This window comes from Macrosteles quadrilineatus, unplaced genomic scaffold (genome assembly GCF_028750875.1).
Source record: "Macrosteles quadrilineatus isolate MER2022 unplaced genomic scaffold, UCM_ALF_1.0 Scaffold_2__2_contigs__length_208266976, whole genome shotgun sequence".
Classification (NCBI taxonomy): domain Eukaryota; kingdom Metazoa; phylum Arthropoda; class Insecta; order Hemiptera; family Cicadellidae; genus Macrosteles; species Macrosteles quadrilineatus.
In genome coordinates this window covers 134,309,524-134,370,471 of record NW_026542595.1, presented here as the reverse complement: position 1 = coordinate 134,370,471, position 60,948 = coordinate 134,309,524, and the positions used below count along the sequence as shown (strand labels likewise).

The 60,948-nt window shown below is 35.5% G+C and overlaps 1 protein-coding gene across 1 annotated transcript; it reads left to right on the top strand.

Annotated features, from left to right (window-relative positions):
- Positions 1–497: 497 nt before the first annotated feature.
- Positions 498–58,474, top strand: LOC128984919 (proprotein convertase subtilisin/kexin type 5-like). The gene is made up of 14 exons (XM_054404289.1): positions 498–634; positions 3,462–3,618; positions 27,163–28,786; positions 29,443–29,577; positions 29,866–30,054; positions 30,450–30,686; positions 30,960–31,502; positions 31,827–32,512; positions 33,294–33,405; positions 33,767–33,988; positions 34,384–34,620; positions 35,750–36,241; positions 57,217–57,380; positions 58,418–58,474. Exons 1-14 carry the CDS (start codon positions 498–500, stop codon positions 58,472–58,474), a joined length of 4,992 nt encoding a protein of 1,663 aa, XP_054260264.1.
- The last annotated feature ends 2,474 nt before the right edge of the window (positions 58,475–60,948 follow it).

Sequence of the window (60,948 nt, the reverse complement as noted above, 5' to 3'; positions counted from 1 at the left end):
TATTTATATACTTGATTGACTTGCTACTATTTCCTTAAACTTGTCGGGTTGCAAGATACTAGTACAACATTGAAAACATGAAGAATGTAATTTCGTCTCAGAATAACTCTTACTAAGGCATCACTTATTCCATTTAGAACATCTTTGTCAAGTAGAGGTGTTAAGATCTTCTTTCATCTCAATTTTGCTCATTGGGTGTTCGTTCACCCGTTTGTGATAGTATTAGTGCAAGGGTCTTAAACGTCGCAACACTAAACTCAATTTTGACTAACCATTAGCTTTCAACTCGGGTTTTCTTGTGGAAACCCTGAAAAAGGAAAGTTTGCCCCTTTGTACTCACCGTTTATCCACACAAAACTCTAGGTACGCAACACGGCTTCTCCTCCACTGTTTAGTCTTTCTCAGACCAACAGTAATTTCATCACCACGACATGAACCGGAGAAACTTGCGTCACGGTGGTCCGCGTAACTCGGCAGCCTTTTCATTGAGGTGATAAATGAACGCGGTTCAGTCACCTCAACAAAGCGAACCATCAGTGGCTCTCGACTCGTCTATTAGTGAAGGAATGCTGGGACAGACCGCCTCGGTGAATAGTCTAAACAAACACCAGCAGACGGCTTCCTACCGCAAAGGGTGATGAAGAATGAGAGAGTACGCAGCGAGTGCTGAGTATGCAAGAAGCTCATTTCATCTGAAATTTCGAGGGAGGCAATCCAGTTGTTGAGTACAGTTTTCTATATGAAATCCTAGTGCTTTGGTTCAAGTGCTGAGTGTCATCATTTAATTTTTGTATACCGGAATTGACGTCTCGTATAAATAAACCAGCTGCAAAATTAAAATATTAACTTTTGAATTTCGAAATAGATAAGTATACCTAAAGAAGTAGAAATTCCAAACCTATGATAAAGTTTCAGCCAGTTTGCAATGTAAAAAATAACTCAGTTTAAATTACTTTCCGACGGTATATTGTCACTGTACAGAAATCCGTTTTCTTTTCACAGAATTTTGAACTTGTAGAACTGAAAGGGCAATTCATTGGAAACTAACTATGCATGGTTTTTATCTCCAGCAACTGTCATCGTATGGAAAAATTCTAAGATAAACTCACTCTATGATAGGCTCATTCGAATAAACCTACCTGATATTCTCTCTCAGTAAGAAATCAACTAAATCTGTTTCACATAGACATCATGACGACTTCAGTGCCCATCAGCAAAATCTGGTCCATATAGACGGATCAGTGTCTTCTTTGGTACCAGAGTTAATACTTTATTATCTCTTTTTTTAGAAAACTAAACCATGTCGTGTCCAAATAGATCTCCACTCTAACACCCAACAGTTGTCCTTATTCACATAATTCGAAACTCTATGCCATTGTTTAAAAATCATACTTTTCATATTTGGAACCTACGTCAATTCGGAAACCCTTTAAAGGATTTCCCCTATCTCAACTCTAACCACTTTCACCCAGTATGAAGTCGCTAAACAAATCGTTCGCTCGCGTGGCTGAGAATATTCAGGTCGACAAATCCTGCAATCGAGAGGGGATGAGACTAATAACAATCGATCAATCAGTCTAATAGGGTATAAACGACGTGGGGGTGGGGGAGGGGGCAAGATGCGTGAACGCAGCTGACTAGAACAAACAGCTGAGGTGAATCACTGGACACCTGGGGAGGTAATTGCCACAAGCCCTCTTCTTTGTCTCACACTCAAACAAGGCCTAGATACCTGTGGAAACAAATTGGACAAATTTTGCTTACAGTCCCTAGTTTCAAGCACGTAATTGACATATATTTAGAAACAAGTCATAAGGCTTAGTCACTGGATACTTCCTTCTCGGATACTGTACTATCGATACTACAACAAGGCTATTTGGGCTACTACTAGATATCGGATCATCTAGATTTTGACGCTTATTGGATAAAGATTTCAATAAGGTAAATATAACCAAGTGCGTATTGTAAATCTTGTTAGCTCCTTTAAACCCCTCAAAAGCTAATTTATAGTGTAAATGTAGAAGACTACACCCAGAACAGTAATAATAAAAGCAAATCTAAGAACTTTACCCCATGTTATGGATTAAAACACGCATGAACAATAAATTATTTTAGGGTCAAGGGTAACTTTTGTTGGTATTGCTTAAACATGAAATTTGTATACATACACATTTTATTACAAGCCACCAAATCCACTTAACAAGCTATTTAAAATTTTTGTTTCATCTGTATACTAGTAGTTGGCATGATGTTAATGTGGTATAATGATCTTTGGAATGATATTAGATTAAAATAATCCAGAGTGCCTATTCCGTCACTTCCTTCCAGGGCTGTAGGAATGTTGCTATCTGTGTATTTCAGCCAATATGATTTCATAAGCTCTCTACCCCATCTCCAACATTCGATCTTGGTGGCTTTTGGTAGGGGCTAAAGAAGGCTTGGACATATAGGGACTGAAAATTAAATACAACAGTACCAGAAAATAGGAAAGCGATATTTGGGGAAATAACCCTTGAAAAGTAAACAAAACCATTAATCTGCGGAATCAACAGACATATGATAAGGGAAATGAACCAGCCGCACTAGAATTAATTTTCAAAAGGTTTTCTTCCATCTAGATGATTACGAAGACAAGCAATCAAAACAAAGCCTTGGCAGTTAGTTCTAAAATCACAAGCCTTGACAACCCACCAAATAATGGCAAGCACTGGATGATTATAAACGTGTTAAGTGAAAATTTGAGTGAAAAACCTGTGATTACGGTGAACAACGTTTTATTTTAAATTTGTTCAATGAACTGGACGCCCTGCAGACCCAAATTGAAGAATTTGGGTAAAACGTCTCTATTTTATATTGCATCTTGATCAAGTAATGGATTTCATTGCTACACTAAGGTATGAGGTTGATTCATTCTTTTTATTGACTGCAAATTTAAGTAGGGGTTTAAAAGTAAGTATACATTTGATAACATTTGGATTACACAGTAAGGGTATTTTTTCACCTAGATTGCATGTATCTTTTTTTTCTTTACTTGTTATACATGTTATTGACATGATCTATTGCATGATTGTATGGCATCTGTCCATTTATCTTTTCATATTAAATCAAATACACAAGGATATAGTTTTTTAAATCAGCATCATCGTCATCACACCGTACTAGGTAGCTTCAAACGAGCCCTTATCTAAATTTTGAAAATCAAACTAAGCCGTTAAATTAAGTTTTGATTCTAAAATCATCTTCCACGTCCTCTTCCTGTTGCAAATATTAGGTATATCAGGTTGGTGCCTATTAGTTATACATTTAAATAATGTGAATGACCACTGATACATGTCATTTCATCTAAAGCAGGGGTCTGCATTGAACCCTGTGGTCAGTCTGTTCCCATGGGCGCGGAGTCGAAGGTGCTGTGGGTAATCTGGCGAGTATCCTGGCTAAACGGATTGTATCTGGGTATACAGAGGTGTCGGACCGTGTCACTTCCGTTGCTTTGACCAGGTAGAGTCGACCACACACCTGGCCAGCCGGGCCGAGCCCCAGACTGCGCGACGCCGAGACACAGAACACAGGTGGCAGCGGAAGTCGTCAATGGGCGACTGTGAAGAGCTTGGGCCCTTGGTGCATTCCGGGGAAAAAACTTGTAGTATCCTTCAGGTTGTTGATTTATTAGCTACGGAGAATGGGAATTCCGTTCGAGTGGGCGAGGGTGTTATGGTGAAACGGCGAGAGGTGGAGAAAATCAAAAATACTGTGGAATTATATTTTTTATACGTGAATTGAAAGAATAGCTGATATTAAGGCTGAGGTAGGCCTAAGAAGTGGAATACCACTATTAAAACGATTGATCACATTGACAACAAGATCTTCCTTGCCATTGTCCGTAATATTTGAATGCAGACATTGACTACCTATATGGTGTACAGCCAATACTACACAGACGCTTTGAACTGTTCTTTCATTCCTGTATTAAAATTGAAGTTACAATTTAAATTCTAAACAGTTTAATTGAGGACTGACAGAGTGCACTCCTGTAAAATGCAGATTTTTTTATTCAACATAACATGCTAAGCCAAGCCTGAGGTACAGGCTGTCAATAGTAGCATCATTTATGTCACAATATCACAATAATCAAAAATAATAGGTATCGTAGTATCAAAAGCTAAATAAGAAAATTGAATTTTGCACGGTTATGTGTGAGTGGCTTATTGAACCAGGTCTTATTTGAAATAAAAAATGGTTACAATATAATAGTATATAAATTTATTCAGCATTTTGTATTTTACTCAGGCAATGCAACAGTTTGAAATACAAACCTTATGTTCAAAATAATTGTGTATGCATCAAATTTTTAAAATAGTTCAGTGACGTCACTACTTAATTATTCTTAGACAAGGAAACTATACAAAGTAAAAAAGAAGTGGTAAAGACTACAACACAATCGCTGCACTCGTACGTACACTATACAATAACTTCTAATCCCCTTTCAACATGTATAACATAAGGGTTGAGTCTAGTGACGTCAGCACGTACTCCTGGTATATTAAAACGTCTCCGGACGAAGGGCGAATGTAAGGAGAGAGAGTTTGTAGAGGACGGGGCGGTATGATCACGCAGTGGTAATCCACTTTGGCCAAGGCAATATTACCTCCCCCCTCCCATCAAACACCCACTACCCCCCCCCCCTCTCATCCCCCGGCAGAGATTACAGCGAGCAGATGGACGTCGACATTCATAGGTTATTAAAACCGCCAATTTGCACCCATATGGGCTTTAAATTGGTGTTGAAAGGATAAAGCTTAGCTCCCAAAGAAAGATTGATGATCTGGTTGATTGAAGTCGGATTTTAAGGGAGATTTTGTTTACAAGAGATATAAAATAGATTTGTTTCCAATGAAGAGTTATCGTTCTTTGTTGGTGTATCAGGAGTAATTGTATACGTTAATACAACTTATGCTTTTGAGGTTGATTATGTATTTGAGAAAAATGTTCATAGACGTTTAATAGAATTTTTCTGTGGCTAACATACCTAAAGGTTTGAGGAAATAGAGCTCAATGGAAACCTATCCGCCTTTATGTGTAGCTTAAACATATTCTCTTGTATATTTCATCCATGCAGATCAGCTCATACAGTATTTGGGTATATTTCTGTCCATTAAGCATTAGTGTCTATTTTTTATTTGTTGCCAAATAAACTGTTACTGTATTTTTCTTTTAAAGCACACTAACCTATTTTACCCAACAACGCAAATATTTTTTAAACACTAATGATTGCATAGTAAAATAAAGAACATCTTTGTACCTAAAACTGACTTTTCCATTTTGTTACATATACAAGTAAACAGTACATTTAATATTTAGTTATTTTTAGACGATATCGTGTTTTGGGGTCATTTCGTACTTTGGGCTTATGAAAAAATATTTTTAATGCATAGGTACAATCCTTGGAAAGGCTTATTCCCACGAGGGGGAAAATGGGTCATTGGATAAAAAATAACTAACTCGAATAATAATCAATCACTAAATTAATTATATTACTTTAAACTCATTAACAAAGGCAAATCAAAGGCAATCGTTATCATCTGTGCGTTATCATCTGTGATTGGATTTCAATTCAAACTTTATTTTGAAAATCCCACAAAACATCGCAAGCCACATTGAATTCGATAAAGCAATATATTATTCTAATATATTTTAGATTCTAATACGGTATATCTTTTGGTGGAGCGAGCTGGTCTAGTGGATAGGACGTGGAACTTCGGTCCCGGGTTCAAATCCCACCAAATCACAAATGGATTTCATCTAAGTGATAATGCCATAACCCCTAGGTCTGGCCTGAACCAATGTGAAAAACAATCCCAGTCTCGTGCCTGGCGTTCTAGGAAAACAAATATTTTAGATTCAATAACCACAGGAATTTATTAATTGGATCAATCTGAATGTTAAAATAAAAAAGTTGTAAAATTTAATATATTGAAACGTTTGAAACTTGTTATTCTGATAAAGATTAGAAACGTCAACCATGAATGAAAATTAACAAGCTTAACATTTCCAGTTTAATATTCTAGTTACACAATATTCGCTGAAATAGTTCACTCAAATACAAAAGGATTCCTAAGTTCAGCAGACCACTTTAGAACTCGATTTTTCTTTCCAAATTGAAAAAGTAAAGAGGGGAAGGGAATAAGGAGCTCTGGGTACCTCGTAAAGACATGTTACTAGGAGTTGCTGCTCTCTGCAAGAGAGGGAGATATCTCACAACGTATGTTGGTATGTGTGTGTGTGTGTGTGTGTGTGCGTGTGTGTGTGTTACATTACCGTGTTCAGTCGTCTCATAACATCGCACCATTTATAACAATCTGCGGGTCTTGGCAAACTAATGAAAATGAATGATGGGGTTGCCTTGATTGAATTGCTGCCCGTTAGCAGGCAAATACACGTAGATCCCTCCCTCGCCTAATTTGACGACACAAACTACCCCTGATAAGCCAGGGTATTGTTAGGGGTTATTGTAGACTTCCCGCTCTCTGATGTGTTATTCAACCGGCGCTTTTACGAAGTAGCTTTTCATGTAACGTTTCATTAACGCTCCCTTTTGTATAAAATCTACACTGTTGTTTTAAGTTATGGCGGCATATATTGTTTGAGGCCAGATACATTTCGGTTTTAACGAAAAGTGAAACTATCTAACAACTTGTAGTTTCATGCGATGTGAACTATCACTGCATGTTAAAAATCAATTGAATGGCATTTTATTAACTTTACCCACAACCGTTTTTTTAAGTAGCCGTTTCAGTTCAGTTCTTAGATTTGAAAAGGTTCTCATAACAGCATTGTTTACTTACATTACAGGGTAGTTTTACTTGACAACACAGTTACAAAATAGGTTCAAGGATTGAGAGAGAAGTACAATTGTAATTCTTCGAACTTCAACTAATCAGCTATTAACTAATTTAATTGTTAATGATTGGTGCATTAGTTGTTGCAATACTGTAAGTGTCAATGAGAGATTATAAACGAAAACATAAAATCTCTTAGTAGTGTTGAGTAGATTATTATATAGTAATTTAACACCAGTCGTAGGCAAACCATCGATATATGTGTTTGTTATATATCGATGAGGCAAACTAGTGTACGTAACTCGCGTAACGTAAAGGATTTCTACTCGTAGGCCTATCGTCGTATTTACGCGATCGTTGCGTAAAGTACTACCAGGCGATTGTACTGATATTTAATTTGATTATGGTGTTGAAAGAAATATTTTCAAATTGATGTATTATTATAGGTCCAATAAATTTCGTGATTTACGTTTAACATTTTAAACCAAGGTAGATACAAATCTGCCTAAGCGTTTTAAAGCCTTTAAAAGTATTACATTGAGAGCAAAACGTGGAATTAAGTAATATCTTTGTAATATACAGTCGTTGAATCAATTTACAAAATGAGTAGATATAAATAGGCATTACTGGTGTGTATATTCTACATGTAAACTTATCGTACTGTTATCAGCTAGATTGGAAAATGCCAGTAATAATTTTCCAATCTAGCTGATAAATTTAATATTTCTTATGGCCCGCTCTGTATCTTGTGGTTGTTTTAAAATTTAAATGGGGTTTAGAAATGTTTTTTATACATCTTCTATCAAATTACTCGTTTATGAGTTACATTGCATTAAACCTCAGAAAAAATACTTGCTGTGTATATTCTGCAACACGTAGCTCCTAAGAATATGCATAGAGTAAATAAGTCTTAAAATTGCATATACATCCTTAAAAGATCATAAAATAAACAGTATTCCAATTTTAAAGGGGCATTTTGTTGATACTCAGACATACTAATTCTTCAGAAGAGGGCGGTTACGATTGGTCCGATTCAGGCTGTTTGGACATGTAGGCCTTAAGCTAGACAATTAGAGATCCTTACAGTCAGAATATTTATAGATTTTTAACCATGCTGTAAACAATGCTAGAAGATTGTAGCACAAGAAGGAATCAATGTCACCATATTACCCATAGAGTTGTTGATTTAGGCATACTACGATGTCATCTTAGTGTGTCACAACGTGCCTATCCTCAAACGCAATGCACCTAGAAGTCATTAAGAGAGAAATGCAAGGAGTAAATAAGTCTTAAAACTTTATACTTGAGATACCTAAAATACACAGTATCCCAATCTTCAAGAGGCATTTTGTTGATACTCAGACCTACTAAATCTTCAGAAGAGGGCAGTTAGGATTGTGTCCAATTCAGGCTGATAGGACCTGTAGGCCTTTAGCCAGAGACTTGAAGATCCTTACAGTTTTCTTCAGAATGTTGTTAGCTTTTAACAATGCTGTGCTAAAAGGTTTCAGGACAAAAAGGAATCAACATGACCACACTACCCGTAGATTTGGACATACTCGGATATCACCTTAATAGAGATATACAGGATGGGACACACCACTATTCGGGCAATAAATAGCTCCTCCCATTTGACGCAGTCTATCCTATATGCATTAGTCACCGAGGAAGACGATAAGTATTACAAGTATTTAGGTACAAATACCGTTAAACAAGCTGGAGCTGAAAACAACCAAAAATATCTTTGGTAAACAATACAAGCTTTACACATATTAGTTAACACACGACCACAACGCATACACACACCAGCACGTGACAGGTGACGTCGCGGCGCTGTGATTGCTGCATATCCGGTCACTAATGTGCGGCGGCGGCAAACGCAAACAATACCCACGACATTGTGACCTGTTTATTAACATCGTATGTCAATCTGTGGGGGGAGAGCAATAGCGATCGGGATATCACCACGCGGGGAACGGTGCGGTAACGCGTGGGAAACGAACTATCAAAACGTAATTAACTCGTGGTAACAGTGCGAAGTAGTAAATAAAATCAGAGTTTACAGATACAGATACAATTGTCTTAGTTGTTCCAATAATTTTCCAATAATTGGTTATCTACCTAATTATAACAAAATCGAGTTAAAACTCTATACATTTTCTGACTGTAAGGATCTTTAATTGTCTAGTTGTCTTAGTTGTTGTGTTCTAGCAGATATGACTTACTACGTTTCAACTCAAACTTGAGTAATATGTGGCAAAATTATAACAAAAAGTTAAATTCAAAGAACCTATTAGAATGTCAACAGTTTGTTTTCCGATTAAGATCTTTGGCACTGTAGCTTCCCTTCTTTCTTTGTGTTGGTTCGTTGTAAGTGTAATTTCTTGAGCTAGTATTTTTACTAAGGGATAAGAACATATAGTTCTAGTTTTGAGGATTAAAAAACTACAGATTTTTCTCAGGATCGAACCGGTGGCCGGTGGCTTGATTGCTAAGACTATTAAGTTGACCAGCGGCTGCTCCAAAACAATGGAAAGTACTTTAGGAAAATTATTGACCTGTATTTGAAATATTGTTAAACTCTGCAGGACTTGGAGCGATAGGGAGACGAGATGAAAAAATCTAAAGTACACTGATTTTATAAAACTACGTCGACCTCTACCCGATTTCAACCCTTGGCACGAAAATACCTTTTTCCTACAGTCACCCGACAAAGTTGGATTCCTTGTACTGTTTATAGTACAGAAAGCTGCTAATTGCTGCATATTTATACTTTGCCGTACGGTTTATACTTTGCCGCACATCAGGATTCCAACGAAACAACACAAAACAGCGTGGTTCTATTATGCACGTAATCCGTGTACGCTTGGAAATAGGTTGGCAACACTTAAAGATAATAATACTATGAGCAGCTGATTGTCTATTATAACTACGATTTAACCTGTCATTTCGTGTTTATAGTTTCGGTATTTCTGAACTTCCTGGACTTTTCTTTTAAACGTTTTTAAAACATTCCTACGATCTTAATAAACAAAAAAATACATTTAAAGCATTTTTTTAGGCGCGGAAACCACTTTAAATTACAAAAACATACGGAACTATATTCTCAAAACGCGGAGCACATTTCTTGCCGAGGAAAAATAGCGGAGTGATACGGACCGCGGGTACTACTTTCTCTGGGCTTGCCTTTACTGGGCACATGCGGCAACTGAAACACCTTGGCTGGGCACATCCTTTATCTTTGGCAGGGAGGGTCTGCCCCCCTCGGTTCCAGGAATAACTCACGTAGCCAGTAAACTAAAGACGTAACTAATGAACGTAAGACTAATAAATAAATGCATTTCTCCTATGTGCAGGTTTTATATCGCATATCAAAAAGATAGGTTTTACAAAATGTACAATGCTTAGATCAGATGAACACAAATGTTAACGTGATACTCTGTACGAGATACACTCTACAAAGTGCAGTCTGTCAATATCCCGATTGTTTAGTAGTTCAATTTGTTGATTTATGAAACGCACCTTTTCTTTCGTTTTCCTGTCTGTTGTTAGTGGGGCCCAACATGTACAGTATTACCTTCTCCGTAGTAGCAAACGTAAGCACTCGTTAAATCTAATGTTATTGAAATTGGGAATAAATAATGTCTTATTTATAAAAAAAATGTAACCAGACAAGTTGAAATTCGCTTCGTCTGCATGTTTGCTGCGGCGGGTGTATTTTATTATTCTTGATGTTTTGTAGAAAGTTTTTCAAACATTGTACTTTTGGATATTTGATGTTTAGTTTGATAGATTGAAATTAAGAATGTGTCTTTGATAAATTTCTTCAGGTTTCTAGGTCTGATAATCACAAAAATGAAAGTTCTCACCAGGTTTGGTTATTCACAGTGGCTTATCGTGAAATGTTGATGTGGCAGTACAAATTTTAACAAAAACAAAAGAATATATAGCCCACTGCTCTTCTAATTGCTAATAGATATATTTTTATAACCTTTTACTTTAGAAAATATATTTATGGATGAGACCCTCACTGAAATAGTATAACAAGAGTAAACTATCGTAGGTCACTCGTCCAAAATGTGTTTACCGGACTCGTATGGTAATCCCGCACTCGACTTCGTCTCGCACGGGAACGACCGCTAGTCCAGTAAATACTCATTTTCAGGACTAGTAACGTTGTGCTTGAGCTGCCATGTCTGATAGACAAGCGAAATTTTTTTTACTAGCTGTTTGCCCGTTCTACGTACGGGAATCTTATAGTAAGTTGAAACCTTATATTCAGAACAGGAGTTGGTTTGCATATTTAGTGTGCATTTTTTACAGATATGCTGGAAAAACTATTATTGTATAGGAATACATATAAACCTTCGCAAATATCTGACAGTTTCAAAGCCAAAACGAATGCTTCGCAATTAAATGTCACCCGATCGTGTTAGTCCATATTTTATATCTAATGATGAAAGGAATTGCTTTATGGATCTATGAGGCATAGCCCTAAGGTAGGCCTGTAATTGAAAGTTACTTTTCACACTGGTTAAAAGTACTTAAAATACTACCTCAACCTCACTACTGCACACTCTATTCGGGTTGAAATTTTCATTAACAATGGTGCTCTTGTCTTTTCCACAAAACACTGAGAAATAAGGTGATTAATGCGTTACCAACAGACATACACACACAAATGCATAATTGAATTAGGGGATTTGCTACGCTTTAACCAAGGCAAATTACAAACAAAATAATTATTTGGAAAGTTTTGATAGTGTCATCAAATTTTATGATAATAGTTTTTAGGTCTAATCAAATTGTAATTTTTTCTGTAAATCCGTTGGCAAATATATAAATAAGTAAATAAATACAAACTAACATTTTGGAGTCCAGACAGAAAACGCAAAAAATTTAAAGTAAGACATCAATTAAATTTAATAAGAAATAAGGTGCAGCACTAACCATAACTATAGTTGTAAATAGTAATGTGTTTGTACCTAAAAATGTTTCTTACTGCTACCACCGGTTCTAAGGAAAAGTAGCAGTACCAAAAACCAACGTTTACATTTAAGAAAATAACTATATAAATATAAAATACTATATAAAATACTCTTATCACACTGTATTATAGGTGTTAATCCGTTGGCAAATATATAAATAAATAAATACACAGGCCACAAAACATGTAAAATGTAACGTTAACAACGTAAAGCTTTAAAGACTCACTATGGTTTGCTCAAAAAAATTTGATTTGATGTGGTGCAGTACCGAAGCTATTAATATGCCTTGGTTTTACATTTTTTTTAAGTTTTTGAAAATCAAAGTTATTTCCCATTAATAGCATTATTTGTAAGCAACTTTTAATGTTAACATATTAATGGCAGTTTGAAGAAACCACCTTCATACAAACAAAGGTTTCTTATTTAAAAGATTACGTAATCTCTAAACGATAATCGGTACATATATCTAGCAAACATTCGGAGGAAATGTGACAATAAACGCACAAATCTGGGGTTTTGGATGTTTGTAGTTTTACTCACAGAGCATAGAATAAATAGATGGCCAAAATCGGCTTCACTACTGGTATAGCTGTAGGTATAGGATTGGCGACTCTATATTTATTCTATGCTCTGTGGTTTTACTTCCTAAGCAGGAAAAGAACCGATATCGTTGTCGAAATGTAAGTAAGTAAAAACCAAAAGTGACACATTGGAAAAACGAGCTTGTTAGCTACTTCTGTAAGTTAAACCTCTGTTACGATCACAGCGAAATCAGAAAGATCTTCCAAGATCGCAGCAACATCCACGATCACCCACTGCAGTTGTGATTTTTAACTTTGCACTTTACACAACTGTCCTTGAAGCGCCGCCAATGAGTGGAGTCCTTTTTTGTAAGCTATTGGTGACGATGGTTAAAAAAATATAAGTTTCCCAGCACTAATACAACACTGATTCACGGTATTTCCCCCGGTTATCAAAACTCAAGAACAATCGTTGCACTTGCGATTAATTAAACCGGTTAAGTAAGGCACAACGTTTTTAATCTCACTTGGTTTGGATGTGCTAACAAAACTTAATCGGAAATGGTTGCGGTATTTGTATACAGCTTTTAATGTAAACATATCAGTGACAGCTAGAAGTGAGAACTAATCCAAACAGCTGATCGTTATTTCATAAAATGTAATAGTAAACATTGGGAGAAAATTTGACAAAAATCTAACAAAATTGGGTTTTTGATCGTTCGTTATTTTGTTTTCAAAGAAGCGAGGCCATGTTTTTATAGCCAAAGACACTCTCACCAATCCAGTAAATACAGAAAAATGATTTGGACCTTGATCGGTACTCTAGTTTTCTAGGAGTAGACCGCGTAAAATGACATTTTGGCGTCACAGACGGAATCATAGAATGGACAAACAGACAGACAGACAGAAATTGAGATAATACTCGTTTCGGCTTTCTTAGGCTATGAAACATAAAAATAACCAAAAACTGCATGATTCTAAGCAATGTACAGACAAAACTGTAATTTTATTTATATAGATTTCACACAAGAGGTTCATTGTTGTTGCCAGCTGTCTTTCAAATGTGTGCTGTGTATCAAATCACTTCACTTATATTTTGGATTTTGAAAAATTATCTAATGTTGGGATTTTAGGATTAACTTAACCCTTGTTTTCATTAACATGTGACATGTAACATTGCACTTTCACTAGTCACTCGGGATTTTCTAGGAATTCATTGCCGCGCGCCGTCTGCCTGGCGTGGACCTTGTGCCCAGCCAAGGCGAGGATTAGTGAACCCTTTTTGGTTTGTGCCCAGTCAAGGTTCGTCCCTTTCTCTAAGGGCACCATTTGTGTTGCCAGCTGAATCTAAAAACGTGTTGTATAGTGTTTGAAAGACTAATTGTTTATATGATTTATAGTGACTGTAGGAAAAATATAATGTGTAACACGAGTGAAAAAGGCCTTTGCTGCACTCGAGATCATTCCGCACTCGCCTGCGGCTCGTGCGTAAACATTGCTCTCGTGTGCAGCAAAGTGCCACTTTCACCACTAGTTACACAAATAACTATTGTATACCACCTAACCTACAATTGCTTGAGTGGGAGAGCGGCCTCGCCCACAGAGGCCAGAATGACCGAAGGCCGAGTTTAATAAACGCTTAAGGCCGAGCGGAGCGAGCGGGATGTGCGGCCACTAGCCAGACAGAAAGACACATCCGGTGTGTTTGACATTTCCACATTGATTTGCCGCATTGTGCGAGAATAATGCTGGGAACTAGTCTCTAGTCTCCCCTCGCCGTGGCTACAAAGTGACAGTCCGGCTTTACAGCCGAGGTGTTTTATACCGGCGTAAAACCACCGTAAAGTGTTTTGTAGCGGATTCTCTCTTTTATTCAATCTTTTCTTAACTTTGAGATTTTGTGTCACACGAGTATTTGTGAAAGGTGGTTCAATTTACACGATTTTATTTGATTTAGATGTATAATCACATTACAAAATAATTTTCTTGTACAAAGTTTTTTATGATTATTCGTTGAGTCGCATCGTTTCTATGATTTAGGTATAGGTGGATGATTTTTACGAAAAGTCTCTCTACTTCGATTAAGATAAATATTCTAACTACATTGCAGAATATTCCCTCGTTTTACACAACTTATTTTTATTTATATTTTTAAAATAGCTTGATTTTGCAAAGTATTGTGAAACTACAGTATATAAATAGACGATTAACTATATATTTTGAAGTCTTTATTTCATTTTAAGATCTTCAGCATGACGAAAGCATTTTACTTTCAATCTGATCCTGTATAATGATTTAAGGTATACAGGGTGTCCGGTCATAAGTGTTAAATAAAATTTTGCATCAAACTACATGGTAATGGCGACATAATGACGCACATTTGAGGTTCCCAACCTAAACCGTTAGGGAATAACAAATAAATTAAGATTTTTCAAAAAAATTTGTAGTTGTTATGAAAAAGGTTATATTACTCTGTTAAAAATGCAATAATTGTTAGTATCATTTTCAGAATCCTCACAAAATTTTAAATAGATATAACACATAATCACTGGGGTACGGAAAAATATTCTACTTAAATTTCTTCGTTAAACAATTATTTTTAATACTGACGAAAATTTAAATAACATTCAGCGATTTATTTCTCGGTTACCGAGATCCGCTGAGTTTAACAAATATCACTAAAAACTTCCTTATTTAAAGGGCTTTCCAATGGTGTATAATAGTTTTTACCAAGCTTAAAATTTCCTAATGTAATTAAATCATTGTTGTGAAAAAACATGGTAGGGCAAAGAAAAGCTATTGTGAAGAATAATACATTTAACTGCAGGCAACGAATAATTTGTATTTTTTCTCTCATGCAACGCTTTTTTTATAACTATTAAGCTAAGAAAATTTCGCTGGGTTACGGAAAAATATTCTACTTAAATTTCTTCGTTAAACAATTATTTTTAATATCGACGAAAATTTAAATAACATTCAGCAATTTATATCTCGGGTACCGAGTTCCGCTGGGTTAAAGAAATATTACTAAAAACTTCCTCATTTAAAGGGCTTTACAATTATGTATAACTACAATTATCTACTGTCAAATCTATGGTGAATTTTACGTAGGCCTACTATTGTGAAAAATCACTGTTAAACCAAAACAGATATTGTAAAAAATAATGAGTTTTTCTTACTATTTTATGAGCTTACCACTGATGATATGGGTTTGTGTAATTTATGATTGACCAGACTACACTTTTATCAAACTAAAGACTTTTTGTTTAGACTTTGGAAAATTTGTTATTAAAAAAAACACAATACATTAGTAAAAAAATACAATACAAATCAAATCTATGACATACTTCGTCCGAAGCTCAACATTAAGGTGAAATCAAAGTTTGGGAGTAAAGTGCCCTCCGTTTTCCCGCAAGCGGGCTTTCCCAGCACCCTCAAAGATTCTCTACCGTAACTCAACTTCAGAGTTTACAACAGTCGAGTAAACTAGACTTTACATGTAACCCCAAACAAAAAATCTAACGGGCTCAAGTCTGGAGATCGAGGAGGCCATGTCACACTTCCTCCACGTCCAATCCATGTCGGGTAGTTTTGGTACAGCCACAAGCGAACTTCCGCGAGTTAATTGAAATCTTATCTGAAATATGAAAAATATACGATTATCGTAACTTTACCACAAACCCATTTTGCTACTATATGTTTCTTTTCTTAGCTTAATAGTTATTAAAAAAGCGTTGCATGCGAGAAAAAATACAAATTATTCGTTGCCTGCAGTTAAATGTATTATTCTTCATGATAGCTTTTCTTTGCCCTACCATGTTTTTTCACAACAATGATTTAATTACATTAGGAAATTTTAAACTTGGTAAAAACTATTATACACCATTGGAAAGCCCTTTAAATAAGGAAGTTTTTAGTGATATTTGTTAAACTCAGCGGATCTCGGTAACCGAGAAATAAATCGCTGAATGTTATTTAAATTTTCGTCGGTATTAAAAATAATTGTTTAACTTAGAAATTTAAGTAGAATATTTTTCCGTACCCTAGCGATTATGTGTTATATCTATTTAAAATTTTGTGAGGATTCTGAAAATGACATTTAAACTAACAATTATTGCATTTTTAACAGAGTAATACAACCTTTTTCATAACAACTACAATAATTTTTGAAAAATCTTATTTTATTTGTTATTCCCTAACGGTTGAGGTTGGGAACCTCAAATGTGCGTCATTATGTCGCCATTACCATGTAGTTTGATACAAAATTTTATTTAACACTTATGACCGGACACCCTGTATGTAGAACTAGCGGAGAATCCTTCGTACGAGGTGACGTATAAGTATAAAATATTTATTGCAGTTATGGGAGAGGACACGGTTTAAAGAAAATGTGGTTCATTTAATCCATACGGTATGCTATAGTATAGCACATCTACCATAGTCATATGTTCTACCACTACACCTAAACCATAAAAAAGTAATGTTCTCATTGCGTACCACAGCTTTTTGTTGCTGCTTGGTTCAAATTAGCTGTTGTCATAAATGCAAAACATAATAGTGCTGCACCCTGGTAGTAAACATTATAACGTTTTAATGTTATTTAATATCATAGAACCAACTTTTGCAGTTGAAACAGCTGACAAAACTCTTTAATTCCTTTTAAATATGAACAAGCTGCTATACCCGTGCTTTGCAACGGGAAGAGAATGTGACCTAGAGAGCTGTTAAAGTGGTGCTGATGCGTGTTTTAAAATACAGAAACTCTATGATTTAGTTTGAAAATATAAACTTATTAAAAAAGCGTAAACCTACTTACTTTTAAACCCCTACTTTTGATGTTAATAGATCCATAAGAATATGAAAACATACCTTAGTGTAGCAATAGCATCAATTGCTTCATATTGATGCTTCATGAATAAAATGTTTTACCATAATTCTTCAATTTTAGTCAAGCCTCCTTACATGTAGCTTACTATACAGGGTGTTTTTTTTAAAACTTGCATCTTTATTTATGTAAAAACCGCAATAGATAGAAATATGCAGTTTGCAGGAATCATCTATTGACGTAGGGGGACCAATTGTTTTGAATTCAACGTTACATTCACATTCCCCCCCTTTCCCCCCCTGCCCCCAACTTAATTTTTTTAAATAGCAAGGTACCTCTTGTGACATATCAAATAAAAGAGCATGAAAAAAGAAAATGTTTGATGAAAAAAAATTGAAAATCGGTTCATTAATTTGTGAGATATTCCCCCCCTTACCCCCCCGGAACTTAATTTTTTTTTAATAGCAAAGTACCCCTTGTGACATATCAAATGAAAGAGCATAAAAAAAGAAAAATTTTGGTGAAATTTATTTTTCATTTTATATGTCACAAGGGCGGGTACCTTGCTATTAAAAAAACAAGTTATGGGTAGGGGAAAAGGGGGGTGATTATCTCACAAATTCATGAGCCGATTTTAAATTTTTTTTCACCAAAAATTTTATTTTTTCATGCTCTTTCATTTGATATGTCACAAGGGGTACTTTGCTATTAAAAAAAAAATAAGTTCCGGGGGGGTGAGGGGGGAATATCTCACAAATTTATGAACCGATTTTCAATTTTTTTTCATCAAACATTTTCTTTTTTTATGCTCTTTTATTTGATATGTCACAAGGGGTATCTTGCTATTTAAAAAAAATAAGTTGGGGGCAGGGGGGGAAAGGGGGGGAATGTGAATGTAACGTTGAATTCAAAACAATTGGTCCCCCTACGTCAATAGATGATTCCCGCAAACTGCATATTTCTATCTATTGCGGTTTTTACATAAATGAAGATGCAAGTTTTTAAAAAAACACCCTGTATAAATTAAAAAGTAAAACTTTGAGCAATACTTTACAAAACGTATACAACCTCACTTTAAAACCAAACATAACCCTCCTCAATCTACATAAAGCGTCACAAACATCTTTTTTGAGTAAATAAACAAACACCAGTTCATTGCACTGCCCAACTGTTTCATTAACTATATTAAATAAAATCATTTAAACATTGAAATCAGCCTGGAAATCAGCCTGTGGGGCAGAGCCCTTAGGACATTCATCATATCAATACTTTTCGGCAAACCTACATACTCTAAAGTTCATTTTGATGTGCCATATGCCTATATTTTTATTTGATAAATGACCTTAACCGTTTACATAAAAATTGATTGTATCACTTTAATAATATAATAGATACTCATAAGGTTAACATGGGAAACTCCAGAGCCAATGGGGCGGAGCCCGAAAGGAGTTTTGAAATAAGAATATGTCTATACTTATGTTAATCGGGAATGTGAGATATCATCATACCAACTTTCACCCATGTCGGTTTAGTATTTTTTGCGTTTACTTGTCACATACATCCATGCATCCATCCAAACTTTCTCACTTATAATATTAGTAGGATACCAATTATATATTTAAGTTTTTCTTTTACATCGATCGTTAGCATTCTAAAACCTCTTCTAGGAGTTGTTTATCCTCAAAAAAATCTCCTGTAAGTTGTTATGAATCGGTTTACTTTTTCCACGTTGTTGTAATTCCTTCAAAAATTAACCGTTCCATTTTATCCAAACAAAATTAAAATAGAGCAATTTAAAAACCATGTTCGACTTGTAATATAATTAATGGAATTTATGAAGGGAAATTGCTAATATAAATATGTTTTGTGATTTTCTGACAAATATGCTACACATTTTAAACCACATTCATTGAAACAAGTTCGCGATTCAGCATTAATGAACAATATAAAACTGGGTTTTATAGGGTAAAAAAGGAATTTTGTGAAACTTAAAACAAACAATTTAGTATATTAAAGCGTTGTAGTATAGGAGGATTAAAAATAGTGTGTTATCCTCCTAGGTTGTAGTACGCTTATTGGTTGTGGATAATTAATAGAAATTGTAAGTTTAAAATTCCCATGTTCTCTAATGAGAATCAGTAAACTATTGTAGTTTGCTTGTTTATAGGCTATTTTGAATTAATTTGACAAGTTTATTTGTTCCATATTAAGCTTTACATATTTTATAAGAAAACACACTTTATTATCTTCTCTGTAGCAGCAAGCCTAAGTATTCATAAAACTTAATATTATTTAAATGAGGAATCATAGGGATAATCAAAATATTTTAGTAATAATTGAACATGGAATAATAGAAAATGGTGAATTGAAATTAGCTTAGTGCTTAGTGAAATTAGGTGTGCAGCGGTAGAGGTATTTTACATAATCGATGGACTTACAGCCTAAGGAATAAACTTACCCAAAACTATTGGGTCGTGGTATCATCACTTAGCCATTGACTATTTGAGCTCCAAAAAACGATGTGCTCCCACTTCACCAACCACGCCCCGGTAGTTTTCTACTGCAGAAATATCAAGTTTTCCAACATATTTCAAAACACAATAGGTAAAGCGACGAAGGGTAGTTAAGGGTAAAACATTAGCCTGCAGAGAGAGGGATGAACAATATGCCTCCCCCAGCTGATATCCGGATCCGGCGTGACGTCACGGCTTTGTCTCCGACGGTAATAGAGTTGTAAACTGGGGAGTCGCCCTTGTAGAGAACACTACAATAAGATCACTCAACGATCAAGACTGAAAAAATTAATGATTTCAGCAATTAACCATACAGTTACTTTACGTATTCTCAAACAGACAATAGTTTCCTTATGGATTCCCTTGTTGAAAATATTGGATTTCTAATAGATACTTAAACTAAGATACCCTCTTATATCGGCAATAACCTTGTTCTAGAACTGTCCCGTCAACGAATCGTGTATTCAACAATTAATTTGAATGAAAAAGGCTGCTATCCTTGTGGGATAGGCCTGGGCAAGTTAGCGTTAGGCATAGGTTTGTGCTGAAGTTAGAAATCGGACTTAGCTGCCTTTGTCACTGGGCTGATGATAAATAATCCTGGTTTAAGAAATAACTGATCATAGTCAGTAACAAAAATACACAAGGTGTATGTAGTTAACTATACTCTAACTACCTAACTACACTCCATTTTGCGCTCATCCATTGTCCTTAAATGGGTTTAATTGGGCGCTGGACGAAAGCCACGAATGTTTATGGCCCTAAGCTATGGGGCCACAAAGCTAGGGGGCCATAAAGCTAGGGGGCCATAAAGCTAGGGGGGCGTCTTCATCAGAGATTTTGATAGTAAAATCATGAGCCAACGTTAAGGATAAATCAAGGATTTATGCATTAAAATCTAAGTTAACATTCGTTTTCATCCAACACATCCCACCAATCCAATTGCTTACATCCCTATAATAATGAACACTGATACAACTTTTCAATTGCACAAAATCCCCTCAATCTGTCACCACCTCGAGAAAGAAGCCCCATTTACGTGCGTTTCCGGCGCATACAAAGCCTGGGGCTGAAGGTGTGGGGGTGAATTGACGCCTGTTTTACGCTAATTTCAAGGTTAGTTTGCGCCGTTTGCCCCACAACAAAGCGGGGGTGTCGCAAGTCGCGGGGGAGGGGACAAAAAGTGTTTGCCGTGTTTCAAATTGAGTGGAACAGGGCCTTACACGCTGCTTTATTTACTATTAAAATACGGGGTCGGCTTAGCCAGGTAGAGGCTTGATCCGACAGACGGGGATTGGCCGATAATACATCTGGACCTGTGATTTCTTTTGGGGCGAAATGAAACGGGAAATTCCCGTGTTTGCCACCTCCGCTTTTATTTCGTAATCTGACATTGACGGATCTGGGTGTGAAAAGAAGCAGTTTCAGCAGTTAGTGGAGGATTTCACCTTGTCAGTTTATAAACCTGTGCAAAGTAACCTTGTTTATTGTCACGCTGCTGAACATTTCAATTTCAAAGTCTGCATTACCTTTTGTCGGTGTTCTTTTATGCAGTGACTATTTTTTCTCCATTACGAAATTTCTGGAAATTTGACAAAACTGAGCAAGGAATTTAAACTATGGAACTAGAGAATGTTTTATAATACTGGCGTTTAGACGTTCGCTTTTTTAACAACCAGACTTACAGATTTAACAATTTAGGCCTTTCGCAATCATTGTGACCGATTTATAGACGTTTGTATTTTGGAATTCATTGAATTTTGAAACTCAGTCATGTTTTTGTATCCAAGTTCAAATATACCTCCAACGTGTAAATACTCGTATATAGCGTACGGTATGTAGGCTAAGGTTATTATACGGTATAAATGTCGTTAATTTGTTTCCATTTGAATTTTAGTGCAACATATTGTAAAGCCTATTATATTTGTTTACCCATATTTTTTCAAACTATTTATGATAGTGTAGACATTTTTTAGATACATTGAATACCGTAAGCCATGTTTAATATTTCTACAGTATTCACTTTGGATACTGAATTGGGCATTCCATCTGCATGTACTAGCAACCAGTTAAGGCATCTTAAATGGTAAAATGTTCAACTTGTTTAAAGAGTCAAAAACAGAGTGTACCATTGACTTTGGAAATTGCAGTAGAAAGCCTACTGTATGGACCAGCTTAACTCAAAGAGAACACAGTTTGAGAGCCTTTTAAATGTTGTGCTACTATTGAGTTTTTATTTTATCTTTCAGTTGTTTGCAGAGGTTGCCCTTACAGTTTGTCATGACCATCGATTTTTAACTACCATGACAAAAACACAAAACAGTCGGTGTACAAGGGAAACAAAATTTTTGCTTACAATCTGACACCGATTTTCTATACAAGTTTGCTGGAGCCAAAGTTATAGAAAATTAATTGTTTCAATTTTATTTCAGGCAAAAATGAACACAAATCTTATGAGTAACAAAAAAAAATCCGTTTGCTCTCGTATAAATGTTATGCCTAAGTCTTTCGTTAGTGTTTACCCTAAAGCGTGGCTTTTCTACTTGAACATATTAAAGGTGTTTAAGATATACAGGGTGATTGATATAAGTGTGCCAGCCGTTTTATTCGAAAACTATAAGAGGTATCAAAATACGTTAAAAGGTAAGTGCCTTGGATTTTTTATTTTAAAAATTGTAGTCAAGTCGAAAAAAATATTTTAGCCGCCATTTTTCCAATATGGCCGCCAACATTGATTTTTCTTATGGAACGCCCTGTATTTTATGATGTATTCCAGTAGAAAATGTAATTTTAAAACGATTTTATTCTCGTGATTTTTTCCATAAACCTAATCGTTTCAAAGATAATAATGGTTAAAGTTTTGAAATTTTGGCATGAGAAAGAGTTTTGATAAAGACCTAAGCAATATGCCGGCTGATATATTCGAAAACTATTCAAAATTTCACAGCTTAAACCATTATTATCTTTGAAACGGTTAGGATTATGAAAAAAATTACAAGAATAAAATCGTCTTAAAATTACATTTTCTACCGGAATACATCATAAAATACAGGGTGTTCCATAAGAGAAATCAATGTTGGTGGCCATATTGGAAAAAAATAATTTTTTCGACTTGACTACAATTTTTAAAATAAAAAATCCAAGGCACTTACCATTTAACTTTTTTTGATACCTCTTATAGTTTTCGAATAAAACGGCTGGCACACTTATACCAATCACCCTGTATTTTAACATTAACAAGTGAGGTATAGAACCAGATTTATTTTTGGACTTGGTTGGACATTGAAACGTGATTTTGTGTAAGTTGGACTTAGAGAGAAATACAAATTGTCCAGCGTACCCTGTTAACTTAATTTCTTATTTCATCGACAGCGCTGGAGTCTAGTTTTAAGCTCGTAGTGAGACAAGATTATTTTATTACTCTGTCATTAGTATTGCTTTTGAACATGCAAAAGTAACCTGCTACTGAATAGAAACAAACGTCGGTCAGAATAGATTTAGACATTTTACTGTTCCATGGTGTGTTCTACTTTACTATCTAATTGACACAGTATTGAAGTTCCTAGTGTGTAGGTGGCGTAAGAATCTAATTTTCGAGGTTACAAGGGCACATTACTCCCCGGAAACCTAAAAGCCACATCAATTTCAGAACGATTTCAAAACCATTTGAAAAGACCAATGTAATACATTATAACCTCCACAATACCTTTCAATAAACCCCGCGATCATTCCCGCCCTTCGCACCTCCTCATTCAGAAGCCAGGACGTTGTAAACGCGTGTAAGATCAGATGATTCTCGACCACAGATCATTGTTGCCCTCCGGCCTTTGTAGCGGTCCAGGTGTCCGAAGAGCTCCGCCTCTTCCTGGCTTGCGTAATCGATCAAAATTTGTCAATGGTCCGCCCCGCCTAACCTAACGCACTTATGATAGCTGCTTTCCCTCGCGTTCTTTTCAAAGCCTTTGGAAAAGTCGCACGACTTTGTCATAGGATAAAGCCCGATTCGGTTTCTACAGTCATTTCTGGATGTTTCCTATAGAAGTTTCGAAATTCGCAGCTGATGGTCCATCGTGTGGATTGAATGTTAAAGATTTATCAAGCATTGTATTTGTCAAAAGAGATTTGAACTTAATTTTGATAGGTCAATGGTTTTAAACAAGGAATCAGATTTTAACATAACAGCTTTCGAAGATAAAAATATTGGGTTAAATAGTTACGAATCACCTTACAACTCAAACAGGTTACAGTTCCGGCACCTAATCTTTCTACAAATCGAGCACTGGGTACTATAGCATAGATTAAAGGGAAAAGGAGTAAACAAGGAGAAGAGTATCTACTCCTTTTATCTATGGTACAGTGTATGCGTTAGTTGATGTAATGGCCAGAAAGAAAGGCTAACTTCACTGCCCGTATAAGGGTTAAAGGCAGATAAATTAATTAAAGTACTCTAATCAGTTCAAAATCGGTTGTCTGCATGTGTTCTCGATTTGTGCAGAGTTTTTGGGATGCATTTTCATGACTGCCTTATCCTACACTTACACTACAACCCAAGAATGAGTTATTATTCTGTATTTTGTTTTAAATAAGTCGTAGAAAAATGAGTCGTATGTCACTGAAATGTTGGTTGACCACAGTGGCTACGTAACAGATCCGTCTTGCAACATTCTCACTTAAAATTTACAACATGTTTCTATAGTTTATCCAGTAGGGTATATTTGATAAATTAAATATATCATTATAAATGATATAATATTATTATAAATATATCACTTGTCCTATTATTACTACTACTTATTGTTTCTGCCTAGAATGGAAAAACTCACTATTTACTGTTTGCTTAGATCTTGCTAGTGTTTGTTATCACATTGTAAATTAATTTATTGTATTTATTGTTCTGTTTTTGTTCTTGTTTAAACTTTTTGCATTGTTATTGTTATTGTTGTTATTGATATTTCTCGTTGACTGATCTGTTATTGTTTCCTTTGTTGATTTTTAAATTATTGTTCTTTGCCTTTGCTTGTTAAACTTGTTGCACAGTATCATGAAATTTGAATTGTTTATGTATAAATTGGCAATTTTGCCGTTGAAATAAATGAAATGAAATCATTAATTAATCATTCTGAAGAATCATCTTATGACAATTTATATGTTTCCACCCAGTATATATTGGGTCCAGAATTATTCCCGATCGTAATCGAACCAACAAACTTAGATTTGAAGGCGACCTTTAGAACTCCTCGACAATTAAACTAAATTAAGCATCCAGACGTAATTCAGAGGGATGTAGTTGAAAATCAAATCAACATATGGACGCAATACACTTAACACAATTCACCCATCTGATCCAGCAACATCTTAAACAAATCGCGACCCTATTCTGGATAGTAAAAATCACAATAAGGGAACAAACATCGTCAAGCGAAACGAATACGACTCAATATCCTTTGCGAATCGGCGGAAGAATCTCAGAAGAACAATAAAATAAAGTTCCCGATCAATCCAGGGCAGTAGCAGCGTTCACTTAAGTTTCCAAGATCCTCTCAGGAATACAGGAATTGATCTGGCGTCGGCAGTTGCCATGGCGACTGCTCGCTGATTGGCCGGTTGAGAGAAGCCCCGCCCACTACTTAGTGTATGGCGACACCGCTCACATATTACAGTCTATTAGAGCCTGTTTTGATACTTAGCCCTGATTGCGTATCATGTGCCACGGTAACTCGGCAGTTACGCTCCTCAATCTGCTATATTATGGCGGGTAAAGTTGTATGGCGCGGAAAGTATACGGTCGTTTCAGACATGTTAAAAGAGTTGCGGAAATCAGTCGTGGAAAAACTGGCCAATACAGGTTTTATATCAGCCTCGTAGTGATAATGTTGAGATGTGTCCTTGCTTCTTTTTATCAACTAGCACCATGTTGTATTGGTACTATACAATAAACCCCGAACATAGCAAGATAGGTGTAGTTGGTTGTCATTTTTAAAGGAAGTACTAAATTAGTAAGCTGGTTAATTTCTAATGTAGCTCTCTGTACGTTTGTTTTATTAAGGGGATAGACATATCGCTTGCTAGTCGAGTGTCAGTAATCGTCTTTCAATCGATCCTAAAACAAAATCAGTGGATTTCGATTGTTTAAACTGTCTTGAATAATTATCCTTTTTATTGATTCTGGTTAATGAAATAGCTTATTTAAGTAATAAATAAAGATGTGATCATCTCACACTATTCCTATTCTACATTCAATTTAGATTTATACTTAAAACTCAACTAAAATGTAACTCAAGTTAGTTAAACTCAAATTTGAAAAAAAATCACATTATTTAGGAAAAACACATTTAGGTGCTATCTTACTGAAGTTATCAAAGATGTGTAGGAAAAAATAAAGAGAAATACAATTTTTTTTTTGTAAATGATTTTGATTGCATCTTGGGAAGGCAGAGTTTAATGTGAACGCCATTGTTTGTATTCATTATAATTAACGAATTGTTGTGTATTTCTATTTTGTAAATGACACTGGCCATTGATGAATAGATAATAATTATGAGAGCTAAAAACACTGACGGAAATCTCATTATATAAAATGTTAAGTTTATATTTAACTACTGGAAATACTTTGTTTTCTACGTAGTCTGATTGTATAAATCGGATTAAATATGTCCTCATGTCGTCTATTCAATAATACACCATGTGTCTATTATCTAGTTTATACACTTAAAAACACATTAAATAAAAAACTCTTATATCCAAAACTATACAAAAAGTCTGACCTATTAATATTATATCTCTGAACTTACGGCTAGTTTAATTGGCAAAGGCTAAACAAGTTTTAGAAATGATAAAACTAAAGTAGAATGAAATTGCTCATAGTGATTAGGACAAATAAACAATTCATATTTAAAAATAGAATAAAAATTCATATAGAAAATAGAAACGGTACAATTCATATAATAATATTCAATGTGGAGGAAATCAAATGCATTTGAACAATATATTTCACATCGAAACGAAGCCCGTTCAATTCAAAGCAACAAGGAACAAATAAAGATGTGTAACAAACAAAGAAAATAAAGGGCAGCATTAAATAAGAGAGGAAAGAAAAGAAATTGGAAGAAAGTTGCCTGACGGAACCCTCTATTCTGAAAGGAAATGTTTCATTACTGTCTTTAGGACGATTACTCTTTTAAACCCCAACTGCTTTGTAACAGACAGACCATCTTAGATTACATGTGAGCATCATGCATAAATATTTGTAGAAATTTATGTGATCAACATATAAAATTGTGTTTAGTTTTGCAAGGAGGAATCAAGCATTGGTATGTTAAATTTGTATCCAAGAGTTATACATTACTATCTTTGTATGTTCATGAAAGCATTATTCATGAACCACCTATTTTGTTAACAGTGTAGGCATCCTGCGTACTCGTAAAATCTTAATATCATTTCTGGTATAACGTACAAGTATCTCGCAAACTATGTATCGAGTGTATTGCTGGTATAACGTATCTACACGTCTCTCACAAACTGTGTATCGAGTGTATTGCTGATATAACGTATCTACAAGTCTCTCACAAACTATGTATCGAGTGTATTGCTGGTATAACGTATCTACAAGTCTCTCACAAACTGTGTATCGAGTGTATTGCTGGTATAACGTATCTACAAGTCTCTCACAAACTATGTATCGAGTGTATTGCTGATATAACGTATCTACAAGTCTCTCACAAACTGTGTATCGAGTGTATTGCTGGTATAACGTATCTACAAGTCCCTCACAAACTGTGTATCGAGTGTATTGCTGATATAACGTATCTACAAGTCTCTCACAAACTGTGTATCGAGTGTATTGCTGGTATAACGTATCTACAAGTCCCTCACAAACTGTGTATCGAGTGTATTGCTGGTATAACGTATCTACAAGTCTCTCACAAACTGTGTATCGAGTGTATTGCTGGTATAACGTATCTACAAGTCTCTCACAAACTGTGTATCGAGTGTATTGCTGATATAACGTATCTACAAGTCTCTCACAAACTGTGTATCGAGTGTATTGCTGGTATAACGTATCTACAAGTCCCTCACAAACTGTGTATCGAGTGTATTGCTGGTATAACGTATCTACAAGTCTCTCACAAACTGTGTATCGAGTGTATTGCTGGTATAACGTATCTACAAGTCTCTCACAAACTGTGTATCGAGTGTATTTCTGGTGTAACGTATCTACAAGTCTCTCACAAACTGTGTATCGAGTGTATTGCTGGTATAACGTATCTACAAGTCTCTCACAAACCGTGTATCGAGTGTATTTCTGGTGTAACGTATCTACAAGTCTCTCACAAACTGTGTATCGAGTGTATTGCTGGTATAACGTATCTACACTCTCACAAACTGTGTATCGAGTGTATTGCTGGTATATCGTATCTACAAGTCTCTCACAAACTGTGTATCAAGTGTATTTCTGGTGTAACGGATCTACAAGTCCCTCACAAACTGTGTATCGAGTGTATTGCTGGTATAACGTATCTACACTCTCACAAACTGTGTATCGAGTGTATTGCTGGTATATCGTATCTACAAGTCTCTCACAAACTGTGTATCAAGTGTATTTCTGGTGTAACGGATCTACAAGTCCCTCACAAACTGTGTATCGAGTGTATTGCTGGTATAACGTATCTACAAGTCTCTCACAAACTGTGTATCGAGTGTATTTCTGGTGTAACGTATCTACAAGTCTCTCACAAACTGTGTATCGAGTGTATTGCTGGTATAACGTATCTACAAGCCTCTCACAAACTGTGTATCGAGTGTATTGCTGGTATAACGTATCTACACTCTCACAAACTGTGTATCGAGTGTATTGCTGGTATATCGTATCTACAAGTCTCTCACAAACTGTGTATCAAGTGTATTGCTGGTATAACGTATCTACAAGTCTCTCACAAACTGCGTTTCGAGTGTATAACGGATCTACAAGTCCCTCACAAACTGTGTATCGAGTGTATTGCTGGTATAACGTATCTACAAGTCTCTTACAAACTGTGTATCGAGTGTATTGCTGGTATAACGTATCTACAAGTCCCTCACAAACTGCGTATCGAGTGTATTTCTGGTATGGTATAACGTATCTACAAGTCTCTCACAAACTGTGTATCAGTGTATTGCTGGTATAACGTATCTACAAGTCTCTTACAAACTGTGTATCGAGTGTATTGCTGGTATGGTATAACGTATCTACAAGTCTCTCACAAACTGTGTATCGAGTGTATTGCTGGTATAACGTATCTACAAGTCCCTCACAAATTGTGTATCGAGTGTATTGCTTGTATAACGTATCTACAAGTCTCTTACAAACTGTGTATCGAGTGTATTGCTGGTATGGTATAACGTATCTACAAGTCTCTCACAAACTGTGTATCAGTGTATTGCTGGTATAACGTATCTACAAGTCTCTTACAAACTGTGTATCGAGTGTATTGCTGGTATGGTATAACGTATCTACAAGTCTCTCACAAACTGTGTATCGAGTGTATTGCTGGTATAACGTATCTACAAGTCCCTCGCAAATTGTGTATCAGTGTATTGCTGGTATAACGTATCTACAAGTCTCTTAAAAACTGTGTATCGAGTGTATTGCTGGTATGGTATAACGTATCTACAAGTCTCTCACAAACTGTGTATCAGTGTATTGCTGGTATAACGTATCTACAAGTCTCTTACAAACTGTGTATCGAGTGTATTGCTGGTATGGTATAACGTATCTACAAGTCTCTCACAAACTGTGTATCGAGTGTATTGCTGGTATAACGTATCTACAAGTCTCTTACAAACTGTGTATCGAGTGTATTGCTGGTATAACGTATCTACAAGTCCCTCACAAACTGCGTATCGAGTGTATTGCTGGTATGGTATAACGTATCTACAAGTCTCTCACAAACTGTGTATCAGTGTATTGCTGGTATGGTATAACGGATCTACAAGTCCCTCACAAACTGTGTATCGAGTGTATTGCTGGTATAACGTATCTACAAGTCCCTCACAAACTGTGTATCGAGTGTATTGCTGGTATAACGTATCTACAAGTCTCTCACAAACTGTGTATCAGTGTAATGCTGGTATAACGTAACTAAAAGTCCCTCACAAACTGTGTATCGAGTGTATTGCTGGTTTAACGTATCTACATTCTACAAGTCCCTCACAAACTGTGTATCGAGTGTATTGCTGGTATAACGTATCTACAAGTCCCTCACAAACTGTGTATCGAGTGTATTGCTGATATAACGTATCTACAAGTCCCTCACAAACTGTGTATCGAGTGTATTGCTGATATAACATCGTATTTACAAGTCTCTCACAAACTGTGTATCGAGTGTATTGCTGGTATAACGTATCTACATTCTACAAGTCCCTCACAAACTGTGTATCGAGTGTATTGCTGGAATAACGTATCTACAAGTCCCTCACAAACTGTGTATCGAGTGTATTGCTGATATAACATCGTATTTACAAGTCTCTCACAAACTGTGTATCGAGTGTATTGCTCGTATAACGTATCTACAAGTCCCTCACAAACTGTGTATCGAGTGTATTGCTGATATAACATCGTATTTACAAGTCTCTCACAAACTGTGTATCGAGTGTATTGCTCGTATAACGTATATACAAGTCCCTCAAAAAATGTGTATCGAGTGTATTGCTGATATAACATTGTATTTACAAGTCTCTCACAAACTGTGTATCGAGTCTATTGATGGTATAACGTATCTACCAACAAGTATCTCACAAACTGTGTATCGAGTGTATTGCTGGTATAACGTATCTACAAATCTCTCACAAACTGTGTGTCGAGTGTATTGCTGGTATAACGTATCTACAAGTATCTCACAAACTGTGTATCGAGTGTATAGCTGGTATAACGTATCTACAAGTATCTCACAAACTGTGTATCGAGTGTATAGCTGGTATAACGTATCTACAAGTATCTCACAAACTGCGCATCGAGTGTATTGCTGGTATTACGTATCTACAAGGCCCTCACAAACTGTTTATCTAGTGTATTGCTAGTATAACGTATCTACAAGTCCCTCACAAACTGTGTATCGAGTATATTGATAGTATAACGTATCAACAAGTCCCTCACAAACTGTGTATCGAGTGTATTGCTGGTATAACGTATCTACAAGTCTCTCACAAACTGTGTATCGAGTGTATTGCTGGTATAACGTATCTACAAGTCCCTCACAAACTGCGTTTGTAGTGTATTGCTGGTATAACGTATCTACAAGTATCTCACAAACTGTGTATCGGGTGTATTGCTGGTATAACGTATCTACAAGTCTCTCCCAAACTGTATATCGAGTGTATTGCTGGTATAACGTATCAACAAGTCTCTCGCAAATTGTGTATCGAGTGTATTGCTGGTATAACGTATCTACAAGTCCCTCACAAATTGTGTATCGAGTGTATTGCTGGTATAACGTATCTACAAGTCCCTCACAAACTGTGTATCGAGTGTATTGCTGATATAACGTATCTACAAGTCTCTCACAAACTGTGTATCGAGTGTATTGCTGGTATAACGTATCTACAAGTCCCTCACAAACTGTGTATCGAGTGTATTGCTGGTATAACGTATCTACAAGTCTCTCACAAACTGTGTATCGAGTGTATTGCTGGTATAACGTATCTACAAGTCTCTCACAAACTGTGTATCGAGTGTATTGCTGATATAACGTATCTACAAGTCTCTCACAAACTGTGTATCGAGTGTATTGCTGGTATAACGTATCTACAAGTCCCTCACAAACTGTGTATCGAGTGTATTGCTGGTATAACGTATCTAAAAGTCTCTCACAGACTGTGAATCGAGTGTATTGCTGGTATAACGTATCTACAAGTCTCTCACAAACTGTGTATCGAGTGTATTGCTGGTATAACGTATCTACAAGTCTCTCACAAACTGTGTATCGAGTGTATTGCTGATATAACGTATCTACAAGTCTCTCACAAACTGTGTATCGAGTGTATTGCTGGTATAACGTATCTACAAGTCCCTCACAAACTGTGTATCGAGTGTATTGCTGGTATAACGTATCTAAAAGTCTCTCACAGACTGTGAATCGAGTGTATTGCTGGTATAACGTATCTACAAGTCTCTCACAAACTGTGTATCGAGTGTATTTCTGGTGTAACGTATCTACAAGTCTCTCACAAACTGTGTATCGAGTGTATTGCTGGTATAACGTATCTACAAGTCTCTCACAAACTGTGTATCGAGTGTATTTCTGGTGTAACGTATCTACAAGTCTCTCACAAACTGTGTATCGAGTGTATTGCTGGTATAACGTATCTACACTCTCACAAACTGTGTATCGAGTGTATTGCTGGTATATCGTATCTACAAGTCTCTCACAAACTGTGTATCAAGTGTATTTCTGGTGTAACGGATCTACAAGTCCCTCACAAACTGTGTATCGAGTGTATTGCTGGTATAACGTATCTACAAGTCTCTCACAAACTGTGTATCGAGTGTATTTCTGGTGTAACGTATCTACAAGTCTCTCACAAACTGTGTATCGAGTGTATTGCTGGTATAACGTATCTACAAGCCTCTCACAAACTGTGTATCGAGTGTATTGCTGGTATAACGTATCTACACTCTCACAAACTGTGTATCGAGTGTATTGCTGGTATATCGTATCTACAAGTCTCTCACAAACTGTGTATCAAGTGTATTGCTGGTATAACGTATCTACAAGTCTCTCACAAACTGCGTTTCGAGTGTATAACGGATCTACAAGTCCCTCACAAACTGTGTACCGTATCGAGTGTATTGCTGGTATAACGTATCTACAAGTCTCTTACAAACTGTGTATCGAGTGTATTGCTGGTATAACGTATCTACAAGTCCCTCACAAACTGCGTATCGAGTGTATTTCTGGTATGGTATAACGTATCTACAAGTCTCTCACAAACTGTGTATCAGTGTATTGCTGGTATAACGTATCTACAAGTCTCTTACAAACTGTGTATCGAGTGTATTGCTGGTATGGTATAACGTATCTACAAGTCTCTCACAAACTGTGTATCGAGTGTATTGCTGGTATAACGTATCTACAAGTCCCTCACAAATTGTGTATCGAGTGTATTGCTTGTATAACGTATCTACAAGTCTCTTACAAACTGTGTATCGAGTGTATTGCTGGTATGGTATAACGTATCTACAAGTCTCTCACAAACTGTGTATCAGTGTATTGCTGGTATAACGTATCTACAAGTCTCTTACAAACTGTGTATCGAGTGTATTGCTGGTATGGTATAACGTATCTACAAGTCTCTCACAAACTGTGTATCGAGTGTATTGCTGGTATAACGTATCTACAAGTCCCTCGCAAATTGTGTATCAGTGTATTGCTGGTATAACGTATCTACAAGTCTCTTAAAAACTGTGTATCGAGTGTATTGCTGGTATGGTATAACGTATCTACAAGTCTCTCACAAACTGTGTATCAGTGTATTGCTGGTATAACGTATCTACAAGTCTCTTACAAACTGTGTATCGAGTGTATTGCTGGTATGGTATAACGTATCTACAAGTCTCTCACAAACTGTGTATCGAGTGTATTGCTGGTATAACGTATCTACAAGTCTCTTACAAACTGTGTATCGAGTGTATTGCTGGTATAACGTATCTACAAGTCCCTCACAAACTGCGTATCGAGTGTATTGCTGGTATGGTATAACGTATCTACAAGTCTCTCACAAACTGTGTATCAGTGTATTGCTGGTATGGTATAACGGATCTACAAGTCCCTCACAAACTGTGTATCGAGTGTATTGCTGGTATAACGTATCTACAAGTCCCTCACAAACTGCGTATCGAGTGTATTGCTGGTATAACGTATCTACAAGTCTCTCACAAACTGTGTATCAGTGTAATGCTGGTATAACGTAACTACAAGTCCCTCACAAACTGTGTATCGAGTGTATTGCTGGTATAACGTATCTACATTCTACAAGTCCCTCACAAACTGTGTATCGAGTTTATTGCTGGAATAACGTATCTACAAGTCTCTCACAAACTGTGTATCAGTGTATTGCTTGTATGGTATAACGGATCTACAAGTCCCTCACAAACTGTGTATCGAGTGTATTGCTGGTATAACGTATCTACAAGTCCCTCACAAACTGTGTATCGAGTGTATTGCTGATATAACGTATCTACAAGTCCCTCACAAACTGTGTATCGAGTGTATTGCTGATATAACATCGTATTTACAAGTCTCTCACAAACTGTGTATCGAGTGTATTGCTGGTATAATGTATCTACATTCTACAAGTCCCTCACAAACTGTGTATCGAGTGTATTGCTGGAATAACGTATCTACAAGTCCCTCACAAACTGTGTATCGAGTGTATTGCTGATATAACATCGTATTTACAAGTCTCTCACAAACTGTGTATCGAGTGTATTGCTCGTATAACGTATCTACAAGTCCCTCACAAACTGTGTATCGAGTGTATTGCTGATATAACATCGTATTTACAAGTCTCTCACAAACTGTGTATCGAGTGTATTGCTCGTATAACGTATATACAAGTCCCTCAAAAAATGTGTATCGAGTGTATTGCTGATATAACATTGTATTTACAAGTCTCTCACAAACTGTGTATCGAGTCTATTGATGGTATAACGTATCTACCAACAAGTATCTCACAAACTGTGTATCGAGTGTATTGCTGGTATAACGTATCTACAAATCTCTCACAAACTGTGTGTCGAGTGTATTGCTGGTATAACGTATCTACAAGTATCTCACAAACTGTGTATCGAGTGTATAGCTGGTATAACGTATCTACAAGTATCTCACAAACTGTGTATCGAGTGTATAGCTGGTATAACGTATCTACAAGTATCTCACAAACTGTGCATCGAGTGTATAGCTGGTATAACGTTTTTACAAGTCTCTCACAAACTGTGTATCGTGTGTATTGCTGGTATACCGTATTTACAAGTCTCTCACAAACTGTGTATCGAGTGTATTGCTGGTGTAACGTATCTAATAGTCCCTCACAAACTGTGTATCGAGTGTATTGCTGGTTTAACGTATCTACCTACAAGTCCCTCACAAACTGTGTATCGAGTGTATTGCTGATATAACGTATCTACAAGTCCCTCACAAACTGCGTATCGAGTGTATTGCTGGTATGGTATAACGTATCTACAAGTTTCTCACAAACTGTGATGCACAAGATACACAGTTTGTGAGGGACTTGTAGATACGTTATACCAGCAATATACTCGATACACAGATTGTGAGAGACTTGTAGATACGTTATACTAGCAATACACTAGATACACAGTTTGTGAGGGACTTGTAGATACGTATTGCTGGTATAACGTATCTACAAGTCTCTCACAAACTGCGTATCGAGTATATTGCTGGTATAACGTATCTACAAGTCCCTCACAAATTGTGTATCGAGTGTATTGCTGGTATAACGTATCTAAAAGTCCCTCACAAACTGCGTATCGAGTATATTGCTGGTATAACGTATCTTCAAGTCCCTCACAAACTGTGTATCTAGTGTATTGCTAGTATAACGTATCTACAAGTCTCTCACAAACTGTGTATCGAGTGTATTGCTGGTATAACGTATCTACAAGTCCCTCACAAACTGTGTATCGAGTATATTGCTGGTATAACGTATCTACAAGTCCCTCACAAACTGTGTATCTAGTGTATTGCTAGTATAACGTATCTACAAGTCTCTCACAAACTGTGTATCGAGTATATTGCTGGTATAACGTATCTACAAGTCCCTCACAAACTGTGTATCTAGTGTATTGCTGGTATAACGTATCTAAAAGTCCCTCACAAACTGTGTATCGAGTATATTGCTGGTATAACGTATCTACAAGTCCCTCACAAACTGTGTATCTAGTGTATTGCTGGTATAACGTATCTACAAGTCCCTCACAAACTGCGCATCGAGTGTATTGCTGGTATTACGTATCTACAAGTCCCTCACAAACTGTTTATCTAGTGTATTGCTAGTATAACGTATCTACAAGTCTCTCACAAACTGTGTATCGGGTGTATTGCTGGTATAACGTATCTACAAGTCTCTCCCAAACTGTATATCGAGTGTATTGCTGGTATAACGTATCAACAAGTCTCTCGCAAATTGTGTATCGAGTGTATTGCTGGTATAACGCATCTACAAGTCCCTCACAAATTTTGTATCGAGTGTATTGCTGGTATAACGTATCTACAAGTCCCTCGCAAATTGTGTATCAAGTGTATTGCTGGTATAACGTATCTACAAGTCCTTCACAAATTGTGTATCGAGTGTATTGCTGGTATAACGTATCTACAAGTCTCTCACAAACTGTGTATTGAGTGTATTGCTGGTATAACATATCTACAAGTCCCTCGCAAATTGTGTATCGAGTGTATTGCTGGTATAACGTATCTACAAGTCCCTCACAAATTGTGTATCGAGTGTATTGCTGGTATAACGTATCTACAAGTCCCTAACAAATTGTGTATCGAGTGTATTGCTGGTATAACGTATCTACAAGTCCCTCACAAATTGTGAATCGAGTGTATTGCTGGTATAACGTATCTACAAGTCTCTCACAAACTGTGTATTGAGTGTATTGCTGGTATAACGTATCTACAAGTCCCTCACAGACTGTGTATTGAGTGTATTGCTGGTATAACGTATCTACATGTCCCTCACAAACTGTGTATCGGGTGTATTGCTGGTATAACGTATCTACAAGTCCCTCACAGACTGTGTATCGAGTGTAGCATGTGGAGGGCCTTTAGTCATATGACCTCACTCAGACACGCACATTGGTATTGACAAGCAAACTACCCACAACACGCCATGCTGGGTGTTCTGTGTGCTGCTATAGGGTATGACGAGCTGTTGGGAAATGCTATGGATATTATCTTGTAATAGGTAATATATTTGCAGTTTAAATATGTCAAAGTACTGTTGAATGATTTGCATACAATTTTTCTCAATTTCTTTGATAATCATATATGATTTTGTTTATATTTCAATAATTTATATGCAATTATCACACTGGTATCACAGAATAGTTAGTGAGACATTATTTATACAGGATTACTTTTTTTTCTTTGAATGCAATTTTTTTAAATCCCATTCAATGCGAGTCATTGTAGCACTTATAACTCGTATAACTATATATATATATCAATAGACAAACAAGTACATTCAAACAGCCTCAATATAGTTATTACTGTACCATCATCGCTAATAAAGAATTTTCATAGCCATTGCCTGGTATCCTTGTATCAATTAATATATTATTATGTTAAGGGTATAATTATAACAGTGCTATAATTAAGATATATCTTCAGTTTATTGCAATTTAGAAGTTAGAGTATGAAATAGAAAGCGGTATTTTACAGCACCTTACTCTGTTGATGGCTCTGTTAAAATAAGTTATTTTTTAGCGAATTTCCCCTATAGGGAATAAGCTATTACCGTAGTACTCATGGTAAGACCTGGTTCCGGGACCGATTTACTTTTTCGTTTTGAGGTCCCTAGAGACCAAAACACCATCCGTTCAAATTCATATATATATTTTTATTTATATGTGTGTCCGTTAGCGCGATAACTCGAAAAAAATCATCCGATTTTGATTAAATTTGGCACAAACGTGTAAACCTATGTTTATTTAAACGAGTTCGCGAACCAGCATGATCGGGCTATGGGAACAGGGGTTTATGGGGGGTTTTATGGGGTAAAAATTGCTTTTTCCCATCTTTCCAAACCATTTTGTAGAGATTAAAAAAAAATAATTTAGTATGTTGAAGCGTTATTATGCGCCTAATGGTTACTGAGAAAATTCCAAAAATCTGTAGAATTAAAATTCCCATGTCATTCGTATGGAGAATAAGTAAACTTTTGTAGTTTGCTTGTTTATGAATATATGTTGATCAAATTTGGAAAATGCATTCATTTTATACTAAACTATTACATTTTACAAAAAAATACCTTTTTACCCTCCCTGTTGCAGCAAACCTAAATACTCGTTAAACTAAGTGTTATTTCATTAGGGAATTAATGTGATATTATTAAGGAGACATTTTAGTGTAAATCTGGTCTGGCAAATGGAAATCACTTAGTCTGCAGGTTTGCTGCGGCGGGGTGTTTAAATTTTAAACCTGTTTACAACCTCTAACGTTGAAACGTAGTATCAACTGCACGGAGACATCTTTAGTTGAAGCTGATACTAAATAGTTAAAAATCTTAGTTTTCTGTGAAAAAGTAAGCTCTTTATTGTATTTGACAAGAAAAGATTAATAATTAGCAAAATAATTACCGTAAATTGCCTATGATAAAGTACACTAAAGTATTACTCATAGAGAGACATTTTCAAATTTTACCAGAGGATTTACAAATATCACAATTTATTCCTCACCAAAAAGAGTCACTTTTTTGCCTTCAAGTTTGTTTGGACTGTTTAATAATACAGTCAACGATAATACTGTACTTGTAACAAAGCGTTTTCTTGTACGATTTTACATTTCGACTTAATCTTATGGTCTGTTCAATAGGAAAAAGTAATCAAAGTTCTAAAAATTAAATACTTAAACATTATCTGCAAATTGTGATGCAAAATTGGCTATTTAACCGTCGAGTCAAATGTGAGTTCGTCATCGTATTTTTGATAGAACATATTATATCATAGCATATTATGCTTCGCGAATTCTTCTTTTTAGTGAATTTCCCATATTGTAAATAAGCTATTGCCGTAGGTCTCATGATAAGACCTACCATGAGGACCCGGTGACGATTTTATTTTCGTTTTAATGTCTCCAGAGGCCAAAAACACCATCCGTTCAAATATACTTTGTCTGGTGTAAAATCTGACCCTCGTATGGTGGATATTTCAGTTAAAAGTATTAAAGTATTATGTATAAAGTATATTTTGTTACGGGAAAATCCAAAAACTGTAAATTTAAAATTCCCATGTAGGTAAGTCTTGTGGAGGATAAGTAAACTTTTGTAGTTCGCTTGTTTGCTGATAAATTTTGATCAAATTCGGCAAATTTGTTTATTTTAGTCAAACTGAACAAACCACAAAAACACACCTTGATATCTTCCCTGTAGCAGCAAACCTAATTGCTTGTTCAACCCAATGTTATTCAAAAATAGGGTTATACATTTGACATGTATAAGGAATATTTAAGTGAAATTCCAACCAGTATGAAAATTCGCTTAGTCTGCAGGTTTGTTGTGGCGAAGGTATTTATTATTGACCTTTTATTACAGTCAACTGCAAAGTTAGGAATTAAATTAATTTATTAGACTAGGCTATATTTGTTTTTTTTTACGTTTTGCAATCTATGAAACCCCCTTTCATGTGGAGAAAAGTTGTTAATAATTTAGTTTTCTTCTCAATTTATCAAAATGAAAATTACACGTAGAAATCAGCTTATAACAGCTTTTTCCAGTTATATGGATAAGCTGTGAAGTTAAAATTGTAATCAATTAGTATATAGTCATTACCCTTCACAAAAGGTTATTGATAACCAAGAGACGGCAAATGTCAACTCCAATAACGTGTTTTAAGTTTTTAAGCATTTTTGCAAAGGCAAAGTTCCAAACTGTAATATCGATTTAATTATAAGCCTTTTGTTGACTAGCAGCAATAGCTCATTTCATAAGCTCAAGCTTAGTTAATTTCATCTGGCCACAGACTTCCTCGTGCTTGAGGAATGATTTAGTTGGTGTATGAGTAATTACGGTAAATTACCTCATCTCACAGATCCTTCCCAGAATCCAGCTTGTTGTTTAATAAAAGTTCTCTGTAGAAGTTACATTTCACGGAATATAATCATTCGCGTGTGAACACTAACTAATATGACTAACTAACTACTGACTGATATAGGTAACTAATGTGTGACTAAGATCACAGAAAACATACTACTATAACCAAACTATAAAATATACTAAAACATATAAACATACTACTATAAGGTTATAGTAGTATGTTTTCTGTGCTAAGATGAATAGGCCTATCCACTTTATATTGACCAGCTGTAGCCAATTTCACAAATAAAACATAGTGAAATGAGCCATTCGCAGAATTGTAAAATTTAAATTCTATTTCCCCCTTAGTTATAAAACTAGCTGTGTACCCGTTCTACGCACGGGGATCTTATAATATTCAGTTGAAACCTTCTTATATAAAGAACAGCAGTTGGTTTGCATATTTTAAGATATGCTGGCCAAACTATTATACATAGCTTCATTTTATGTTGTTTTTTGTTGTTCCGGATCGGTATGACAATCAATAAAAGGTTAAATTACCTCTGTGTCTGCCGGTCGATCCTATAACGGTAGGCTTACTTTTATTTTTACTATCTGATCTCGTTTGCATGGCTCAATCACGTCCTGGTTGAAGTTCGTTCGCTACGCTCACTCACCTGTATGTTGGAGCTCGTTCGCTGCGCTCACTTTCCTTCAGGTTAGCTCGTTCGCTACGCTCACTTGCCTTCAGGTTAGCTCGTTCGCTACGCTCACTCGCCTCCAGGTTGCAAATTAGCTGTTGTCATAAATGTAAAAGAAATAATAGTGCTAGTGCTGCACCCTGTTGGTAATCCTTGTAACTTTAATGCTATTGAACATCACAGAACAGAACCAACTTGTTTAATTGAAACAGCTGTTAAGATTCAATAATTTCATTTCTCATAAGGTTAACATGGGCTTCCAGAAATTCCACGTCAAAAATCGACAAAAACTTGATTTTCAAGGGTTTACTGTTAAATATCTAACTGTCTCATATTCGATGAAATACGTCTAAAACCATCTCATATATGTATAGTATTTTGAAAATAAGTTTCAGGCGGGACAGTGCTATAGTTATTGAGGAGTAGTTGTAATAAAGTGCGTATTTTAGCGTTACCAAGAGAATGACAGATAGACAGACAGACAGACAGACAGACAGACAGACAGAAATTGAGATAAGGTTTGATTCGGTTTCTCTGACCTATGAAATGTAAAAATAACCAAAAAGTTCATTATTCTAAGCAATGTACAGACAAAACTCTAATTTTATTTATATAGACTAGACATCACATCCCCTACAGAACTACATTCTTTATAATATAAAATTTGTGACAGCTGGTCCATACAGAGATACATTAATCTAAATGATACAAATCAAAAATATCTATATTTCCTTGTAAGTAGAACCTCTTTAATCCGAACCCCCGTAATTCGAACGTCCACTAATCCGAACCCCTCATTGCTGTACTCTGTACACAGAACAGTTACTGTTCTGTACAATGAAGAACTACTGTAGTTCTTCATTGTATGCTGTATTTATTGGTATAGGAACCGTAATTGTTTCTATTGTAATGTACCGTACTGCTTATTCCCTATGTTTACTACTGTATTAAATAAACACTGTATTTTACTTTATAAAGCATTTTTTTCACTTTTCCCAAGCAATTGTTATGTAAAAACAACAATATGTTCTGTAATCCGAACTATTCAATAATCCGAACTATCCCCGGTCCCAATTAGTTCGGATTAAAGAGGTTCTACTGTAATTTGCCCTGTAAGTGTGGTATTGTTAAAAAGTTAAGAGTATTCGAAAGTTATCAGTCAAACCTACCAACGGACGGTGGCTAAATTAGAGTTTATTCGCATTCAAAAAATTGCTGCAACTTAAACAACGGAATGGAATGACAACTTAATAAAAAAAAATTTAATTGAATTCAGAGACCATTATAATTACTATTTTGAAATTACAGCTTTACGCCATCTAACTGCAGTTGTTGGCATTCCAGGCGGTCTGGCGTTGGTACATCGGTAAATGTACAAACTAAATAACGACTTGGAGACTTTACAGTGTCGCAATCGCACAAGCCGCCAAATTTTTGTGAAAAATCCCGAGACAGGTGTGGGAGGAATGCGACTTGGGATGCATTCTAGTGGCTATAACTGGAACTACCAGCGTTGTGGGGCTATTGTTGTCCGCAGCACGTTGCCTTCACATGACACTAGTGTTTCGTAACTAATTAATTGGATGAAAATTTGTTCCAACGTGGAAAATGTTAGCTTTCTTGGTTGTACTAAAAGCAACTATTTATGTAAGAGTTGTGGGGGCGGATGTATTGCACTGAAAGTGCCCTAGACTCGCTTTGCGCTACAATCTTATCTTATATACTAAAAAAAACTTTATGTCAGTTAGCCTGACCATACTCCTGACTCCTGGACCGAGTTAAATGCTGTTGTACCAAAAGAAAGGTTATCAGTCCTAAATGTGCAGGTTTTATTTGTGTTTTGAAAATATTTATGTTGATCGGGTCAGAAATGAAAATTAAACTTTTCTTGTGGATATTTAATATAGGGCTGATTATATATGTTAATAGGCAAGCGTGTTTATTGAAACCTTTTTTCTCAGCTCCTGTGCATCACAGGGAAAATCTATCCATATTGTAAGAAAGATATTTTTCATTTAGATGCGAAGTCACTCCCTTTGTTTAACTTGGTTAAAAAGACAGTGTATTCGGCAGAATTTAGTAATTTAGACCAGCGCAATCTAAAGGTGGCTCACATCAACTACGGAAGATTTTGATCAAAAAAAGCTGCTAAAAATTGAATATGGGGATGGATTGTCTATGGTGCGATATATACTATGCCCGTGGATGTGCAAAATTCCTTTATAAATTAAAATAGACTCAAAAATAAGCACAACAAATGAATAATTTTTTTTAAATATTAACATTAGCCCTATGGATTACCATGTTGGGGACGAAGTAACAAAAAATATAAACAGAAATCAAAACAAATGGAAGAAATTCCAATCACATGTTTTATTTACAGCGTGGGGTGAAAATAGAGAAGTTTGCACAATACATACGTTTGGTCGAGTTTTCGACCACGGGGCGAGCTCTAGTAAAATGTAAAGGCAGTAATAAAAATACATTTAGAATAGAGTATTGTAAGCACAAACATTTGCCCTTTCCATTTAATACCAAACAGTGAACTGAGCATTTACCATAACATAAAAATGAATTTCAAACAAAATTAATTGCTAAGCTCATTAAAAACCACACTTAAACAATTTGTTTATTTCGCCAATTATATTGTAGCTGTAATTCATTCAGTGGTCATAGAATAGATACAAGATTACAGCACCGTTACAACAGTTAAAAACGTATAAATACCTAAATAACAGGTATACAGAAATAGACTGAATAGACTGATAAGTATACAGTGGTAGTTACATTACAGTACATACACGAATATATCAGTGATTGAAAAACACTCCAGATATTAGTAATAAGTTACAAGTTAATAATACAGTATAGATTGTGATATAGGTGATACAATATCAAGAAGAGCCCTAAAAATACATCTTAATAGCTTACTGAGTAGACAGGTTTACAGTGGAGTAACAACAGAATAAAATATTAAAACTGCATTAGGAAAATTGCAAATGTTACTTATAATAACTCTACATATCACAAATGTATGCTATCATCATTGGTTTCTATTACTACAACATTCATCATAAATGTAGTAATAGAAATCGATGGCTATCATTGATTTGATGCTATTGTTTATTTATTTATTCATACGGTAAACACCACTTTTACAATCAGTAACTACATTAGTGGCAAGTTACAAGGGTACTTTCCTGTTAAAGGGAACATTCATTATTATTGATGATTTTTTTCTCGATATATCGATATTAACAAATTGAAACATATCAGCTGACAATTACGAAAAATATTGTTCAGTATCAATAAACATTAATGAAATTAAACTGTTCTAAAATAAATAACCTAACATAACTAACCAAACTTGCTGTAACATTTAAAAATTCCGCGTTTATAACTTGCCTTTTATATTCAAACCCAAACGGAATTTTTAAATGGTACAGCAAGTATGGTTGGTTATGTTAGGTTAGCTTAGAACAGTTTCATTTCTTGTTGTCAATTTGTAATGGATTGGAAAACAAAAACATCGATATATCGAGAAAAAATCATCGATGATAATGAATGTTCCCTTTAACAGGAAAGTACCGTTACAATATATAACTTTAGATATAACAAACCAACAAAAAACACTTTTCAGCTGTTGGAGTACTGTTGTAATAAACTGATTTTAATAGTAGGAAAAAAGAAATATAGAGTATGTTTTATCTATGATAATACACTGCTAGAGAACCATTTTAATAGACTGGTAGTTAGTTTACACAACAAATTAAACAAACAAACATTACAATAATCAGAATTACATATACAGCTGTTACAGGACTGAGTAAATCATTTTTTATCTCAAAAAGTACAAACATAACTAAACTGTTTGAACATAACTGTTGTTGATTACTAAACAACAAATTCAGACGACACCCGTTCAATCTTAGATGTAGGGAGTATTTTTCAAAATCAGCACGTTGTATAGAAATGGTTTGTGTTGCAATTCTGCAGTAAACAATCGAAGCGCAACTATGTATCAATGTTACAGCTTATTTGAAGCAATCTACAAAGTTAGCACAACTCAAAAACCCAATTTACAATCATGTTCCTAGGTCAAATGTTGTGAAATTAAATCAGGCCAAGCATAAAGCACATGGTTGACAAGAGCTTAATCCAGGGGTGAGCAAAACATTATAAATCAAAGTGAAAATGTATCAAAGGTTGCCCAGTGGGGGGAGCGCACTCCTGGGGTATTTCGGGCGACTGTGACGCAACTTTTTTTTATTTCGGGTCAGCCGTCGCGTTTTCGCCGTTTACCAGCCTCGGCCCACATCTGACATCGGGTAGAATATAGGTCAACACAAAATAAACTTGTCTGCTGGATTTCAGGGATTTACGTACACAAATTATTGACAAACTTGTCAAACTTGAAAATCTATTTTTTTATGTTAAGTTCTGAGTGAAAAACGCAATCAAAGCGTCAAACTGTATCAATTGATTATGTTTTGCTTCACTATATGGTTGAGAAGATTGGTGGAAATATTATTATTGAAGTGAAGATACGTGGGTAAATAGAAATTGAGCTTATAAACTACAAGCAGTAGAACTTGTTGTCTAGTTGATACGAGGAATTAATGTTGTTAAATCATGGAAACCCCAAAATACATATAATATATTGTACATCATGTAAGTTGTCCTTGAATGGCAAAGAAACACTTTGGCCTTAGATTTTGTACTACAACATAGTTTTTATTTTACTGTTTTATTTTTACATTGTTATTTCTTCCCTTAAAATTTCTGAATTGACGCAATCCAAAGATACAGCATAGACCAAAATGTGGACAACCCTTCATTATTGGTAAATACTAATCAAACCCTGCAAGTGAAAAAGATATTCCGATATTTACGGTAAGTAACCCTTACACTAGTTCAGAAATACGTTGTCATTTGTTCCCGTATGGCACACATAAGTTTAACGCGCATATTTCCCTTCACCAAAATACAAATGTTCGATAAACTCATGAGCGAAGGTGTGCTCGCTCACTTGTAAGCGATATCAGATTTTTTGCCGACCAAAGCTCAGTTTTTGGCCAGGGGCTTAGTAAATAAGTGTGCGATATTCCACTGTAACATTCTGTATTCTACTTTTATGCTATCACTGTAAAATAATCACTGCAGGCTAGCAGAGGTAACACCTGATATTCTTATCCTTCTTCTGCTGTACCTTTTTTAGGTAAAAATCACATGATCAATCGGTAATTTTGTACATTTTTTGCGAATTTTCCATATAGGGAACAAGCTATATAAATTACCTTAGATTTCAAGTTAAGACCTGGGCCGGATACCGATTCCCTTTTTCGTTTTGAGGTCCAACAACATAACTAGTACTTTTCATTACTACACTTAAACTGCATTAACAGTTACTGCTTTAATGCTTTAACCCCAGAGGCCAAAAACACCATACGTTCAAATTCATGTATTTATATATATGTCCGTTGGCACGATAACTTTGAGTAAAACTGATCTGATTTTGATGAAATTTGGTACAAACGTGTAAACCTAACTTATTCGAACGAGTTCACGAACCAGCATGATCGGAATATGGGAACGGGGGCTTAGTTATGTTTTATGGGGTAAGAATTGGGTTTTCCCATTTGTGACCCTAAAAAACATATTTTTTTTTCATTTTATTTTCAAACCATTTTGTGTTTTTGAGCTTAAAAGAACAAACAATTTAGTATATTGAAAATGGATTGTTTCCATTGTTGTCTGCCTGACGCTTATGGAGAAAATTCTAAAAAAGTGTAAATTACCCCACCAATTTTCCATGGAGAAAAAGAAAACTGCTGTAGTTTGTTTGTTTATGGATATACAGAGTGAATAAAAAGTCAAGACCCCCCCCCCCTCTATTATTTTTCTAAGTAAATATACAGAGATCCTTTTGGTGGTCGTGCAATCTTAGCAGGAAGTTTCATTTCATGATTTTGAAATTTTTGAGAGTCCCCCAAAAAGGGGGGATTTTGGGGGGCAGCTCAAAACTTTGAATGTGAACCCCCTTCAAGTGACACCTCATTTAGAAGTGTTTACAATAACGCAATCTCTGTGTGTTGCATCTCTGTATATTTACTTAGAAAAATATTAGAGAGGGGGTCTTGACTTTTTATTCACCCTTTATGTTAATTGAATTTGGCAAATGAGTTTATTTTATACTAAACTATCAACATTTCAATTACAAAAGCATGCCTTTTTACATTTTCTGTGGCAGCAAACCTAAGTACTTATTAAGATTAATATTGTATTTGAATTGGAAATAAATATGTCAATTTTAAGGGAATATTTTTGTTAAAATCCAGCCAGGTAAATGGAAATTCACTTAGTTTGCAGGTTAGCTGCAGTTGGGGTATTTAATTATTTAATATACTGTATACTTCAATTCAGATTTATAATTGATTAAGATTAACAATTTACAACAACAGATACGATAGTTCACTACCGTTATCTAATCTCAACACATTGTTGGCCTCTTGTTGAATTTGCTATTTCTATTGTTGTACTGTGGTACGGATTGCTTGTGTGCATAATCATCTGTTTGTGAATTCCAAGAGTTATAAATACACTTGACACCTTAACTAACTACGTGTTATATGATATCTTTATCATGAACTTAATTCTTGAAACTTGATTTTTATACAGTAGCATTTTGTTAATGAAACAATGAGTCTAAATACAATTATTTTGTAATATATCCAATTGTAGTGTTTAAATGTAAGAGTTTTAATGAAGTTTGTTCTTAAATAAATACAATGCAAATTATCTTGAGATTTTTTGTGTATCGTTTTTCTCAACAATCTTATAAAATAGTGAAAACATAAACGGTTCGAATGACATCTAGACGTGTTTGGAAATTGGAAACTATCAACTTTATTATAATATTGAGCTATGGAAAATATCATAAATGTTGCTATCTAGCTGATCTTAGTCAGTAGCAAAGCGACACACGGCATCACACTCCATTCTACACTCATCCTCCATTTATATTTGGGTGAAAATACGCACCTAAGTGGCGTCTCCATTTCAATGACTGATAATTTATAACAATAATAATTTATAATTATCGTTAAATTAAATAGTTTAACAGTAAACGTACGGATTAAAAGTACCCCCCTATTGTTTAATCCAATCAAAAGGTCGCCGGTTCGATGCTGAGCAAAGTCAGAAGCTTTTACGATGGATCGAAACTGGGGGGTAGCGGATTTGTATCCCCCTGGAATTTTACCCCCTGGGCAAACGTGACGTCACAAACCAGGGGGTAAAATTCCGGCCTCGAACTTTTGAGTTTCGCGACATCAGCTCAATGGATTAAACGCGGAATTAAACATATATTTTCACGGTTGTGAGTTTAATCAGAACACATCAAATTATAAAAACCTAGAATGTACGGCCTGGAATTTTACCCCCCGGAATTTTACCCCCGGAATTTTACCCCCCGGATTTTTACCCCCGGAATTTTACCCCCGGAATTTAACCCCCCGGAATTTTACCCCCCGGAATTTTACCCCCTGGCCAGATATAAATTAGTGAGAATGATTAATTATCGTCATTCAGTTTTAATTTAATGGTAAACATTTTATTATTAAGTAGCCTATCTTAATTTATATGTAACATTAACTAATCGAACAGGGTTTTAATATTAATTTTGAGATTCGAGTGTCAGGATTCGATCTTTGAAGCCAACTGTTGTTTAATATGATCAAAATAAAACAGCGAATTCTGTTTACTTAGTTGAGATTACAAAATAAATAAATAAAGATAAGCTACTAAATAATGAAATATTTACAATTAATTAAAAACAGAAATTAAGAAAATCAATCATTCAATTTCTAAAATCAGCCAGGGGGTAAAATTCCGGGGGGTAAAATTCCGGGGGTAAAAATCCGGCCCGTACATCTTCAGTTGCCTAAACGCTAGTTATATGGACAGGGGGTAAAATTCCGGTTTTTATCGCTAATCTAATTAATCACGCTCTGACTATTTTCATTAGACTTCCAAATCCGCGGGGGTAAAATTCCGGCCGTGAACAAACTTTTGGCCACTCAGGTTAATACGTCATAGTGACGTCAGCTTTGCCCAGGGGGTGAAATTCCAGGGGGATAAAATTCCGGCGACCCGAAACTGGACCCAGCTGTCACTGATCATTTGGCTTTAAAAAATTATCCAGACTGATGTAACAGCTGATCTTAGTCAGTAACAAAGCTACACAGATCATCTCACACCATTCTACACTCATCCTTCACCATTCTAAAATACGCCCCTAAGTCTCCATCTCAATTGATCATTTGATAATGAATCCGCTGACAATTCAACGAGTGTTTACGTAATGATACGTAGATTTGTATAAAATATACTACACAGTATAGAAAAAATGGCTCTAAGAGGCTCAGCGTGGTGATAACCGTACTTTCCGAATTGACGACTTTCTTAATTTCGTTCGAATACTGATAACATCTACGCGACTGTATACCTCTGGTCATCGCAGAGCTGTGGTTGGTTGCTGGACAAGTCCCAATGTATGAGTCACTTGGCTCCAACAGCTGATTACATTTCATTACAGGAGTGCCAACCTAGCCAGCAAAATATCTTAACGTTCTTAGAATACCCTCTTTGTTGTACTCGCTCCTATTGTGTTGGTCGCTATGTATTGACAGGTGGTTTTAGTTTGCGTTGTTATTTTAAATGTTTCGTTTAACAATGTTTTGTGAGTAATACGTCGGTTATTTGAGGCCCAAAGTCATTGTTTGGAGGAGTCAAAGTCATTCATTAGGAAATTAATTATATTAAACTATGGCACTCCACTATGGCTATTCTTCGTAAAGTTTATACTCTATCCAACGATTTTGGGTACAGACAAAAAGATCGAAGAATGAGGAATATTAATTGTTGTTTCCAATTTTGAACTTTGACATTAGGTATATGTACAATCTGAGGATGTGTATATTTTCAGAAAAGTAATTTACTCTTTTAAAGGCAATTTTCACTATCATTATTTTTGGAAGTACTACGATTCTCTGATAATTATATTTGGTCGGTAAACGTTCGAGTATTAATGCAAAAGTTAACATACAGTTTTAATACAATTTTGTACTATAAATGTTAGACTGTATGGTCTTCTACAGATTTTATCTATGCATTTTCTCTTTCAACAACTCTCAAGTTTTATACAAATAATCTTTAAAATACAAAACTATTGACAAGTTTTTCTCTGATTACCGTTTACATGAAGACATTTTGTATTACTTTAATATAGAATCTTCCAATACAAAAACTATTTCATTTTTAGTTAATTTCCAATAATACAGGAAATCAGCTATTACTGTAGGCTTCATGGTCAGAAAAAATGTATCCTATAAAAACCCTTTATTAACTTCCCTGTAGCAGCCATAGGGTACAGTATAGTGATATTTTTAAGGAGATATTTTAGTGAAAATCGAATCAGGCAAATGGAAATCTGCTTAGTCTGAAGGTTTGCTGCGGAGGAGGTATTTTCGTTCAATACTGTACGTGGTTTAACACTTTAGTTGTGGTCTCTGGACTATCAATCACGGGGTAGAGGGGCTATGCGTCATGTCATAGGCAAAACCCATTGGTGATTGGGGATATTTTAGTCCATGCATTCAGAACAGATTATGCTCTTAGCCTCGACTCAGTCTTTTTATACTGTTTACACTCAAACATGTAAAACAGCCTGGAACACATTGGCACGAATCATTACGTGGGGTACCAAAAAGTTTCCGATAAACACAAGAACCTTCAAAGCAAGATTTATTTACAGCAGTTACTGTGAGTTTACATTGGGTTTGCCATTGATAGGAAACTCTCCACAAGAACTATATTGGTACTGCAACATGGCTCAGCCTGAAACAGCATGTTGATACATGCCACATGCTGTAAACTGCGCACCTTCGGCCTCCTGACCTTCACACTTGACTTATTGCTTTACTTTTAGACATGAGTTGGGATGAAATTGAAATCTTAAATGGTTTCGCTTGGTTATCAAACAACATTAAAATTAATACTGTGTATATGTGGGGCCTATCATGATTGTTACATGGTTTACCACTAATAAGTAAACTAATTACGCTATATTTAGTTCACAAATTAAAGTTTGAATTTTTGTATACTTTTTATCACACTAATATGATGAATTCGAACGAGATTCGTGATCAATTTCAGTTAGTACTGAAGATTTAAAATATTTAAGACGTTATGACCTTTAACGGGTCAAATGGTCATACACATTTCATAAGTGTGTAATCCTATCTAGCCCTTAAAATCTGCATTGAAAGTGGTTGGTCGTCAAATAAAGAGCCTGATGCAACCTTTTCAAACTTTCAAGAGCAATGCAATTTTTTTTTGCGTGCTGATTTCTCTTTTACCTTTCATTAGAACAAACTAGCCTTTGGTTTAGTGAACCACGATAAAATGGTTCTATGCTTTCCACAATTCCACAACTCGGGAGATTACAGGGTGTTAATACTTATATGTTTGCGTCGAGGTTTCATCAAAGAACACAAATACCTCAAACCGAATCAACAGAATGTATAACTTCTTGTAATTTCATTACTTGTAAGTAAAATTTTTCCTTCAATTGCATGCTACTGATAGTAAATTTTTAGGAACCATCTAAACCGTCCGTGTTAAGTAATCTATTGTTCATGACTTTTGACCAAGACTATTTTTTCAATCAAACTATTTTTTTTTTTTTCATTTTGACGCGTTTTGAAATGTGTAACGTATATCCCTCAGACCCATTAGACAACATTTACTACTTTTTAGTTCAATCCATACAAAATTTGTATTTTCATATAGTATAGCCATCGATGAGTGTAGCTTTCTAATTATTATTGAGTTAGCATTTAAATTATATTACACTCAATGAAATGTTTGGCAAAGTTTTAAGGATAACTTTTAAAAAACAATTGAGCAAAAAATCAACCCACAATAATAGACCTTCACCGTCATTCAGTTAAAGCCTAATTTGAACCTTCAGTCACAGTCGTTGAGCAGCCGAAAATACATTCCTACACAACAAGTCAATTTCAACCGCATGACAAGAGAAAAAGTGATTTTGCATGGTTGTAGAACGTATGTCGACACTGTTTTGGAAGTGCCCCAAGTCCAGCCGTGGCTATTTCGGAGTTATTATCCGTTTGTGGAATTGGCTTGTGGGGTAACTGCGACGTGCCTTGACCGCTAAAACCGGACGTGACGTCACAGCAAACGTCACAAGTTACGATCTGTTGGTTATGTACAGTCGCACGGGCCATTGTCAACAACCTTCTATGGACGAGGAAATCTTCGGAGCTGCATTGAGTTCTCAATGTCAGATCCAGCTTTGAATTTCTCTTAGATATTCGTCCATTCTAATTGTAGTTTATTTTGTTTGTAATAAAAACTGTTGCTCAACCTTTGCCACAGTGTTATATGTTGTTGAACATGGAGAAAATATTTTGAAATTGATATAGAAGATTGAGGTTAGTTGTATCTTTGACCATTGGAAGACCAATATGTGACATACCCTTGCTAAAGTTTTCACCAGTTTATTTTTTCAAAATGGACTTAGTTGAAGGGAGCCACAACAGATTGTGGTGGTATAAATTACAGATTATTGTTGAATTTGTGGACTTTTTAAAGAAGTCAAAATGTTAGGATGACTGAGATCACTAGTGTCATAAACTCTTATACTCTGTGTACTAGAGAAGGCTATGCTACGTCTTTTATGTCACGTCAACTATCTTAGTATTAAATATATGATGAAAAATATAATTTTAGTTAATATCTTAATCTTTGACTGGCTTACAGAACAGTGTGCTTTTTTGTAACAAATTGGCAACCTCCATATAAATAGGCGGTCTACATCAGCATACAAAAGTCAAACTACACTGCATCAATGAAATATAAGGCATTATCGTAACTATTGTCGTCATCAAAAAACATCTCCGATGCTAAGACGGTTCTTATTACGTAAGGGACCCATCCTAATTGTTTTATAGACTTTTTGTGTTTGTAAGATGTATGTAACCTAACATTTTAAGGTGAGTTCTGATAAAATGGGATACGTCACTTAACCAAAACTATTGGTTATCGGTAGGATTTAAACCCGACGCTATAAGGATAAATTTAATGTTCCGAGCTCTAAACACTACTGGTGCCTCACAGGAGAACTTAGCTCATTCGTTATCTTGGATCATTATTGCGACTAAAAGCCTAAAACTAAAAGGACTTGCAACTAAAATGATAAGTTGTTAGTTAAAGTCTACGATGAACTAATTGGTTTTTGACCTTAAAAATTGTCTTGTACATAATTTAGTTATTACTACTTGGTTATGGTACTAAAAAAGTATAACAAACCTTACGGATTGCTAGTAACAACCGCATAGTTCCTCCTCTTGCTATCACTCAAAATCCACTGATACTTTGTGTGATTATAAACGTAGTTTAAATTTTAATGTATTAACATTTTTCAATGGTAATATTATTGGATGATAAAATTAGGTTTAGCTTATTGGTTTGGTCTTAAACCACAAATAACCCAGGCCTAAGCGTTAAACGAACTACATTCACTTTGAAAATACATGTCATAACAACTGGGACGACAGATATCATTGTATCGGTAATACAGCAATAATTGTATTGTTGGAAGCTTTTTATATCATTCTGTATTCGCTATATAGTTTTATAAATATTGTTATGTTTCCAGAGGTAATGCTAAACACCACTGTACAATGTACATAGATATCTGATTTTGCGCCGTGCTCTTATGCAACACCCGCAGCACACGCCTGTAGCTGAATTGCGTTCTTGCGCCTTGACAGTTTTATAATACGTGCTGGGATCGTATTTAATGACATTAGACTGTATAATTAATAAACATCTATGTTTAACCTATAAACAACACTCTCAATTACACTTTCTATTCCTTTGTGGCTAGTTTTAATGTATTACGAACCTTGTTCAATTAAGCCACTAACGTAGTGTTCTCATCTACAGGACGCGTTTTCATTATGGAAAATAAAAAAGAACTTTAGGATATAACCGCTGTTAGAAATTATGTTGTCATGTAAAATATGTTGAATTCGCTTTAAAAGATCTTTCAATGACTCGATGAAATAATTATTTAAGATGGGAATGCCACTATGTGCGTATTTTAGTCCAAATATAAGTGAAGTGTTAATTAGTGTAGGATGAGTGGCGTGATCTTGTAGTCTTGTTAGTGACTAAGGTCGACTTATTCCTTAGATACAGCTGTTAACTAATAGCCCATACAGCCAGTCGCAACTAAGGGACCTATAGTTTATAGTGGAATCCAACTTCATCTTTCTCTCGAGACTAACTTGCCAATGAAACTGTAGAAACAATTTTGACTAAAATACTAGAAAATATAGGCTTGCTTATATTTATCTGATGGATTATAAATGTTACTTATTAAACTTTTTAAGATCCAATTACCAACAAATCAGGTAATATTTGGTTAGAAAGGACCTTCTAAAAGGCCATCTAAATTTTTTCCCGAATCAACATTTGAATTGTTATCATTATTTATCAGTAAAACATACAAATAAATAGGGGCATAAATTGGACTATTTACAATATATTCATTTGACACTAATTGCACCCCCAAAAATAATTTCCCTAATAGATCTCACTACCTTTCTATATAAAGTATTATTAATAATATTTTATAACAGGCCAAGGCTAATTTTGTGTTATGACTATCCCAAATTCAATAAGGCCTTAGCCTTCTATTGGCTTATTTTTAAGTAAGAAAACATACACTCAACAAAAAGTCAGAACGCAATAAATCCAGTATTTACGCGGTTCCAACAAACATAAACACTCCACACACTCAAGATACCGTTTACAAAGTTGATAATCATATAAAACAAAGTGTAAATACTCTTTAACCAATCCAGCCCTGCCTCAACTCTCCAAACATTTACACATGTTCAATGACGCAGCCAGCAAATATATTCCGGAAATAACCCATGATATCCAAACAACTCACCACTTCCTGTTACACGATGTAAACCGTTTACGTCTCTTTTATCAGGATTATTTTTACCGCCTTGAACCACCGTATCAGCTGATTCGATGTTTATCAGCTGGTGGCGCTGCCTGCGTCGGTATTCCGCATCAATTTTGGCGGGAGGCCCAAATAAGGCGGGTCTCGAGTTGCCAGCTGGCCCGTGCAACCGCCATCTTTGTTTCGTGGTTTGCGCGGTTATTGTCTAGTAATTAGGACAGGTGTATACTGCAATCGTTTGCAGACAGGCTTATGGAGAAGATTAGGATTAAGATGTATGAGATTTGTAATCCTAATTTTGTGTTGATATTTTGATAGGGTTCAGAAACAAATTACCACCAAAATGTCTGCAATCTTCTAGTAATTTATTTTAGGTACATGACAAGGATTTAGAAACTGTATATAAACTTTAAAGGACACACATTACAAAGGATTCACATTACCTACAAATACCACCAGGAATAACATGAAAACTGGTTGGTGTAATAAGGGATTAGCGAGTGAATTATTCTCATAATGATTTGCTAAAAGCAAAGTTTTACATTCTCAGCTGAGGACAGGACCTAATTACACTGTGAAAGCTTAGACTTAGCTAATATTTATGAACATTTTTGCAACGATCCATTAAACTCCCATTAACTGACATCACAAAAATTATCATCTAAAAGCCCGGTCAGTAGCTTTACGTGGCAAAAATTATCCCATATCATTCTAGACCCTTTGAAAATCCTGACTACTAAAAAAACAACTAATGTGCAGTGTGTTTACGAACTTTGACCTTTTGACAGATTTTTACTAGTATGAAAATAATAATTAATATAACATTTTGTGTAGATCCTGAGTAATTTAATAGGCTATTTATCCTCTTTTGATCCAATTAAGGGTCAGGAATATGTACGGTTGCTACATCAATACCTCAGAACAAACATTATTTTTCTGTTATTTTTTGCTAGATAATTTAAAACGGCTACCTAATTATATCGGCTTTATTTGATTTGATTTGATTTGATATTCAATTTGACATGCGATGATAGATCTTTTTAAAAAAACTAAACTTCATTATAACGTCAGTTTATCTAATTTTCGTAGCTAAAAACTTAGTATTTTCAACATGTAAAAGAATTTACTAAAACTGTAAGTGAGGAGGTGATGCAATGAAAACACTAAATATGGATGAGTAACAACGAAACACTCGTTTCCAAGGAAAATTGGCCGCTCTCCTTTAACACCTGTTAGGTAAGTTTATATAGCTTGCTACCATGAATGATAAAAAGGGATATTATTTACATTTGCACGCACATTACGTTTTCTATTTATAAAACAACCTATAGTTTTTATCACTTGACAATGATACACTATTCAGTTCTTTACTCAAGGCAGCCAATAAAACCAATACGACATACATGTAACAATTTTAAATATGTCATCAGTTATGCTGCACAGTATGTCAGCAGGCGTGTGCTATGTCAGTTATGCCATTGAGCCAGACGACCAGAATAGACTTACAGCAGGTGTATTAATACAGGAGCTGAGTCGGGCCCTGGCCTAGGTAAACTTCGTGGCCACTCCACAGAACATGTCGTAAAAAATATGTTAATAGAGTTTAAAATCCTATACTAAACCTTTCGAATGGATTTCATCCTATACTGTAGTGCGAATGAGATTTGATTTAAACTTTGAAGTCAAATGGAGTTGAAGTCATACAATAAAAATATGTATGTGCTGTTTGGCCGGTCCTACGTATGGGAATCGAGTAGTCCATTAAAACTGTTTATAGTGTGTCTATTATTACTAAGTTAATTCAAGCATAGCAGTTCAAAATTTATTGTTGAGAAAAAGCTGCCAAGATGAATTAAAACATGTGATCATTGTTATTTTCCCAACCTTTCATCAAAAAGTTGAGTAGTAATAGTAGATTTCGTACCTAGGGCCGAAAATGAGGTTTTGCCGGTCCGAGATAGTTTTTAAGTTCGAGACGAAATCGAGAACTTAAAACTATCGAGAGCTGCGAAACCATTTCGGTCCGTGGGATGAACACTATTTTTCACCACACTATACCCTATTACTACTATTCACCACAATAATAATGCACACTGATAGTCAACACAATTACATCTTAAAGGTTAACTTGTATGAAGAAATAATTTGAGGAATCAGTAAAAATAATAATAAATAGTTGCTAGGCAGCGGTGACAATAAACAATTGATTCTATTACTACAATGCTGTGGGTACTGATTGTGTATTTAATATGCATTCATGTTTAAAGTAAGCGGGCAGCTGATTTTGCGGCCCTAGGGATGTAAAGACCTGCTCGGTCCCCAAATGACGATGACAGCTGGCATGGCCAGCAAAACGTAACTTTCAGCCACCAATTAACGTATGTAAAACAGCTAAAAACATCATAGTGTGTTTCATTATCCTGGACCATTTATTAGAAGCCCAATGATCAAGGACTGCTGGGTCCAGTTTCGAACCATTAAAAAACTACAAACTTTTATCACGATTAAACCGGCGATGTTTGGTCATTCTTAGAGTAAGCAACTGATTGAATACACGACGATTTAATTTGACCAACTTTAAGAATCCCCACTTCATGGGAAACAACAGCCAAACGACACCAATTAGTTTTCCCAAACGCAGACAGTAAATTTAACACCCTTCATTAACAACTGTAAGATCCAAAGGTCAGACAGTTAACCTTCCCCTCCCTTTCGTGTTATTTACCACTGATAAAAACTTTGATTTATCACTCATTGTGTTATTTTTGCTCGGAACACAAGAACATTCTGACAGCGTAGAGCGTCAAAACCGCTCGCATGAACTGGGTCAGACGGAGCATAAATAGAATAGATGGAGTGATATAAACGGCGTATGATTGCTGGGGCCAACAACAAGGGCCTTGCACGTCCGAGGAAAGTAAGTATTCAACTTCGATTATTCAGGACTTTTAAGTTTAAAATTACAAGTCAATGTTCCAGAATTAGAGTATTACTGTGGACAACAACAACAGCCTTGCACGTCCGAGGAAAGTAAGTTTTCAACTTCGTTTATTCAGGACCTTTCAGTTTACAAATTACAAGTCAATGTCCCAGAAATAGAGCATTACTGTGGACAACAACAAGAGGCCTTGCACAAGAAGAAAGTAAGTTTTCAACTTTTGTTTGGTTGGGACTTTTCAGTTTAGAATTACAAGTCAATGTCCCAAAAATAGAGTATTACTGTAGCCAAAAACCAGTGTATTGTTACGGCCAAAAAAATTAAAGTCTTCAGTTTTTATTTATTCAGGACTTTTCAGTTTGAAAATCAATGTCTCAAAAATAGAGTATCAGTAAGCCAACAACAAGTATTACGCCAAGAAAAGTAAAGTCTTCGGCTTTTGTGAATTTAAACTTTCTAATTTCAATCACAAGCCAATTTCCAAAAAAAGACGGACTCACTTTGGCCAACAATAGTCTCATGGTGAAACAGCCTCTGAATTTAAGCTAATGTGTTTATATTACCTTGTTCCATCAATTGATCTTATTAGTGATTGTTACGTAGCTAACCAAGGTAACATAAACCTTTTGACAAAATTCTACAATTGTCTTATGTGAATCGAGGAAATTAATGAATTGAAGAAAAAACAACAAGCTTATTACAGTGGCCGTTTATATTAGAGTCTTTAACTTGTTTAATTTTCGACTTTTTACTTCTCAATTACAAACTCATCTTTCAGAAACCGTCAGACAATTATTCCGGCTAAAACAAAGATTACAGAAATCTATATTAGGTATAATTTCCCCTCTTTATAATTCAAAACCGTATATGCAAGAAAAAGGGGAAGATTTACGTAAACCGGTGTTGCTGAGACTGATTTTATGATTAAATTCCATGAAATAACTTCTTGATCAGTATTGTACTTGTTATTAAATTTATGGAAAGTAAATAAAAGAAACATCTTATAACACTTAAAACATATATTTACGCTTATACTGTTACTCACAAGACGGTAAATATACAAAAAAGATCTGAAGATTTTTTTATTTTTTAAGATTTTTTAAAGAAGGTTACAAAAAAAGAGTAACCAATGTAGAAAATGGAGCGGATCCAAGACATACACGTGTCTCTAACACCTTACTCGTTGCTTACCTGCCCTACCTGGTCAACAATATAATGTCATAATTTAGAGATATTTTACAGCTAAAGGCAGCAGCCAACGAAGATTCTCTTGCAGCTTGCGATGGCGAAGGCACATAAGCTTGGACAGCGTCCAGCAGCGCTTCAAAGGCACTTTTGATTTACATCCAAATCATTACGCAAATTGCACTCCGTGAAGTCTATCTTGGTACACTATTAACTTGTTGGTTTCGACCGATGTGAGGGCCATGCGAATGTTTAGTTCACTTTCTGGCTCTACGCTACAGGCTCTAACATCTTGTTGTTTTGATTGGGGATAAACAACGAATGTGAATGAGACTTCAAGGAAATTTGTACACGGAATATTTTCCAAATATACGATCATAGTTCCTAATATAAAACGGGTGGTGCAGAAAAGTAAACCAAAACACTAAGAGCTATTACATGAATATTTCAACAATCATCGATCATGTAAATGACTGGGACGGGTGGCGTCGTCCTGTAATCCAGCTACTAGGAGGTCACGAATTGTGGATATTTACAGGCATGCACTGTGGATGCGATACTCCCTGGTGTGGATTAACGTCCACACGAGTGAGTACTACGACTATCTGCAGTACTATACTGATCATTAGACCAATTCGTATATACCAAGGCAAAAATGTGGTTCGGATTCCACTATAAACTGTAGGTCTCTTAGTTGTCATTAGCTGTAAGGGCTATTAAATAACAACTGTGTCTAAGGAATGTAAGGAATGTGTGTCTAAAGAAGTGAGGAATGTAGTCACTAACAAGACTTCAAGATAGCGCTACTCATCCTACACTCATCTCTCTCCATTCATACTTGGCTTAAGAGGCCTACTTCGTATGGTCGCCATTTAATGAGAAAGTATAATAGTATTAAATTTTATCGATATGGCCAAGATCATGGACCGAATGGAATATGTTGTTACTAACGAAGGAAGACACGAAGAACATGCTTTGTTTATTTATGTAAATTGTAAGCTTTGTTTTAGTAAACGATTACATCTACTACATCGTTTATTTTTGGGTTTCCTTTTTTTTGCACCACCCTGCACATAAACTGTCTATAAGATTGGCAGGTTTTGTTATTATGAGTTAATGTTTACCAAAACGGGAGAAATAATGAAAATTATAATTTTCCACCCATTGTGAATCCCGGATGTGGAAGATGGTTTTTAATTACCATAAACCTATGAAACCTAGATAATTCTAGAATTACGAGTCACTTACTATCGCTTTTAAATAACATATTAATGTGCTTACTGTTGTTTTTTCACCAGCAATCTTTTGAAAACTCAATCAAACAAATTTAAAGATTTTGAAACAACGAAAAATAATGTCGATGGTCTTTTCATATAACAATCGAACAATGCAGGGGCCAAAAACTAATTACGTCTTTCATGTATTGCCAAAAACCACTCTGAGGGTTAATTTTGACAACTCAAAGTCAGTTTTATTCCACGTTTCGAAACCCTCCCACGTGCCTCAATTGGCAGTCTGTTTGTTGGTTATCTATTTCGGGAAGTTTCCCAATAAGGTCTAGTCAGCCATAATGTCGATCGTTCATCAATGAGATGTGGCAATAATGCATCTCTCTAATCTGACTCAACGATTATAATTTGTCTTGTCTTCATGAGACATGTCCGTTATGAAACCACAGGTTTATTTAGATGTATGAGACATTGAATTTGAATAGTGCAATCAGAATTATCGTAATTTTGTAAAATCTTATGCATGTTTTGGTGTGTCTCATTTTGCTAACGTTAGATGCACTACTGTCGACCGAATGCTGCCTTCTTAGGGTTGATTTTACTTTCTCCCCCTATACCATAGTATATGGAGAAAGTATTGTTTTCGTCAAAATTTTCGAGTTTGAGTTTTGAGTGGATATATTCGTTTTGGGTCCCCCTGGACCCAAAAAAGTGGTTTTCGAAGTGATGTCTGTGTGTGTGTGTGTGTGTGTGTGTGTGTGTGTCTGTGTGTCTGGATGTGTACAGAGCTAGAGACCACACCTTTGGTCCGATTTCGATGAAATTTGGTATGTAGGTTCTAATCCATGGTACCTCCAGGCGTTTTTTTCCTTTTTTTGAAATTTTGATTTTTAATGGGGATTTTCCCATAAAAACCCATAAAAAACCGGAAAAATCGGATTTTCTCGAAAATGGCCCGAACGATTTTGATAAAAATTGAGTATGTTGTAGCCCTTTAAATTCTGAATAAAATGGTACAAATCCCATATCTGTAAAAATTACGGTTCAAAAGTTATGGTCAAATATGTTATTTTCCCATAAAACCCCATAAAATAACAAAAAATAGGATTTTTGAAAAAATCCGGTTTTGATTTAACATAGTATGTTATAGTCTTTACAGTTTTGATAGTTTTTTTTTAATTTTTTAGAAATTTTTTTTAATGGGGATATTCCCATAAAACCCTATAAAATAACGGAAAAATGATTTTCCCAAAAATGGCCCGAACGATTTTGATAAAAAATTAGTATGTTATAGTCCTTTATATTCTGAACAAAATGGTACAAATCCCATTTCTGTAAAAATTACGGTTCAAAAGTTAT

Excerpts from the sequence above, each read along its gene's own strand:
- LOC128984919 (XM_054404289.1), top strand. The coding sequence starts at position 498 with ATGAACGCGGTTCAGTCACCTCAACAAAGCGAACCATCAGTGGCTCTC. Across the intron at positions 31,503-31,826 it reads GTGTATCGAGTGTATTGCTG|TCTCTCACAAACTGTGTATC; the intron begins GTATAACGTATC and ends CGTATCTACAAG. Across the intron at positions 36,242-57,216 it reads GTGTATCGAGTGTATTGCTG|AATTAGAGTATTACTGTGGA; the intron begins GTATAACGTATC and ends TCAATGTTCCAG.